Genomic DNA, 71,689 nt, shown 5'->3' with positions numbered 1-71,689 from the left:
TGAATAAAGTTATGAGAAGTTCAGATGAAATAGTTGAAAAGGAAACAGTTTGATTGAACAAGCATTGCTGAAATGTTTCTTCATCATTAGGAAACTCTTATTTTTGAATGGGATTGGTTTGTCAAAAAATTTGTCTTTTCTTCATGTCTGCTTCATCTGGATGGTTATATAGCTTAATGGTTTGAATTGGCTATGTGAGGCAACTATCCATTGGGATGTTCTAGACTTTAGTAGTAATGCCCATTGGATTGGAATCTGACTCAGTCGCTCATGCTGCTAAATATTTACTGACATTTAAGAAAAAACACATTGTTGCTTTGTGCAGGTATGCTACTGCTATACTGATGAATCCATGATGCAACCTTCTTCCCATTGGAGTGACCTGCTATGAGTGACGTGTTGATCGATTGATTTGTGATGAATACATCAGTCCGAAGTCCAAACCTATCTTGGTTGTGAAACATTCTTATACAAGTTCAATTCCATTCATGTTCTTGGGAAGATTGTGACGCTTTAATTGATACAGAAATGGCATATTAAAAGAAACTGTATTATTTCCCCTAGCAAGCAGAGATGTTCATACTTCAAACCAGGCTGACTCTACTGACTAAAGCTCACAGATGCACCCGAAGAACCTTGCAGTAAGCATTTGTCGTAGTTAACTATTGTACCTCATTAGTTTGCTTTGTAGATGTGTCCGCTGCATGGCCAGTTTATCGGTCAGCAGTATTATTACCTGTTGCTAAATTGATGTATTAGTTGCTTAATTTGGTTTGTTTCCCTGCGGGGATCCTGTAACATTCTAGACTTGTACCATATGATTGATGGTTCATTTGGTAGCCTGTAGATTATTCTGGCCCTTAGGAATTGCAAACATTATCCTCTCTGTAAAGTGTAAGCTGTAAAAAGCAGCAGTGGACGGTTGTGAAGAAGATTTTGCCTTTGGGCGAACAGTTATCCCCTCGCACTTTCGGCTGTGCGTGGTTTTGATTCTGCGTATATTTTATCTGGGCGCGACCTGATACAGGCATCCTGATTCCCTGATCCTGACAACTTGTGGATGTAATTGGCAAGCTGGGGTAAACGCTGTGCACTAGTGATCCGTAACATCCTTATGCTGTTTTGTGCTTTCTTGGCGCTGATAAAGGTCAGCGGCAGAATCATGGAAAGCTAATTTGCAAAGATATGATGCTGCTCCTACGTAACCATGGATGGTGAGGCACCTGATGCGACCCCGATGTTATCTGCACGTGATGAGGTGTGGACTTATGGAGGGTTTAAAACTTTCATGCATACATCCTTCTTTATCACTATAGTTTTTCAGCTACTTAACCCATCACAATGTTCTTGCATTTAATTTCATCAACTTTCTCAATATATAGTGCATGTCCAGATGTAAAACTTCTTGTATTATAGGTTGTATTATAGGGTGGAGGGAGTGTTTAAATTTATGAACATGAATAAAAGAGAGCATTTAAACCGTGGCCGCTGAATAACGGAGCTAATGATGACCTAAGGACCTTGGTTAACCACAACCGCAAATGTACGACATGGCCTAATGACATTGCGGACCAAGGTGTCACACATCATTTTCTTACCCATGGTTAACATATTTCACTAGTGCAAAACTTCGACAAACTAGAGGTGGGAGGACGAAGGCGAGAGGAGACGAGTGCATGAAACTTGGGAGTTTGTGTGGATAGGCTATAACCAACCAGTTTTATAGTGCTCTTCGCATCATCACTGCTACTGAAGTTCGTGGTTCTGAAGCCTTTTAGTCTTCTCTTCTGGTTCTTGGTGAATAAGCCGCTAGGGCACCACTGTTCTTGCTTCATCATCAGCTGGTGTTAGCTCTGGCTCTTCATAGTAATGTCTGATGTCCTCATCGTCTTCTTCCTCATGGTTCATCGGGCTCAGCCTGTCATGAACCGACGCATGGCATCTCGGTAGTGATATGACCGCTGGTTTTTCATGTATAAAATAGCAATGATAAATGTATCATTGTTGATCATTTTTTATTCTGATGTGGTTTGTGTATAGTAGTAAGAGTAGGCTTTCTGTGCAATGTATCATAGTACAACAACTTTAGCATATTCAAGTGAAAGGCTGACCGGCCTAACCGAAGGGTGCATTCGTCCCCCTCTTCCCTAACCCTAGATTCCATCGTTTTTCACGCGCACGCTTTCCAAACTGCTAAATGGTGATTTTTTTTACAAAAAATTTCTATAGAAAAGTGGTTTTAAAAAATTATATTATTCTATTTTAAAATTTTTTAATAATAAATAATTAATTAATCATGTATTAATCTATTGCTACGTTTTTCGCGCCGGATAACTAACACTCCTTCTCCCCTCAAAGGAACGTGGCCTAAGAGTTGTTTATATTATACTCCAGTGTAATTAGTCTAATAGGGATGAGCACCCTTAATCAAAGTTTCAGAAATATTGGTTGAAACTTGTTGACCTGTTAACATTATGGCACTAGGTTATGATCAATTATTCACTGCTACAGATCACCTCAATTGTGATAGGCTACCTGTGACGGGTCACAGTGCCTTGATACATATAGCCTCATATTTGATGGGTCATTCAACGGCTCGTCTTAGATGAGGTTGAGTGGCTTGACCTGTCACAGGTAAGAACTTATCTATGAAGGGTTGTCTTTTTTGCTTGACATAAATGAGTGTAGGTCATCTGTAGCATACATATTTTTAAAGCAGAAAATTTTACAAAAATGCTTTTGTCGGTGATATATGAATCATAGTCCCCTTTCGATGGTAGGTAATTCCTAAAACAGGGGGTCACCCTGGAGCCAACCTAAAAAGTAGGGACGTCAGGACAGCTTAACGTCTGATCCTACTGAAATGGAGGAAGAGGCGTCGGGGTGGTTAGTGCCCGACACCCAAAACCAGATGCCTATAGTTACCAAGAGGTTCGACTACTACTCCACTAACCCATTGGATGTCAAGTTGACCTCTGATGGTGTGTGTCAGTCCCTGATGGAGCGTTTAATGAGTGCGTGTGTTCGGTGACCAAGGATGACCAGAAGCACGCACACCCCTAACACCCTCACTCTACCAATCTTGTCGTCGTTATTGGCTGTCGACTTTAGGGGCGCTATCTGTCTTGTCCGTGGATGCAAAAAGGCGGAGATGACTGGCTTGGGAATCACTTTGCCTACTAGAGAATGGACGCAAGAAGAGAATGTTAGGGATATATGGACGTCTTAGTATTGCATGTCGACAAGAGCAGCATGGAGGCATTTAATGGCTCCCCGGCCGATAACAAAGAGGTTTTTATAGCCATTCTATAGTTGTCCCATCGATGGGCACTATTTTTATTCTCATAACCCCTAGGAGTACAAAAGGAGGACCAAGTCCGGTGGGAAAAGGGGAGGTTATTCACACTCACGATCATCCACACCATAAGAGAGTAGGGTATTATGCCCTATGCGGCCCGAACCTATGTACTCGCTCGTTCCCCTTCCTTAAAAAAGCGACTCGTCTTTCGTAGATCTTCGCTCAAGCTCTTTCACGACCAACTCCCCTAGAATGAGCCCTAAAAGTGGGGTATGTTGCCATCCCCATCTCGAGGAGAAATGTTGTGATAGCAGGTGCAGTAGGTAGAGGGAGTGGTCATGAATTGAGCCCAGCCCTCCGATCATGGTGAGAGTATGCCATCAAGATAACCTATCTTCGGAGGATGAGATCAGTCTCAGGCATCACCCTTGGCAGAGATCGTCGTCTTCGCCTCACCACGTTCGATAGTGGCAACATATGGTAGAATCGGTGTCCCCTGGCTCGAATGGGACAAACACTGACCCCAAGGAAGCGGGACATTTAACTATTTGTTACTCTTAAGATTGGATAATAGCAGATTTACCACTCACTGTCTATGACATGTGGGCCCTCATGTGTATATGACATATGGTTCCAGTGGCAAATCTGTTATCACCACTCGTAAGAGTGGCAAAAAGTTAATTATTCCCAAGGAAGTAGCCGCGCAGTGGAAGCCATCTACAAGGAGCAGCGGCGTCATGGAAGGGTTCGACATTACCTCGACTTCTATGAGACTGGAGGACTAGGCAATGTGAACCCACGTGCCGCCGCTTGTATATACAATTAATCAACTCAAAACAATCATCGATTTGTGCCTACTACTTTGTGATCATCTTTAAGATGCTTAGTAAAAATTCAAAATACACTACACTAGCACAAGTCAATTGTGGGATGTCTAGACCCTCGAGATGAAAGTCTCATGCACGGTTTTGCATGAGAGAAAGAAGCGAGGAATCCTCTTTTCGACTCTGACTCCCCCACTCCAGTCGTTGCTTTTCTTTCTGTTACTTCGAAAGTTGCTGCTTCAGCTTCAGCCACGCGAATTCTCGATATTCCTTTTTATTTCTCATCAAGCGAATGGCATCTTCTTCTGGAAACCCTAGCTATTCTTAGCATGATATTGGGGAATCCTCACCTATGATGAGTTGGACCCTTGTTAGTGATAAGTAGTCATGAATGACTCTTAAGTCATCTGTGCCAGTCGAAGACCCACCAAAGGTAACTTTTATCAGTGATGGGTCATAATTGGGCCCATCATACATGTGAAAAATAGGGCAAAAAATAAATGTTGTGCTCGACGTGGGAGGAGAGGGTTGACAACTGTTGTCGCTGCCACCATTGCCATCATAGTCATTGTAGTTATTGCCAGACTCACCGTAACCACGCCATGGCTACCACCGTCATACCACTATAGCCATTGTATTAGTCGCTAGTGCGTCTTCTGACCTTTTGGAGGTTAGTTTTTGCGCACCCGAGAGGTGGCAATGACTGGATCTAAAGGGGAAGGGGGTGAAGAGTCAGTCGCCCACCTACGGTTGAGGATAGATCCGTAGTCTAGTGTTGGCACTAGGGCTTGGCTTGACTTGAAGCTATCATGCCTTGACTTGACTTGGAGTTATACGGACTTGACATAGGTGGTGATCTAACATTGACGCATTGTCCATTTGCGACCACTCCTATGGGAATGAGTGAGCAGCGAGAGCACGCGCTAGCGGAGGACGAGTGTTACCTCCGAGGACATATTAGCGCTGAGGGTTACCTTCAAGGACATGTCAGCCATGAGCAGTGCGTTGGTCGCACCACCTAACCGGCTCATGCTTAGCACCTATGTGCAAAAAATACATGTCAATTTCTTAATCTGAAAAAAAACTTGATTGCGTCACTACATAGTATATACATAGCTAGCATTGACATAGTTGATAATCTCATCCAGCATTGACGCCTTGCCTAAGACTCTTGGAGCGAACAAGGCTGTGGGTGCAGGAGTGGCCCGGCAGTGGTCGGCTCTGTAGGCAGAGGAGCGAGCAGCCGACACTAGGGTAGATGAGGTGGTGAGGCTAACACTGCGGCGAAGGAGCCGACGACTGTCCCTAGAGCCAGAAGACACTAGGGCAAAGAATATGAAGGCGGATGTGGTGGCGAGCGATAGAGCCAATGGTGAGGACATGGACAAGGTGGCAGGCGGAGGTGCATGAGGGAAAAGGTTGGGATGACTGGTGATGGGTGGAGGAACCGAAATGATAACGTTGACCTAGTTAGCAGTGAAGGGTAGCATTTCAAGCCGTTTGAGTTTTTTTACCATCGACGGGTTGTAAATACCCGTCATAGGTGTATGGTCTTACGTGTGACATGTCATACCACTACACCCGTCGTTGATAGCATGTTATGTATGATGGGTCATGGTTGTGACCCATCAGAGGTGACCTACTCTTATCTCTGTGGGATGGGGAGGATGTCCATTATTGTCAAAGCCTTACCTATGATTAGTCAAGTCACTTAGTCTTATCTACAATGGGTCCTTCCGCGGCCCGTCAAAGATAAGACTATCTATAACAAGGCATTGTGGACCATCACAAGTGAGGGGATATCTAATAACGATTTGGCTTTTTGTGTATTTAAAATTTAAAAATCATGAAAATGTTATCAATGGCATGGTTATATCTTTGACCTGTTCAAGATAACTCATCACTGAGTGAGTGATAGGTCGTAATTTATGGTCCATCAGAGATAACTTATCTATGACAAACGATAAGTTATGATCCATCCCTAATGAGTCATCTATTACAGGTAAACATCTATCACATATGATATTTCTTACCAACGACCACTTATCTCTGATGAGGCCTACACCCATCGTATACATGGATTACGCCCCGGTCGTAGATGAGAAGTTAATTACTTGTTTGTGATATTGTTCTTTATGCATGTTTGGCTACCAATGCCGGCCGACATGGACGCTGGTTTTATAACGACGACGTAGTGCATGCCGTCATGCACGTGACTAGCTAGTCAAGTGAAGCCACGGCAAGCAGCACACAGGGTTTATGCGTTGGTCTAGTCGCTACTGTAGTCCACTCTTGGAGATCTTATCCCTTCTTAGCTAGTTTTTGACGTACATGCATATATATGTATATGTGCAGCAAACAGTGGAAGCATGCACAGCGCATCAACTCCAGCAGCACGCACGCATACATGCAGAGCCAGCGGCTTGTAGCGCAGGCAGAGACAATGTGTGATCGATCGATGAACCAGATTGAGATGAGATGACAAAACGATCTATCTCATATGAAGACGTCGACGCTCATCACAATATCCTTAATTAGCTGATCTTGCCTTTGCTTGATTGGAAGTGACGTCTGCCTACCTAGCTTTCTCTATTTTTCTGAACGCGAAACGCATGCCATGATGCCCATCTCGCCATATTTATATGGCTAATTTTTTTCATACAAACTCCGTTTCATATTGTAAAACTTTACGGTCATGTCTAAATTCATTGACGAATATATATATATATATATAGGTAGAAGTATCATTCATTGTACCGGTGATCGACTAATCGACCGGTGGTATCTTCATCTCTGGCTCTACTCTACATGTCACCTCCTCATCTGAATAATGAAATGGCCCCTGGATCTGAACTCCTCTGAACACCACCGAGCGACGACGTGCATGCACATGCAGCATTTTCGATAGATCGGAGTACAGGCGCATCAGCTGGCAGTACGAGCGTGTTTGGATGCTACCCTGAGTGAACCAGCATGGCCTGAGCTCAAGCTTGTAACCTGTCTGGGAGATGTGATGTTTGGTTGTTACCCTAAAAATATTAGCCTGAGAATTTTTGCCTGAACAAACTTGCCTGAGCCAGTCCTAGCTAAAAGGTAGCCTGAGCAAAATCATGGCTTTCCCCTACCTGCCTGAGTAAAATCACCCTTCCCCTCAATCTTTTACCACTTTCCTTCTTCTCACTCCTCACTGTATGCTCAGGCAAAATATAAGCCAAACGCTGCCTGACATTCAAGTCAATTCAGGCATGTTCTCAGGGTTTCAACCAAACGCTACCTCAAATTTAGGCCATGTCTGGTCAGGTAACTCTGACAAGCAACTTCAGGCTAGCCTCAGGCATGAAAAATACTCAAGGACGTTGCTCAGGGTAGCAACCAAACAGCCTCACCTCTCCTTTGATCCTTCGCCGTCGATGCACGGCGCCACACTGCAGATCGCACTACAGTTTGGTAGGGATGATATTAATTAATTTACCAGAAACTAATATATGTGACTATATGTGATTTGCTATAGTGAAAATTGATTTTACACTGGTGGAAAATAATTAAACAAGATTTTCACTGGCGGGTGCGTAAGACATTCGCTAGTGAAAATCATGTTATCTTTACTAGCAGGCAACATAAGCATACCCTAGTGAAAATCGATTTTCACTGGACGTATGCTAGTGAAAACCAATTTTAGAAAAAAATATGTATTTGAATATAATTTTTTCATAAAAAATATATAAAAATACATAAAAATTATACCAAACATGTATATCTCAACAAGTTCTACCACCTTTTAGTTGAACACATTTCCATTTTATATCATTTAGGGTTCCAAGTATTTGTTATAAGACTCAAGATCTAGTTGATAAAATTTTATATCAATGGTTCAAATAACCTCTTATGGATACATGATCTATATCGAAGTTGTAGAGTTCTACAGGATCTAAAACTTTGTATTTCATGATTTATTTGCTTAAAATCATTTAGACATGAAAATAAGTATTTTAATTTTTGAACAATAGAAATCAAAACAATTATATTTTGAATATAGAGAACAAGGGCTTCACAGTGGGATGGTAATGTGATACTTGTGTGAACATATAGGTCTTGGATTTGAATCCTCCAAATCACACACTTGTGAATTTAATCCAAAAAGTTATATAAATTTTTAATTAGGGTACATAGTTGTGTCATGGATGCTCAGTAAAAATCAAAATTTTGTTTTGATCTTATTTCGCACGTAGAAAATCAAAATAAGAAAATGATTTTCACTTGCGGGGCATCTGGCTGCTAGGCAAAATATGTTTTAGCCGTCACTAAAAATGTGTTTTTAGTAGTGTCTTTAATAAGATAAATAGTCAAACATCATGCCTAAAATCAACTGCATGAATCAAATATTTATAATGTGAGGGAGTCTAGCAAATACTCCATCTGTCCACAAATATATGGTGTTTCCATATACCCAATTTACTCCTCCCACCTACAAGCTAACCCCTATACATAAAAAGTGTCCAACGTATAATTGGATGCTATATGAACGTAAACTCGCTATGCAACAGCGGAAGTAGTAAGTTGCTATATGAACATGAGCATGTTTACTACATAGAGCAGATTAATACAAACTCTGAGGCTAGAATGTTACGGTGGCCACTTGCATCAGTAAGAACTAATAAATAAGTGATGAGGAATGTGTGCACAACGATGCGTTATAAAACTTAGTTAATGATGTGAATGAGAATTAAAGCAAGTAATTTGAGTGATAAAACTTAGTCATTACAAATTAAGGGCATGAACAATGGTGTGTGATAGGCGTTTGGAAGAAGATGTCACATAGAAATTTGAGTGATATATGGAGGAAAGAGAAAGATAAGAGAAGATGGTCTAATAGACAGCTTAATGCTATAATATTGATATTTGTATGGTAGACATCTAATTATTTGAAATTAACTAAATAGATAACATGTCGTGTGAGTTGTCTATATGATGTCTAATTATAACACGGAAAGATTATGTAGACAATAGTCATCTAAACCAGTAATTTGTTCTCTAAATGATGGGACTGCCTAGGAAGTTGAATGTTACATGAAACTATGGAAGTTCTCGAAACATTATTTTAATATTGTAGGTACTTGCAGTGGTAGAGGCTGTTGTTTATATTTGGAACCTCCAATTTAATGAATTTTAAGAAATGGTAATAATAAATATACTCTCCTTGCATGTACTCATTAGGTTTCTGAATTGAAAGAGTACAATTATATGATTGAATGTTTGTCCCTAAAAGAATGTAAGTTTCAAATACATCTTTTGCTCCAAGCACTTATCATTCAAATTTCTCCCATCTTATCTTTAACAACCCTCCCACTCTCTTGTAGATAGAGACCTTATGTAACAGGGGAATCTAGGTTATTTGATATTTCTCAAATACTATTGGTTTGAGAAATTCTAGAACTACACTCTTTTAAGGAGGGAGCGAATACGATTCTACTACGTAACCCAATAACATGGATATTCATTACAACAAATCAAGCCCATATGACCGGGGATGGGTTAGGAGTACAGATTGATGCATAAAGTAATATATCTAACCAGGTTTTTTACTGCTTGTTTTTACTTAGTTTTTTTTTTTGCGATGGTTGTGTGCTTTGCACAATGCAATGAGAAGGACGACTCTACGTACTTTTAAGCACTAGAGAGAAAGAAGCTTATCTAAAGAGAATATTTATTATCAATTGCCCTATCCAAAAATATCAATATATTCCAAATTACATGTTTACCATACAAATATCAATATTAGTTTTGCCATTTATCAGTCATTTGATCTTGTTTTTCTCATCCCTTCAATCACCCAAACTTTCACAGACCGTTTACTAAACTTGCACAGTATAAAACACTATGAATTATGTACAAATGTAGCACAACATATTAATTTGTTTTGTTTTATAAGTCCTGGATTAATCTAGATGCATTTTTATGCTTGTATAAATCATAACTTATAGTTTTCATACCTACGAACTTACACCAAAGCATTTCTTTTACTTTTACATTATAACATTATTTGCTTCACTCCAAAAAGTTATAAATATACTAGTTTAAATGTCTCTAGTGGTGGCGGCAATGAATCTGTCACCCCGCTGATTTCTACAGTTATTTTGTAAATTAGACCATAGTATTTCTTGATATTATGGAATAGTCCATATTTGTTTTAAACAAGTGATATTAGTATAGTTGATAAAAAAATCCTATAACATTCTATAAGACATTTCTATAGCAAAGCATGTGTATTTTGCTAGTTTATACATAAGCGTGAACTGCTGATATTGATCTAGTGTTAAAAATTTGTGATTGATAGATAAGGAAAAATCGGTCACTTGACAAATACATGACCCTAGAAACATCATATAGATGGTTCGTTACCATATTCTTTTTATTTTACCCTAACTATCTGCAGCACTTCTGAGACGGCACTACTTTGTCTATAGTGTTGAGAGTATTTATAGGCAGTTCTATTTGATCCAATCTCATAGGAGTCTTTACTATAAATGCAGTTTATTCCCTTGTTACATATTTTTATTACTATATATATTGATAATAACTGTACTTCAATTGATATGACTACATTTCTTTTGCACACCTATACTAAAAAAAGTTCTATCAATAAACATACACTAGCATATTATCCGTGCCTTATACGGAAATTTAGTTAAAGAATGTTACAATTAATTATTCATTATTAACATCACTTTATACATATATTATCTCTTAAATTTGCACATATCTGTTGTTGACATATGGACCTTTTCATACATACACATTTTAGATGAGCAATTTTGTCATTCTTAATAAAGTACTGCAAGGTATCACATCTTCCAGTGTAAAATTTAATACCTTCAAATACTTTATAACCTGAGATACTAAAATTTTGATATCCAGAGTTACACTAAAATTACCTTTTAAGATAATGTTCATGTATACAGATATAGTTACAAAACGGAAATCATGTCCACACACAAAAATATCTTCGGGGTAGTCTGTCATGTGTCTTTCAGTGAGAACATACATTGATGGACGGATGTATAGGTACAGTACAGCTACAGATGCAGAGCACACGATCCAGAGGACAAAACGAAGTGACACTTTGGTATCTTATTATGCTTCAACGACCTTTATATCTCATGGGCATGCAGGAATGGATGCATGGAACGATGCCACTTCTCTTCCTTCAGAGTTCAGATATGGCTGAATTCTAGAAACATCGAAAAGTTACCAAGCTTACACGTAATCAATCGTACTGCAGGCACACACATCAGACCTTAGATAACTAACCCCAGCTATGTGTATTAACCCACACTTATTTGGACAATAATGTAAGTGTGGAAGTTCTATAATTATATATTTAAACATATAAGTAATTATAGATTTAGTTTATTCCATAAATATATCATAATATAGAATACGGGAACTAACATAACCTTCTCATGTCGATATGATCTAGCTATGTATATGACAGCACTGCACATAAATAGATCAAAAATGCGAAACATGCTTCAAGCATACCGATGGTTCTGAAGTAGAGGATTCGCAAATTGATGTCAGTGTCCTATATATATATATATGACATATCTCGTATATCTAGAATAGCATGTCCCCGGGAATACGACATGTATACCTGGATACATATGTATAGGTGTCTCAATATTATATTGTAAAGCATATGGTACATAAAGAAAACCATACTCCGATAAGGAATGATAAGTAGCTTGATCCGGGTACAATTTAATCTATCTAGTTGTATTGGCTAAATACTTCTTTGAGTTCTGCTTGAAGAAGGGGTACCTACCAATATAAAAACATGGGCGTCCTCCAAGAGGTGAGATCATCGAATCTCAAGACAAAAACAAGCCATACTAAGCCAAGATCAAGGAGTCATCTCGCTACTAGCTGCTGACTTCAAAATCTCTGGTTAGGTTATTGTTGTTTAGTTTGATAGGCTAGAAGAGTAAATTGCTCCTACCTTGTATTCAATGTGACTCTCGCCAAACACATATGAAGATGAATAGGGTTACTACCCATTATCAATGCGCATGAACATGTATAAAATCATTGTTTCTTTTTTTTGTTGCAATCTCGTGTATACCTTAGCACTAGTCAAAGCCAACGTCAATAAATACCATAGTCGGATCTTATCGGTCAATAGGTGACTTTCTCCCTCATACCATAGATCAAGTGGGCCTAATGGTTCACACCGGTTTTTGCACTATTTGTACCTTGTCGAGAACAAATTATGAAAAGAAACCAATTTGAAGATTATTTTTAAATTGAATCATTTGCTCTACGCAACCCCCAAAGCGCTAGGGGGATTGGCGTGGAGATCCCTGCCACCTGGATGGGCCAAACACCAGGGCACACTAAGTTAGCAAGGTCGACGTCGAGCCCTGGTGTGGAGATGAAGGACCTCCACACCTTAGGGGTGGCGTGGAGCAAAACAATTCATTTTTAAATAAGTCTTGAAACTTGTTTCATTTTGTAATTAGTTCTCAAAAAGAGTCAAATAGCTAGCATAAATTTTGGAGGTTCACATGCATGCCTCTCACGAGGTGGACTTTCTAGATTCTTTTTAGAAATTTTCTTTCCTAAGGGTTAAGGTCCCTAAGCAAATTCCAATAATATATGTTAGATAGGTACCCTTTAAAATGAATAAGCATGACAGTTGTTTTATGCATAGATTTATTAACCAATCCATTCCGGACACAAGAGGGATGACTATATATATTGGCTTAATATAGCTGGGGTTAGCAAGCACGTTATACATGTCAGTACAATATACCCCCCAAACCCCCAGGCGGTAGATGTCATTTTAGGATGAGCAAAGTCAAATTCTCCGTATTAAAATATTACTATTACAAAACAAGAACTCAAAGTCAACATTATACACTTTAACTTGTAGCGTTAGTGAAAAAAAATGGCATAACTGTAATATTATGAAGCCTTTGGTGTGGTAAACTTGAATGTACCATTTTCATATATAAAAAACCTAGTATATCTTAAAAGAATTTTATGGCCGAATTAAATTAACTAATGGTGACTACCCATATTCCAACTGGGTTTTTTGGACTAGAGGGTGGTAAGTCACTATATCAAAAGTACTAGGGTTTGATATTTAGTAGGTTTGTCATAAAATACTTTCACGTGGTATATTTTCAGTAATTTTCTATAAATGCATGACTAGAAAAGGAGATTATAGAACATGTGTGCTGCAGATTGTATTGATTACATAAAAGAGCGAAGTATGGAGGTGAAAATTAACACACTTTGTTTAGCAAACCAGCGATGGCAATTTGTAAAATTTCCAGGTATTCATAATCACAAGGAATTACAGGTTAATCAGATCGAGAGCACACATCTTATTTTCACATAGTTTTTTTTCCTTGGTCTTACTAGTTTTTTCCCTTGGTTTTTACCTATGTTTCCCGAACAACTAAAGGATGCTTTTTTGCTAAAGTTTTAATATAAAATTTCATCATCTCACCATTGTAAAAGTATATTTCAACTTTATATTAGTTAATTCCACTGTTTATACCATTGAATAGCTATCAAAATATCATATATTTTTTTATGTTTCATCGTATCGAGGGAAAGAACACAACCATGCATGATGGTGCAAAGTGATGACACCTTCTGTTTCTAAACCCTACACACTTGTAGGTTTGTGTAGGTTTGTTGCAACACACCAGAAGTCTCTTCGGTTTAGAGGTTTTTTAAATGAATACTAAAGTAGTTGGACCATTGATGTTAATCCTATAAAATTTAATTATGACATCTCGAAGAAACTCTAGAATGATAATGGTGTCTTCCTAAATAGACTCCACCTAGTATATATCTGTAAGTCTCATTGTCACTACCTCTCACTCCCGACGGATTTAATATGGGGACGGTAGGGGCTCGAGCCCCGCTACACCCGTTAAAGCTATTGGAGCCCCCACGAAGACCCCCCTAAAATTTTATAGCAAAGATCAATAGAATGAGGGGGGGCTAAATCTCTATCTAATTTATTCAGACCCCCCTAATCTCACTAGCTAGATCTGCCACTGCTTCTAGTCGTAAGAACTGCACATCAATTAGAACTCAAGAACACACCTCAATGACACATGATGGTGCGAAGGGGTGACAAAAGCAAGAGTTACAATGCAGATGGAATAGTGCAATCTACTTTTTTGTGAAAAAAAGTTAGATAGGTATAGTATATCTCATGGACCTATCTTGGATCGTACTATCTATGCCCTATTATTAGGCTAACTTTCCATCCATATAGAATCTGATTCCATTTCGTCAATAGCATTTACTATTTTATAGTCATATTTGTTTCTTTTATTTTTACATGTATAACTCAAATTTAAAACTAAATGTTTATGGAGTTATATATCATATATTTTGTCTTACCAACTTTTTTAATTTCATACTACCTCCGTTTCATAATGTAAGATGTTTGACTTTTTTGGTTACAACGTTTGATCATTCGTCTTATTTAAAAATTTAGTATAAATATAAAAATTGACAAGTCATTCTTAAAGTTCTTTTGATGATAAAGTAAGTCACAAGCAAAATAAATGATATTTTCATATTTTTTGAATAAGACGAATGATCAAACGTTGCAAGTAAAAAATCAAACATCTTATATTATAAAACGGAGAGAGTATGCATGAGATTATTAATCGTCAACCTTAGCTTGTCCCTCATCTCCACCCCTCTATAAATACCAAGTCTCCTCTCCTTAAGTCTACCCACCACTTTCTCTTCCTAAACCCTATACACTTGTAGTAACACACTTTGAAGTTAAAAATGGTCTCCTTCTCCTACCTAGACGCCACCTTCCTACCTCTCCTCCTCGCCGCCACCATGGCCAACCCTCTCCATGCCTGCCTCCTGCTCGCGCTCATCTTCCTCGCGCTCGCTTTCTTCCACCCTGGCGGCATCGCGTGGGCGCTGTCGTCGTCCGGCGGCCACGGCGGCGCCGCCATCCCTGGGCCGCCGGGAGTTCTACTCGCGTTCGCCGGAGCGAACCCGCACCGCGCGCTGGCCAGGCTCGCCGCGTCGCGCGGTGACACGCGCCTGATGGCGTTCTCCGTCGGGCTCACCCGGTTCGTGGTGGCGAGCCACCCGGACACGGCGCGGGAGATCCTCGCGGGCGCCGCGTTCGCCGACCGCCCCGTGAAGGAGGCCGCCTCCGAGCTCATGTTCCACCGCGCCATGGGGTTCGCCCCGCACGGCGAGTACTGGCGCCGGCTGCGCCGCTTGGCATCCGCGCACGCGCTAAGCCCGAGGAGGCTCGCCGAGCGCCGCAGGGCGATCGGCGAGGAGACCGTGCGGCGCGTGTCGCTCGCCATGGCGCGCGACGGCGTCGTCGGCGTGAGGCGGCTGCTGCACCTCGCGAGCCTGGACAATGTCATGGCGACCGTGTTCGGCGTCGGCCTCGGCGAGCTCGGCGTGGGCGCGGTGTCGGAGCTGGAGGAGATGGTGAAGGAAGGGTACGAGCTGCTCGGCACCTTCAGCTGGGGTGACCACGTGCCTCTGCTGCGCCTCCTCGACGTTCATGGCGTCAGGAGGAGGAGCAGGGCGCTGGCGTCTAGGGTTAGGGTGTTCGTCACCAAGATCATAGATGACCACAGAAGGAGAGGCGCGAAGAACGGCGGCGGCGACGACGACGACGACGAGGACCGTGACTTCACCGACGTCTTGCTGGGGCTGGAGGGAGAGGAGAGGCTGGAGGAGGAGGACATGGTCGCTGTCCTCTGGGTGAGTACACTTACCATGTGTTTGTATGCATGCATGGCACGTACTTTACCAAGCTGGCAAGCTTAGTACAGTAGCTCCAATAAGATTCACTCAATAGAGTTCACTTAAAATTAACTTTAGATTAATTAATCAGAGAACTTCTAGGATTTATCACACATACCACCTACAAATGAACTCACTAGCATATGCTAGCTCAAAGAGAATGAGACATATTGTAAGCAAAAATAATATGGGAAATAAGAAAGTTAAGATTTAAAGGGAATCAATTTATTTCTAAGTTATCTTCATCATTATGCCATCCTAGTTGGTTACTATAATTTGCATTTAATCCGCATGGGCTGAGGCCTGAGGCCAATGCCCAAAACATCACTTCTTTTTAGTTGACTAGCTAGGAAGCTAGAGGTACAGGACATGCATATAAGCCACAAAGAAGATGCGTGTGTTTAATACATGTAAGAAAACAATATGTCTGGTCAAAGTAGTCAGCTTATAGTCATGCATATATATTATTTCATCCGTTTTATATTATAAGACTTTTTAGGTTTGTCTAAAATCATTCACATATTAATGTATATATTTTATATAAATATCTAGATTTATTAACAGACATATGAACAGAAAGTTTTATAACGTGAAACGTTGGAAATCTTTTCTTCTTTGGTCTACATAAGCTAGACTATATATACTATTTTTTTCTTAACTGGATGTGATGGAGGCAGTACATATTAATCTTTTTGTGTCCCTGAGTCAATCATTGTCCATGAGTAGTGCGTGTGTGCGCATGATCTCGTCTGTATCTTTTTCATGGGATCATTCTAGAGAATCTAGATAGAACATAGAGTCACTGTCCCTTAATGGATGAGCTCAAGATAGCTAGCTACTACTGCACGTTTAATTTGCATCTATAACACAAACTAAACTTGCACATCCCGTGTTGATCGATGCCAACTTGTTTTAACATTCATGTACCGATCATGACATGCATGTACGATTTAAATGTAAATTTTTAACTTACATATAAATGCACACATACTAATCCACCCGGGTTGTCTGATTTCTTATTCTTGTTCACGGATGGAATAGATCACTTCATGGTGTGGACTGATGCATAGGGGCCACCTTTTCGTTTTCTGAATAAAAAAGTCAAACACCATAGTTGCAAATGAATAATAATTTATAAAATAAAATTTTCATATGCATATATGCATGTTCTTAGCGACCTAAAAGTCAAAGCTGTAAAGTAAACCGTGATGAAAAAAACCAAAATCAACTTCAAATTTAAAGTTGAAAATTCAAAGATTGACTTATAAGCTAAAGCAAAAACGAAAAGATGAAGTTATATATGTTGCCCAAGATACCATATATAAGAGTATATGCATATTACCTCTTATACTATAAGATATTCTGATTTTCAATAAATTCATATATATATATATATTAATAAATCTACATACACGTATATAATATGGATATTTCTAGATAATACCAAAAATATCATATAATATAGAATGGAGGGAGCATATGTTAACAATGTAACTAGATTTTATCCGTGTCCTCGAATGTTATATAGCTACTACGTATTTCCCATGTTTAATATCGCGTGGTGCAGGAGATGATCTTCCGTGGCACGGACACGGTGGCCATCTTGCTGGAGTGGGTGCTGGCGCGGATGGCGCTGCACCCGGACGTCCAGACCAAGGCGCAGGCCGAGATCGACGCCGCCGCGGCGGACGGCGGCGCCTCCTCGTCGTCGGGGCTCCGCTACCTGCACTGCGTCGTCAAGGAGTGCCTGCGGATGCACCCACCCGGCCCGCTGCTGTCGTGGGCGCGCCTCGCCACGCGGGACGCCCACCTCGACGGCGGCCGCGCCCTCGTCCCCGCCGGCACGACGGCGGTGGTGAACATGTGGGCCATCGCCCGCGACGGCGGACTGTGGCGCGACCCCGGCGTGTTCCGGCCGGAGAGGTTCCTGGACGAGGCCGCCGACGTGGGCGTGTCCGGCGGCTGCGACCTCCGGCTGGCGCCGTTCGGGGCCGGAAGCAGGGCGTGCCCCGGCAGGGCGATGGCGATGGCCGCCGTTCACCTCTGGCTGGCGCAGCTTCTCCGGAGCTTCCGGTGGGTCCCGTCCGGCGTCGGCGTCGACATGGCCGAGCGCCTCAACATGTCCCTCGAAATGGAGAAGCCATTGCGCTGCGTCGCGCTTCCAAGGACCTCGTCTACCTAGCCAGCTAGAGTGTCCTAAACGCATCAAATCAAAGCTTAATTAGCTACCAACTTGCTTAGAATATGTATGTATTGCAGTCCTTTGTCTTGCAAGCTTCGTAATAATTGGCTATAGCTTTTTTAAAGCAAAAGGCCAGAATAAATCAATTCCATTATGTACAAAAATATGTTCCAACCTTATAGATCTAGATGTGGCTTGTTGGTTAGAACTCCCAAGGTTTTGTAGTGTTAGGAAAATTGAGGCATAATCGAGACACAGATTTAACATGGAAAACCCTTGCAGAAAAAACCACAGGCACCAACCGGCAATAACCACTATGAGATGATGCTTACAACGCAAGGGAATATACCGGGCTGTCACACCCTTCGCGTACAGCTTACAATATATATATATATATATACACACACACACACACACGGAGAAATCAAAGAGTCCTAATAGGGAAATGATGGTAGAATTCTATTAGGAAACTAATCCTACTCCTACTTCTAATAGGACACGACTGGAAAAAACCTACCAGAAAACTAGTAATATAATCCAAATACATTATAGATAATAATTCGAATCATATCTCTAACATGTAGCTTTTTATATGGGGCTTTCCATTCATGCTCGCATGATGGAAGTAAGTATTTTGGGTTGTGGTTTGTTTTTTAGGAGCCCTTTGTTGTGAAAAATGGTTATTCACCGTATGTAATTTATATTAATTTTGGGATTACCTAGTTTTACATGTTGGAGATTTATGTTTTATGTTCCATTCATTTTTACATTGGAATTGCTAGATATCTGTCAACAGAAAATTAGGGAGACAAAATATTGATTTTTCTGCCTTTGGATGTGCTTTGAGATTTGTGATGACAAACAGTACTATAGGAGAGGGGATATGTGTCATTTAGGAACCCTCCCATGGGTGTCGGATTCCCAACTAGAATGCCAAAGGTGGCACCAGTGATCCTCTTGGTTATTGGTATTGGTTCCACGACCGACATTATTAAGGTCCATGTGAGGCAAGAAAAATAGGTCGAATGGATCCGGTCGAATCTTCTGAGCAACCCAAACAAACAACCCTAAGAATGCATTTATCAACATCCATACAACAACCACCTTGAGATCGAAAGATTTCCAAGATCATTGATAAACAAATTACATAAACAACTATATATATATATATATATATATAAGGAAGGAAAGAGGACGACACTACTCTCGCTGCTCCTCGTCATGGTGCAGTCCTCTTGCCAGCACATCGACTGTTGTTGAGCCCCCTTCCCTCATCGGGTTTGGCTGACCCTAAGCTCGTGGTGGACAGATCTAGTTCCCACGAGCTTGTGGTTGCTAGATCTGGCCGTGCCAAGCTCATGGCAGCCCCATGCATGGTGAGGGAGGCAGGGGATAAGACCAACGGCACGACAAGGTGAATGTGTCATCGTTGAGGTAAGGTCCAGGTGGTGATGAGGTGTGGCCACCACTATGGAGGTGAGGTCTAGGCTTTTAACCGAGAGGGGGAGACACCATCATCTGTTGAGGCCATTCTAGGTGGTGGCAGTAGGAAAACTAACAACAGGAGGAGGAGGAGGAGGAGGAGGACCGTAGCATAGAGGAAAAGAGAGGAAGTAAGTGAGGCGGAGAGAGGAAGGTGTCTTGTTGCACATGAGTCGTCGGCTTGGATTTTTATGGGTGCCAGTTAAATAAGAAATTAGCACCTATAACATATTATAGGTTTTGGTTCTTCAAAAAAAAACACCTATAATATATTATATATTATAGGTGTTGGTTTATTTAATTTTATACCCACAAGGGAGGATAGAGAGTGGGAAATATGCATGCTCTCTAAAGGGGTCAGTTTTAAATGAATTGATATTAATGAGTTCTGCCCGAATGAGTTGATATTAATGAATTGATTTTAAACCCGAATGAGTTCTGCTTTGATATTAATGAGTTCATGTAGTGGCTACAACACTCCAAACTAGGTGAAAGACACTACGAGATGTATCGATCATATTCAAATCCATATATACACTTGGTGATGCAAAGATAAATTGAGTTAATCTACTGGTATACCAAGAGAATAAATGTGAAAGCAATATACCTGGTGATGCAGAGATAAATTGAGTTCATTAACTACAGTGTATTGGCAACCCTAAAGCCGTAACTCGTAAGACCATGTACGGTGGCAGATGCCTAACCGGTGCCTGAAGGTCAAGGTGTAATGGCCTAATGAATTCTCATGATCAAATATGTACTTAGCCTACAATGTGATAATCTAATTCTCAAATTTAACGTGGAATTGGTGTACCGACACATGAACTGTTTGAAGCCATTTTATTTTTTTATGTTATTAGTGTCGTGTGGTCATAGTCGTTTGCCTCCATCTTTGTCGGTGTGGCGGATGCAATCCTTCAGGCCTTGTTCGGTTATTCCTCAAGAGGGAGGGATTGGAGAGGATTGAGGAAGAATAATTCCACACCACAATAGGTGTGGAATAAATCCATTTCTAATCTCCTTGAATTCCCTTGGGATTGAGATTAACCGAACAAGGCCTCAAGGAAGTCGTTGCTAGGGATCGACTAGGGGGATGTCAGTCCTGCCCACCTGCATTTGTCACAATCACTAGTACAAATCTCCTGTGGCATAATTAGGATTGGGATTAACTAATTTAGAGTTTATTGGGAGCAAGCTAATTGTGGAGACACCCCCACCTTCTATGGTCCAATATGGAAATACAGTTGCAAAAAAACAGTTCAAAACGTGCGTCCTAGACATATAGAGTGGCATATATCCTATTTTTAGTCTACTGATGATTGAAAGTGCATCTAGGCCCCTAATTTGTTTTGGTAATTAATGACTAATGATGAGGACTAATGACGTGTGTGAGAATGTGAAGGTATAAATAGTCCTCATGAAAAGTTGCTGTTGCGCCGCCCACGTAAAAAGAGAAGTAAAGTCAGTATATTCGTGTTGGCGTGTGTATTTACTTTGAATTTGAGTCAACTAGGAATGCCGTACTATAAAGAGGGGTGTGCAAATGAAATCTAGGAATGAATCCGGTGCACGGAAATTTTTTTAAGTGCATCTTTTGTTATCTTTTTGAAGTTGTGCTGGAATTTACGGAAGTTCCGAAGAAGCCAGAATCGGTTCTGTAAGTTCACGGAAGTTCCGAAGGAGACCTTCGGTTCTGTAAGATTCACGGAAGTTCCGAAGGTGTTGACCGGAACTTCCGTTGACTTGACTTTCCGCAGTTGACTTTGAATTTTCTAAGTGTTGGGGGCTGCTATTTTGAACTGACCGGAAGTTCCGAAGGAGACCTCCGGAAGTTCCGAAGAAGGAATCTTTTGCCCCCAACGGGCAGAAATTGAGAGGGGGTATAAATACCCCCCAACCCCTCAAGCTAGGGTTGCTGCTTCTATTACTCATTCATTTGGCCATTGGCTTATTTTTCTTGCGATTCACTTTGAGCCTTGCTTTCTCACTTCCTTCTCTCCACGGATCTAAGTGATTTAGATTTTGTGTGTGTGAGAGTTGGTTGTTTTGAGTTGGTTTGAGTGCTTGGTGTTGACTTCGTGAGAAATTTTGTGAGCACTAGATTCATCCAAAGATCTCACCTAGACGGCTAGACGTTGTTCCTCGAGCCACCGAAGCTCTTGTGGTGTGCCGGGAAAAAGTTTGTGAAGGTTGGATCTCACCTCTGAAAGGGAAGAGATACCTTGAGTGAGGGGGAGTGCACGAGTGCAACCCCGAGGAAAGAGTTGTGGAACCCGGCTCAAGTTTGAGCTCCTCAACGGAGAGTACAATCCCCTCAAGGATTGCAACTTCGGTAAAAAGTCTCCGTCTACACTTGTGGTGAAATCTCTCTAACTTGTTATTTAAGCATTGCTTTTGGTCTCCGCGCGTACTCTAGTTGCTGTTTGTGGAAAATTTGGAGGTGGTTTGCTTATTTGAGGTTTGGTTGGCTAGATCTATTTCTTTCTCGTTCTAGATCTGGTGCTGTCGAAAGTTCCGAAGATCAACGGAACTTCCGAAGGTCGGAAGTTCCGAAGTCACTGATCGGAACTTCCGAAAGTCTCAGCTTCCGCTTTTTAGGTTTAATTTTTAAATCGCCTATTCACCCCCCTCTATGCCTTAATATACTCTTTCAATGATGATATAGTTCTAATTATATAAAGACTGACGTCATATTTCAAAACCATGAAAGTTATAGTGTCATGTATCCAATTGACCCCCTAAGAAAATGGTTAGTAAAACAGCAAAATCGTTTTCATTTTCATTTCCGTATCTTTTTTGCCACCTCCGCTTAGAAAATCGAAAACAAGTGTCGGCCAGTCAAGAATTTCCGAGACCATTTTCATCCTTTGTCCCAAGTGTCACCTGCAAGCTCTACTTGCTCTAACAAACTCAAGCCGTGTTTTAAACATACTCGGACATTGCCAGAATCTTTAGTAGGGAATCTCCTAATAAGCTGTCCAATCCATTATACATCTAATATAGTGTTTTAGGATAAGATGTCAAGTTGAAGGCTTAATACATAAAATTTTTCACAGGGTAAGAGGGTGCTTTCAGGGAGACGTGGAGCATTACTAATCACAAAATTACAAACACTCAACTCAGGTCGGAGTTGCTAGCATGATGAGAAGCTTCGTTTTGGCTCAACAAAATAATATGATGCCTCAACAACAAGTCAATAAGGCCCCTGTGATTGTGACATATTTGTTTTGAGCAGAGGAATTTCAGTGTGCTGTTTTGGCTTTTCAGAACCCAAAATACCTTTTCTTCTTTCTGGAGTTTACATGGGCTGTTCTTATACATATATATGATAGCCAAATTGCATGAGTCAGTGGCAAATAATAGTGTGCCGGCTTTCACTGTTGAATACTGTTCAGTTTGTCACCACTCACCAGTAACAAGTCATCTTCTCAACATGGACACCAGGTATGAAATTGAGCAAATGTTAAGCATGATCCACATGTAACCATTACCTAGTGGTTAGGGATAATACTATTTTGATATACATAATGGCGTTTGGCTTAATTTCATGTCAATGTCAGTTTGAGGGCAAATCTTGTTTCACTAGTCTGACACTCGACTCACCAGACTATCAGAGGGTGATATGCTAGCCAATGAAATTGAATTCTAGCACAATATTGCTTTGCTGATGCAAGCAATGACAAACCGGTCAGGGATTTCTTCAGCACATGAAACATGCCAAACCCAGCCAGAGGCCATCAAGTCCAAGACTAGGGACCGCTAGTCTGATAGAGCACAAATTTCAGGGTAAAGAGTAAACTTCTTGTCGTATGACAACAAGATCTCAAGAATATACCAAATCCAAACCCCTTCGCATAGCTAAATGATGATCATCGTTCTCAATTCCTTTCGCAATATTTTTACCTTTAGGACAAGCTGATTGGTTCATGACACTTACCAGTAATGTAAATTAGGGGGCTTGCATGAAAAGCAAACAAATAGAGGGACAGAATCCTTTGGAAGAACTAAAGTTCCAACGCGAAAACTATGTAAAAACTACAATATCAGCTGGTTTTTACAAATCTAGAGTTTAGTTGCATTATTCCATAAAATGTAAATGGTTTCCAATGAAAAGTGTAGTTGTGTGTAACTGCTTAGAAGTGTATCCATTAATATACTTTTGCCCTACAAGAATAGTTTGGTGAAAATTATTCTTTTATAGTTTATAGTAATTCATAGTAGATCAGGTGACTAGTTTACATTCGCTTATTGACTCATAAAAAACAAAATAAACATGGCAGACGGCTAACTTACATTTGCTTGGCCAAATGGCTTTCAACAGATCAGGTTTCAAGTTTCAAATTCATTCTACTGCCAGGTTCACAAGCAATGCATGTATCATGTACCCTCTATTTAATATTGTAAGACTTTTTAGACTTGTCTAGATTTATCCATTGATTCATGTATATAGTCTGTATATGTGGCTAGATTCATTGGTATATACATAAATTTATACAAGACAAGAAAGTTTTATATTATGAAATAGAGGGGTATATACATAAATTTATACAAGACAAGAAAGTTTTATATTATGAAATAGAGGGAGTACTTAGTTTGTTGATTGCAGAATGCATAATGAATTTTAGCTTCCAGAAAATTTGCTCTGTTCGCACTTCTGCAGTGGCATGATTTCCCCATATTCAGTCACGATGATATCTAGAAATAAGTATATCCTTCTTACCTTATTGAAAGATCTAGAGCAACCATCTAACCCCAAGTACATGTGAAGCTCCACTGTTAAGAGACATTTCTTTTTTTTTCTGAAAAAGGAAATAAACTGCTTAGCTGCACTCTAAAAAATATTGTTGAGCACTAGATATGCACACTCACCTTTATTGCATGTGGCACCAGCACACCACTGCTAGATGAATTGACAACTAAATCTCTTGAAAATTGATTACTTAATTATACCAATTCGTAATCTGGACATCTGGTAGAATAGTAGAGTTGCAGTGAAATAAGTAATTAGCAATGATCTGTTCTGGGAAAATTTCTGGCACCAATCATGCACATTTACGACAAAATCATAATACAAAATTTGACAATACAAATGTGTTAGTTTATCTTGAGGCTATTAACCTGTGTTCAAAAACCTAGAGCCTGCAGGTTAAAACTAGTTCTAAATACCAACTCCAGTTAAGAGTAGAGGTTCCCATAACTAATGCTTAAAGGAAAATCCAGGTATTTTTTCCCTATCAATATTAACAGGCCTCTGAATTTGCTTGCCTCTGGATTTGCATTGTTCACTCCACATATAAAAGCTCACTCTGTGATGAATCTTCTGATTGTATGGAATCAGGAATTGTACGGTATTCCTTCTCTGTGACAAATCTCACTCCATACTGCTCGCTAGCTGGGTCTGCTTGTTCTCTGGGAAGGAAACCTCGTTCACGTGCAAGCAGCCACTGGTCAATGACACCACAAGTAATAGCATGCTTAATTGCATCATGCAAGTAAACCTTGTCAGTGACCAGGTGAGGGTTAATTGTGAGCATCTTCATGAGAGCTGAAGAAAGTAGGAACACAGTGATATGTCATCAGAACCAGTTCAACATGCACAAACAAAATGTCTCTTAATAAAACATTTGAACTAGATGAAGTGTGAAGAAAATATTATCATGCATGTGATGCCATAAGCTATAAAAGACTGACACCATAATTTCAAAAACAAGAAAGGAGAAAAATCTGGAGATGGTGTTTGAAAGAATTTGTATGTTCCTGCTTTGTGAAAGTGGGGGAATAAGCATATAATGTTGCATTTGCTATCTTTCAGTTTCATTATAGTAAATGGAATGCCCTGCAGAACTAAATAGGAAAAAAAAAAACATCAGATACAGTACCTGCAACAATGGCGTCACCTGATTGTGACATGTCACTGGTAAAAGGAGTAATAGGTGCATCTTCTGTGCCACGAACCCAGCCATTGTGCTCTTTTGTGTAATAATGTATCTTAGAGGTGCCATTTGTCACAAAAAGGACCTGGAGATTTTCATGCCACAATTTCATAACAACTTCTGGGCTATAGTGTGTAAATTTGGATTTATCATTATCTTTTGTATCAAACTTTTCAGATGGTTTAATGCCACACAAGAACTCGAGTTCCTGCTTAGTGATTTCAATAATATCAGCAGCTTCCCATGCTTCCTTGACAAGTGACTTGGTTTCCTTACTAGACGACCATAATGGCAATGGAAGATTAAGATCAAAGAAAGTTACACCACCAAATTTCTTGGAAACCTCAATTGCTTTCAACAGTGATGATTGCGTAGTGGGCTCAAGCAAAGCTGAAGAATTATAGTAAAACATCTTAGCCTGCATTAACAAGTAAAAGCGAATCATTATTTATTTTAAGATAAATCAAATCAGTGGACATCATTTTTCATGGGCAGTAATAATTTCAGGGTACAGATTGCACATAGAGACCTAGGGGTGATAGACAAACGGCATATTTACAAACTAAAATAATTAATGAATAAAACTTTTATATACATGTTCTTAACGATCTAAAAGCCAAGGCTAAAAAATAAACTACGATAAAAAGACCCCAAAATCAACTCCAAATTTAAGGTTAAAAATTTAATTTTGGCTTATAAGCACAAACAAAAGCGAAAAGATGAGGCTGCTAATATTTGAACCAGTTGTTCAATGTTCATATTATTTTGAGCCAAAAAATTCAGAACTCTGCATTAGAAAAGATAATGTCCAACATATTTGTGTACAAAGCAGCTTGTAGTGTCTAATTGCTAAAAGGTTTTTACATAATTTTGATTTTAGTTAAGTTCATTGTAGTAAAGGTTTATGTCTTCTAACTCAAACTAAGCGCAGGCTGCTTAGTGCTACAGTAACATGCATGCAGACATATAGAAAAAGCACAGTTGTCAGCAAAAATTGTTGTATTTGGTTCTTTCTGAACCTATCAAGGCGCGATCACTAAAAACAAGTAGGCCTTCAATTTGGTTATAATACTTAGTAGGAGTATCATTTTGACCCATTCATGATCAACTCATAGATTGCATATTTTGAGTCCAAAGCCATGTCATTTAATTGTTAGCTGTCAGTACATTATCTAACAGTATAGCTCTAGTTGTTATTTACGTCTTCATAAATAGACTAACTACAATGTAGCAAACAATAACATATATCTGAAAGTAAATGTCCTATAGGCAGCAATTGATAAATGCATTACACATAAACAAGATTCCATAAATTTCATGTGAAAGTAACTTGTTCACTTTAGCACAGATTTGGTATCTTCTAGGCATCTAGCTACCAGATGAAGATCTCTTCCTATGATGATCAAGAAAATGGAATCTTCTTATTGTCTAAGTTATATAATTATTCAACAAATTTACTTGTACACAGTAAGAGTTTCATGCATAATCAGGTTATTTATAACTAAAAAAAGTGTGACATGAAAATATTTTAAGCTGGGTAGTACTCTTTCACTCACAAATCCTCTCTGAGAAAAAAAAATGTGGCACAACATAATTACAGGTCAGTTTAGTAAAATAGCTTTACTACGTGAAGAACTATAGAATTTGTTGTTGCCACGATCTGCATGACAAGAGAAACTTTTCTCGAGAAAAATTAATAAAATAAGTATGTGCCCAGTTGCTATTAAATTGTATAACAAATAGTATTTTTACAGGAAATATAACAAATAGTATTGTACAGAACCTTGTATAGGTAAGCCATTTTAGAAAGCACAACGGATAAGGTGTAATCGAAAATTGTGTGTGATGTATTCATATTTACCTCTTTTAGAACAGTTGGATTGATATCAGATTGGACAAATGAATCCTCCGCACAAGGTTTAGCACAGCTCATTTTCAAGCTACCTCTGCCTGTGACCTTCATCAGGGACATGGCTGTCAATGCTGAAGGGTCCATTTTAACTGACCGAGTTTGAACTCCATTGATGTTCAAGTGATATAATATACTTTGGCCATACTCATCATCGCCTAGTTTCCCCATGAATTCAACCCGGCCACCAGTAGCTGCTAAAGCAAGAGCAACATTGGATGATGATCCTCCTGGCGCCCTTACAAACTCATCTGGAGACCAAAACATGTCTTTCATTCCCTCATGAATTTCATGATTAATCAGCCTATTAGCAGGTCTCCCAGAAGGAATAAATGAGTATTTAGCAGGCCCAAAGCAACACACAAGAGGCACTAATCTGTCAATCTCATCAGTATCTTCTACTAGCAATGATGCTATTTTACTTTCTAGATCATTTGCTGAAATTTGCTGTTGACTGTCATTGGAGAGCACTAGAACTTCACTCTGATCTTCTCCTTCATTATCACTCAATTCCTCTACAGTCTTAACTTTTCTTCTGCCCCTCTTCTTTGACTCTTTTGCCTTGTCCTTCTCGTCTGATGAGCTTGCATTAGTTGCAGCTGCGACATAGGAGAGAATTCATGACTTGCTAAGCATTTACAATGTTGTACTAAGATACTGAAAGAAGTACTCTACTAAAAACAGCAATGTGTACCTTTCTTGCGGCCTCTCCTTTTCATTTTCTTAGACCCTTCAGGAGATTCACCTTCAGCGTCCACTTGACCTTCTTGTGTTTCTCCTTCTGATGCTTCTGTGGTGGTTTTCCTTCTTCCACGTTTTGGAGCTCTTTTCTTGGTCGTGGATGTGTCGTCGTCACTCTCTTCGTTACTGGAACCTTCTGCAACATCTTGAGAACTCTTTTTTGCCATGGAACTCAGATTTCGGTTGAGCGACCTCATTTTAGTTTTAGGCTTAGCCATAATATTTCCCAAGATGCTTGGCTTGTAATGTAATTGACTCCTGCACATTACGCATTGGAAGCAAGCCACTTATAACTGTTGACATTTAAAGAATAAGTAGTAATCTCTAAAAAAATAAATATTGGTGACTTAACATAAAAACTGATGTTATCACACAATCGGTATGAAGCTACTACCGCACAGGGAATATTCAGATAAGGCTAGCTACACTGAGTAAGATATACTAATACTATATTTCATTCAACACACATCGCAATTTGATCGGTTGTTCATTTCGTAAGATCAAATAGCTGCTCTCTAAAATTCTAACATGAACAAAACATAAACCAAAAACCCAATCAAAAAATTTGGAGGTAAATCAAGATATGCATCAATGTAAAAGAAATGCTATCGAATCGATGCACGGTGAGCAAAGGAAAGATTCCACAGGAGAGCCACGGTCTCCCATTCTCCATGCGCCCCTCATCCCCTTCCCTAAGCTCACCATTCATGTCAGCTCAACAGGAGGGAATCTGCATTACACCCAAAACACACACGCACACAATGAAGCATCTCGCTTCCTCCCTCCAAGCATCACTCAGATGGTGGCAAACAGCGCCAAAAAGAAAAAAAAAATGAATCAAACAAAACACGAGGCTTCACAATGAAGTGAATTCAGCCTCAGTGCCAAGTCCCAGCGATCTACACCACTACCGAGTAGAGAAAGTGAGAGAGAAAGACATGCGTATATATGTACCTGATGGTCGAGCAGCGAGTGCAAGGCAGGGAGCAAGGGAAGCGAGGAGGGAGAAGGAGAGAAGCCATCAGGGGGGGTACATCAATGGAGGGAGCCTACAAGATGACGAGAAATCCCCTTGACAAGAGGAGGAAGAAGAGCAAAACCCCAGAAGCTAAAATTACGTAAATGCCCTTCCATCCATCCGAGGATAAGGGGCATAACCGTAATAACAGGGAACCCCCGAAGACGCAACTCCGGAAATACGCTTCTTCCATGGGATTACGGACGGAGATAAGAGGGGGAAAAGAAAGGAAAGCAAAGAACTCCGCCGCCGTTTCACCGCCGCTCGCCGCCGGCGGTGGGCCTCCTCTCCGGTTCGCGAGCTGTTGGGATCGATTGTTCTTCTCTTCGACCGCCGCCATGGCGCCGCTGCTCGGGGAGGTTGCTGTTGGTATAAATGTTTGATCGTGGTTTATCAATCTAGCGTCCCTTGTTTGGTTTGTGGTGAGATTGTGTTTAGACATGCGTGCTCCGGTAGATCTGTTGGTAGGTCACGATGGATTGTTTATTTCGTTCATCCATTTTCTCCTTTTCAATTGCTCGTCGAGAATTGGGTAGTTTCCACACATTGTCTGCCTGTTCAGGTAACCATCATGGGGGGTTTGTTCTTTCTTGGTGGGTTGGGAATGGAATAACCCGCCGATTTCGTGTTGCATTGCCTGCTTTTTTTTTTCACTTCTATTTGTGTTACCCATATTTATCTCTTCTGCATGCCACATTTTAGTTTCTAAGCACTGTTGCTTGAGATACTTATGCTTATTACTCCGTCTGAAGAATTTTCTTGTACCTATACAAGTACTTAGATTGGCCCTGAAAGAAGCTGTTTCTTGCTTCTGACTAACTTTGAGCTGTCATGTGATCTTTTTCATTTTGAAGGTTGGGTTGTACACTTGGACTTGCAGGTCATGCAGAGCTATTCACACGACATTTATTTATTTTTTCTGTTCTGGAGAAAACCATAAGGACATTCCAACTTTTTAGCTAACCATGTAATGCATTACTATGTTACTATTATATACTAAGCCCCATGTTATGAATGAAAGAGTTTAACTGATAATTCCTGCTGCCAAATCCTGCTTGAAAGGATTGATCATTTAAAAATGTTCTGCATTACTGCAGCAGCGTCCACTCATGTTTCTCGCATATTGGCAATCCTATGCGGCTATGCCCATGGCAACCTGTTGTGTCAGAAAGGTGCACAAACAAATTTCTCAAGGTACTGTTTATTTTCGGGATAATCATCCAAGACAAGATCCCAAGAGCAAGCAATTGTCTTAGCTTTAGGGAGCAATATGGGTCGCAGAATCAGTAACTTTATACACCCCTACAGCTCATGAAAGATTCATGCATTATCATTACACCACATGCCTGCTGTTATAAAAACCGCACCTGCATGTGTCATTGATCAACTTCTGTTTCAAAACTCCATTGTTAAGAGGGACAATAAAGCTTGGACCACATGAATTACTCACGAAGCTGCTAAGATATGGGCTACATTGAGCAAAGCTTGAGACAGCAAAGAAATTAAGGACTTGGGCCATACTGATGGAACAAGATATGGCTTAGTCTAGACTAATTAATCTGGATATTATTTTTCTGTGGTTATCAACTCATAAAAAATGGTGAAAGAATAGTTCGATTAGTGCTCACCATACATCTATGTATGGTAAGCACTGGACAAACTCTGAAGCTTTGACAATACTGCATACTAATTTACTGTTTGTTATGGCTCCATTGATGGGTATCTAGGTTTGTCTACTGAAATTGATAGTCTCATCAAACTCCTGAAGATTTTTAGGCAAGAGCCCTATATTGGCAAACAGACGTGCAACATAATTGGAGTGCACAGTGCTGGTACTGCAAATATATGTGACATGTTTCTGAAATACGGAAAAACTTAAAAACTTTTTAAGGCATTTTGCATATTTTATCAAATCCAGAATTTAATTCAAATATGTTCAAGTGTAGGAGCCCATTGTCCTGCAGAGACTGAATAACAATAAGATGATTTTGACCCATTCTCCCTAGATGGGATTTCCCCTGCCATTTCAATTGACATTTTGCTAAATTGAATTCAATGATGTTTCTTCCTGCTCAACACATTCAACATCAAAATTAAATATGTGCTTGTATTTCTTTTAGTTGTTTTACATAATCGTTGTTATACTCTCTTCCGCTTCCGTTTGTTATATTTTTTCTCTTTCTTGAATCATTTTCTTTTTTGGGTGTACTTCTGCCCTTACATCTCAACATTTACCCGAAAATAGGAATCCCTCTTTCATGCTTGGATGAGAACTATTCCATATGAACTCTGTAGTCTTTTACTTCTTACCGTGTGTATGCCTTACTGGCTTACTCCTTGCACAATGTCAGCCCAGTGATTCTCAAATCCAAATAGTCTGGGGAATGTGCAATGCATCTGTAAACTCTTGTACTTGTTTCATCACATGGGATGCCATCATGGCAGTGTGTACATCTCCTGAGAACTGAGATAGTCATATAGGAGAGAGTGAGAAAGAGGCTTGTACTTGGCATTGCTTTCTTCTGTTCAACCATGTACCAGTTCTTGAGTTCAGTGGCACGCTTGTTCATGCAACGTGTGTCTGTCTCTGCCTGTAGCTACTTCTGGTCATAGATGTTGCGTTGCACAGATGTGTACTGCCAGAAACTCTATTCTGTCAGTAGACTACAGATTGGAGTTTGCACGTCAGTTCAATAAGAGCGTATCTGTGTATGCAAGATGCATGTGGCTTTGTTGCTGCATGTGCGTCAATCTGTGCATACATGACTGTTCTAATCAGTATTTTTGTCTCTTTAGTTGTTTTCTTGTCATTTGAAAGCATCTAATCCAAGGCATTGGCTATTTCCAGTTCGTTGATTTTGCAGCTGAGTTCTATTTTAGTTGGAGTTACACCTGTTAGTTTCAGAACCCTGCATTGATTCTGACACTGCACTTCAGGTGGAATAGTACCTTTTAGGCCAGAGGTATTTGATCACTTGCCACTCTTACATTTCACAATTAACCTTTGTGGCAATGGGATATATGGGCTTATACCCCATGTGTCACATGACACATAGGATGACTAATTGTTAAACGAGTTACTGTAGAAGTGATAAATAATTAAATGCCCCATTAGGCCATGTTTGGGGAACTTCCATTCTCTCCCAGAAGCTCCGGCTATCCTAAATTTTCAGGGTTATCTTTTGGGTTTTTAAAAGAAAAGGTCAAATGGCATATTGCAAACATAAAATAATTTAAGAATAAAATTTTTATATGCATGTTCATAGTGATCTAAAAATCAAAACTTGAAAATAAACTACAATAAAAAATCTCAAAATCAATTTCATATTTAAGGTTAGGAATTTAAATTTTGGCCTATAACCATGAGCAAGAGTTAAAAGATGGGAAGCTAGATTCTCATCGAGGTTCTAAAGAGCTTTAGTATGTACATATAGAATTGAAAAGAATCTCCAGGCACCCAGGTTCTAAAAGAGTTGTAGTAAGTATAGAATTGAGAATGAACTGTAGTTTGTAGCTATAGAATTGAAAAGAATCTACAGTTATCCCATACACTAAGTATGGGATAACTAAATTGCCCTTTCGTATAATCTTTGGTATGATGAATTTTAATTTACTCTAATTTTTAAATAGTTTCATCTCCTATGAATAGCAGCAGCAGTGCCACTCCTGGATATCACTGTTTACAACTCCTGTACTACCGAAGTGGCAATTAATATTGCCTTTGAGTATATTGATGTGAGGAAAGTGCTTTTCCCGACATCAATATACTGTCCAACCAATTGAAGCATTCCCTGTTCATTAACATGAGGTCATTGTATCTTTCCGGGAAAACCAAACAACCACAGTTCCCTAGCTTTAACATGTTCATTGAGGTAGACCTTTACTGTCCTTCCCTTAGTATTTGCTCCTTTACGTACTTAATATTTCTCAGTTTGTTGGCAGTTAAAAATGAAATGAGAGGAGAAATTTAAAGTCTTGAATCCTGTTTCTGAGAGAAATCTTTTATCTCGTCAAATTCTTCACCCATGTGTTATGTTCTTATGGACAGCTGGTGTCTGTAACTCTGTATCAAGTCCAGAAGCATAGAAGCCAAATGACACTTCTGTTTTAGTTAAACAATTGATCAACCAAAAGAATACATGAGCATCTTAAGGCAATCTACATTAGTTTCCTACTGGACCTATAATGCCTATATTATCTCTATAATAATATTCCTATTTTCATGGACATATGTTACAAGAGCCAAACGGCTGTTCTAATCCTGTCATCAGGGCAGCAGCATCAGAATTGCACTCTTATTTTCTATCTGACTATGAATTCCTATCTAAACTCCGCAAAATGTTCCAGGATCAGTAATCTTCCACTCGGATATGTAGCCCGTTGGGAGCTTCCACTCGGGGGAACTTCAGTATTGTGTTGGTACCTTCTTCCTGCCATCTGCAAAGAGAAAGATCAACACCGTGTCTTCTTTGTCAGTAAAAAGAGCCAGATATGCTCTGAGCAATGGAGGATTTTTTTTTTCAACAAGACGAACAAACCTGTATTGAGTCACAAAATAGTGAAGAAAAGTTGCAATTTCCACTGTGCCGACTTCCTTCCCCGGGCACATCCGACTACCTCCTCCGAAAAGCATGAAGTGTGGATGTGATTCCATGTTCTTCTCCTGCTTTCAGTAAGTACCAAATGGTTAGAATTCGATCAAATAGATTATTGGTGTACTACTTGAATGCTCTTTTACTTACCAGCCACCTCCATGGATTGAATGTCATTGGATCAGGGTACAGGAAAGGATCATAATTTATCTCCCTCGTGTAAACATATATTCTCCAACCTTTCGGGATAACATAGCCTGGAAGAAATACAAAGCATTGGATTAGGACTGTCCAAAGATTTATTTATCAAAAAGAAGCTAACTGCTGCAGCATATATCGTGCATGTCTCACCATTCATTTCAACATCTTGGGTAGTTTTCCTCAGAAGCCCATTCACAACTGTAGCTAATCTTAATGTCTCAAAGATAACCTGCACAGCAGAAATTCCCCATGAATTCACCATGATCATACTACATTTTTACTGTGGTTGCTTTCTGACTTCATTATCATCAAACTTACAGCTCGAGTGAAGGTCATGGACTTGAAATCATTCCAGTCGATGGCATCCTCAGGCGCTTTCCCTTTCCTGATATCAAAATGCTCTTTCTGCAGAAGTGAACAGATCATCAGTAAACGAGGTGTGGATCGATTTTCATTATGGGATTCAACTGGGTTTTCGGTGTATATATACCCTGAGTTGCTCAAGAGCTTTGGGATGGTCCGACAGGTACTTGACCGCCATCATCGAAGTCGTTGACATGGTTTCATACCCAGAGTATATGAGGGTGATGATCAAGTCAATGATCTGTTCATCACTAAGCTTTTCCCTGGTGCCCTCGACGCCGGTCAAGAGAGCATCCAGCATGTCGTCATGGACCTGACCGGAGGATCGCCGTTCGGCGATCATCTGCTCCAGCATGGCCACAAACTTCTTCCTTGCCTGAAAAAGGGAGCGCTTTGTTAGAACAGTTGCTTCAGGTAGTAGTATGAGTTTAACTGAATACAATCACATATCGGTACAAATCTGCACTCAGATCATCAGCTACCTTGAACCCTTGGTAGTAGTTGGTTCCTGGAAGGTTGATGGGCAGGGAGATGGTGCCAAGTACAAGGGTGTACAGCTCTGCCTTGAGTGCGTCAGAAAGTGGGCCAGCAGAGACACCAGCAATCTGCCTGAGTGCAGATAGCAAGGCCATCTGAAAGTGAAACCACAAGAGCTTAAACAAACACTCTACCATGAGCTGCCATGCAAGTATATGAAATTCAGCACCACAGCCACTCCCCAACCAAAAGCAAACCATGTACTCATGCAGTACCACTGCTGCCACTACAAAAACAACTTCTCTTTAGACATGTGATGGCCATCATTATGGATATATAGATTTCATTCACTTTGGAATAACAATGTACTATAAGAGAGAATGAGAGATGGCCTGTCTACTTTGTATCCTTTTTTCCCTGGCTGAGGAAAGAGCTCATCATGGAACAATCTCTTCTGTTATCCAGCAGTACAAGTTCTAGAAAGCTACTAGAGATTCCCCTTTTTGTTGGTCCAGAGAGGAAAGGGGGATCTTCCTCCCAACCTCCCTTCTCCTTCCTTTCCTCATTTCCCCCCATTTCCCTTACCAGCTGCTTGCAAGAGGCACCATCATTCTGTCTGCTGCCATTGGAGCATCAACAGCAGCAGTGGAGAGTGGTAAAATGGTAAAAGGAAAAGAAATTTACTGTGTGGTGTGCTAGTGGTGCCACCCATTCTTTGTTGCCAACTAGCAGCAGCATCAGCAGCAGTGCTAAGCTAATGTCAACACTTGAGATTTTCTTTAATGCAGAGTAGTAGAGTACGGTAAAAGAGACCAAGATTTTCAACAGTGGGTCCCACATGAATTACCGTCCCCGATTAATTATACCCATTACTGGTAATGACCAGAAATATCAAAAAAATGGAGGAAAAAAAACTGTAATAATAATAATAGTATATCCATGCATGCAGGAGAGCAGAGCAGGTACCTCCTTGGTCTTGGCCTGGATGTCGACGACGCCGGCGGACCAGCCGGCGAGGTGGGAGCGCATGAAGGCGTCGATCTTGGGGAGGAGGGAGGAGCGGATCATGGCGGGGCGGACGAGGGAGAGCATGGCGCCGCGCATGGCGCGGTGGAGCGGGCCCTGCACGGCGGCGATGTTGTTCCGGCCGAGGATGTCGAGCATCGACTGCGGGTAGCCCGGGACGAAGCCGCGGCCTTCGCTGGCCAGCGCCCGACGGTTCAGCTCCGGCTCCATGCACACCACCGTCGGGCACCCCAGGATGTGCGTCCTGAACAAGCTCCCGTACCTGCACCAAATCCGACCACCTCGATTACTCACTTGACTTGTTGCTACTACTAGCATCACTAATCACTCATTAGTACTCACTTTCCTTGCTGCTACTAGCATCACTAAAAAAAAAAAAGAAGCATAAGTGGATGAAGGAATGAATGATTGATGGATGCATGCTGCTGCTAGTACAGATTCTGTAACAACAGCAGCAGCAGCATCAATAATAACAAATGTTTGTGGTGCGGATGTTTTTAATTGATCATTGAGGAGGAAAGCTTGGGAGGGGCAGAGTGGGGATGGATGTTATTAAAAAATCTCTCCTTTTTCTTCTGAGGTGAAAAAAAATTAGATCTTTTGTGTGTGTGCTATGAGGGGGAAGGGGAGGGGAGCACTTTTTGGTGGACTGGAGGAGAGGTAGGATCTCCCAGCTGGAACAGTGATGAGTGTGAGCTTTTGGGGGACACAGCTCCGAGGTCCCTCCCTCCCCCCTCCTCCTCCAGATCACCCTCTTCTCTCTTCTTCATCATCATCACCACCATCAAAGCAACAGCAGCAGCTTCTTCTTCCTCTTCTTCCTCTGTCTCTCCCCCATGGCATGGCCAAGCTTCTACCTGTCCTATCTATATAGCTCTTGCAGAACAGAGCACCAGAGGGATGTGTGCATACGCATGGTCATGGAGATTGCAGGAATGCGTGTCAGGTGGTGTTCACACAGACACACACGGACGGATACCTGAGCCTCCTGGCCTTCATGAAGCTGGGGCCCTGCTTGAGGAACTCTGTGGTCTCGCCGAAGAGTGGCCACCCCATTGTGCCCGGCGGCAGGCCGCGCCTCCGACTGTACCGCACCTCGTTCCACCGCAGCAGCAGGCTGCTCGCCACCACCACCACCGCCGCCGCCACCGCCAGCCCAATCGCCACCGCCGCCGCCACCATCTTGTTGTCTTGGCTACACCTGCGTTTATCTTCCGTTCTTCCTCCGGCCTGTGGGGTGACAGGCAGCGAGTGATCGCTCGCTCTTTCTCTCCTCGTCCTCCTCTGCTGCTCCCTGCTCTGCTTCCGGGAGGAGGAGGAGGACGCAGCAGTGTGGTGGTTGGTTGATGAAGCTAGCGCGCCTTGCTTGCTTGTACTGGAAGAGGAGGAGCTCCTCCCTCCGCCTTTATATAGGCGAGCGCGAGCCAGCCAGCCACCATCCCCCACCCCCAACACAAGAATTATTGCCTGCCTTTGCCTTCTCTTTCTTTTCCCTCTCCGCTCTGATGCTCTGCTTGTAACAACAAATTTACTGCTCCCTACCTCTGGAAAGTACTACGATATTATGATATGATATTATGATATGATACGAAACAGAGATAATACGTTATATTTATCGTTCGTTTTTATTTCAAATATTTACACGAATATATATAACTTATAATTGAAATATATTAGTAATAAATGTAATCATAACTAAGTAAATAATATGTATTAAACATATGAGTTATAATTAAATATATTTAGTAAGAATTATAATTATAATATAATAAATGATAATCATAGATGCTTTTTAAATAAAACAAATAGCTAATATGCGTTTAAAAAATCAAAAATGTTATCAATTAAATTACGGATACGGAGGAGTACTAGTGTGATGTATTCCATCCTGTCTAGAGTAGGATATACCACTGTACTGCTATATAAATAAAAGTAGTTTAAAATATCAGCATTTCAGATTAAGGAGAAAAGGTTGGATGCATCTCAATAAATATAAGGGTTAATTAGATCATGTCACTATAAAGTTACCAGTTTTAAAATATGTCATTATAATTCGACTAATTGTAAAGATGTCACTGTAATTTTTGAACCATTTCAGATATGCTATTTTTGGACCAAAATGCCCTTGCACACGCGAAGGGCGTAGTAAATAGCAAATGGACAATATGGTCTAAGTTTTTTTAAAAAATACACCGAAAGGGTATGGAGTGGCATATTTCTAGTACTTCTGAAATTATGATGGCATCTTTATAATTAGTCGAATTGTAATGGTATATTTCAATACTAGCAAATTTATAATAGCATGGATCTAATTAACCCTAATTATAAAGTGAACAAAAGTAGGGGCGGTGTGGTAAGATGGAAAATTTTGAATAGAAATGTCTAGTCTCTCGGTCTTATAAAGTAGTTCTACTAAGTACAAATAAGAACTTTTAGGGTTGAACGCTGTAAAGAAAAGTTAGCAATTAAATGGAAAATATCAATCATGAATGAGATTAGAAGAGAAAGCACGTGATAAATTTTAGTGATAGAAACTTATGGTTGGTTGAAAAAAGTAGTAAGTATAAAAATATTATATTTTGGAGTGAATATTCTTTTGGAAGGATATAGCAGTTTTGGATATATAAAAAATTACTTCTCCTAAAAATTTATTTATACCATTCTTTAAATATTTTTTCCATATATATTATATTTTAAAGCATTTGCAACATTTATCTAACCATTCTTACATATATTTTATTAATATTGATGCCAATCTCATCCCTAAGTCCTAACTTCCCACGGTGAAGTTAAAACATGGATAAAAAGTAAAAAAAAATACCACATATTAATATGACTGTATTATTAATGGGTGGATAATTAAGTATATTAAGGCAATAATTTTTTTTTTGATTTGTCTATACATATAAGTAGTGTCGATGTAGGTTGGTCTATTTTGGGATAAATTTTAAATTTATGCTACTAACTCTGTCCTAAAATTTTATCTTCACTCATCTTACATATACCAATATAAAAGCAAAATGTCTAAATATCCTCGCTCTATCAGATTCTAATGTAATCGCTTTATGTATCAAAAAAGTTATTTTAGGATAAATAAGAGGGCATAAAGATAAAGTTGGAAGGGAAATACTCCCTCCGGATTCATTTCAAATTCTACTTTATCGTGCATTTTTTCAAATCTCAATGCGTTTGACATCTGCCTTACCAAACTCCAATACAATAATTACTTTAAAATAAAGTCTTTTGGGGGAAAACAAGAGGAGCAATGGTCATCCTCAGGATTTTTCACAGTGCATTCTTAAATAGTGTCATGTCACCAAAACATATATTTGAGTACACGAATGAAATAAGTTCTCTAAAAAAATCGCTTTATGGTTTAATAGTTTATATACCATGTAGAAGTGATTAAATATTTAGAGATAAAACAAATGAATAGATGTTTCAGTTCATTTTTATAATCTAGGCCAAAACCTAGCTCTCATGACTCGTCTTTAATTCATAACACTTGCATTGGGAACGGTACGAGGATGACCTTTGGTATAGAGTTACTCTCTCTGTCCTAAAATAATTTTATTTTTCATACTCCTCATAAATAACAATAAAAACCAAAAACAGACTAAAATATACTCTATTTATTATATCACAGTGCAGTTATGATTTACTTTATCCACTTCCAATCTATGTATTTACATTTAAAAGAAACTTATTTTGGATCATGGATGATATAGAAAGATAAGATTGTTTTTTCGTTTAGTAATACTTAGTACTCTCCGTCCCAAAATAAGTTATTTTATTTTTTAATATGATATTTAACTATTTATCTTATTTAATTTTTTATTATTAATATTTATATAGTTATTATATGGTAAAAATAAATAGCATTTTAAGCATAACTAATTTTTTTAATTTTTTTATAAAATTTTAAATGAAACGAATGGTTAAACCTGTACACACAAAAATAATAAAGTTTGTAAGAGGCAATAGTATTTATTTCCTTTGTTGTGACGAAGGGGTCCACATTCAAGGCGAGGAGGCCTTGAATGTGTGGGCGTGTGCGGAGACATTGGTGAGATGCCTTGGCAGCGCCTCCGAGGAAAATTAGAAAGTAGTATAGCCAACTATTAGCACCAATTAATAAAAACTGAAACGGGGTCGCTAGCCATAGACGGTGACAGAGACAGGCAGAAGGCCAGTCAGCAAGTTTAGTAGTATAGCCAACTATTAGCACCAATTTATCTATAGTTAATTTAATAGTTAATTTATATAATATTTATCTACAAAACCTTAATACGTGGTCTCACGTATCATACACATACTGTATCTTGGAGCCCATGTTATATTTGGCTATAAATTAGTAGTTTACTACTCTTCTCTCTTTATCTCTTTAAAATATGTTTATAGTCGCTTAGGCCAGTCTCAATGCATAACTAGGTAACCGAGCCATATGAGTTTCATGGGAATGAAACTGCTCTCTCATCTAATGAAACTTTCTCATTTAATAACCTTAGCAAGTCAGCAACTTTAGTGATATGGCACCCTATTTAATGTGCATAACACTCATATGAAATATGTACTGATACTGACCTTATAGACTACTATTGTACTTGCAATGCATGTTTCATGGAAGTGTTATGCATATTAAATTGGGTGTCATATCAGCAAAGTTATTGACTCGACATGGTCATTAAACGAGTGAGTTTCATAAGATGAGAGAGGAGTTTTATCTCTCATAAACTCATCCGGCTCGGTTATCTAGTTTATAGTTTTGGTAAGAGCAAATATAATAGTAGGCTGTAGCCGGCTAAATCCTGACATGGATGAGAGAGTGGAGGATAGAGAGGAGAAGCGAACCATAAGCTTATAGCCAGCTCAGGCACAAGAATCAAAAAACTCTGTGAGAGAGACAAATGGATCATATATTAATGATGAAGAACTTAACTATTATATGGGTGGGTTAAGAGAAGACTACAGTAATCCTTATAATCAACTTGCTAGCTATATTATTAGCCTTGCTCTAACTATACTATAAAGGGGCAATTGTATAAGTGACCCTCTTTTAGAATCTAATTATAGATTTAGCCATGTTTTTTTCACTTTGCAGATTTAGCCCCGGTTTTTAAAATTGAAGCTTCCGTTTGGCCCTACTGTTAATTTACCGTGAGTGGTGTAAATAAAAAAAGAAAAAACACGTGAAATGACAACAATACCCCTGTCTACTCTCCAACCCTATCTCTAATTTCCCTCCTGGCTAGAGCGAAGGGGAATGCAAGCAGGCAGCGGCGACGGCCAGGCGTGTGGGGCCGCAAGCAGGCAGCGGCGGCGGGGCGGCAACGCGCCCGGCGGCCAGGCAGCAGCGCCCGCGGCGGGGCAGCAAGGGCGCGCGGCGGCAGCGCGTGCGGCAGCAAGCAGGCAGCGGCGGCGGCGGCGGCGGCGGGGCAGCAAGGGCGCGCAGTGGCAGCGCACGGGGCAGCAAGCAGCGACGCCCAAAATTCTTGTATATTTGTTTCATTTGTTTGCAATTTCAAAATTTTTAGGCAATATGCTATCAAAATTTGGTAAAAAAATCAGACAAAACTATGTCAATTTTGTTTAGCACAGTTTTTCTAAAATTTGTTCAAATTTTAATCGAATATATTTTAAATCTTTGTCAAATTTATCAAACTTCAGTCAAATATCAATTAAAATCGACTCAAATTTGTTAAATACAAGTTAAATGTTACAAATATTTCTTAAAGTACACACATGTAAAAATATGACCAAATATATAAATAATACCAATAAAACAGGATTAAATGTGTAAGGGTAAAGATATTCACTTTTTCCTGACTTAACATCGTTAACCTAACTCAGTAGAGTAGGGTCAACCTGAAACTTTAATCTTAAAACCAAGGCAAAATCTACAAAGTACAAAAATATAATTAAATCTGTAATTAAACTCTAAAATAAAACTAATTATATAATTGTCCCTGCTATAAACTATATAAAACTATGCATCGACACCGAAGGAGTACCACTCGTCCTCACACGCTTACGTACGGAGTAGGCAGCACCGAGGGGCAGGGCCTAGTAGTAGTAGTACTACTATACTGGGCGCGGCGCGGCGCGGCGCATGCTTGGCCTCGGAAGCCGCGCCCCGCGAGCTGCGACTGCGACTGCGTGCGTGGCCGGTCAAAAGGAATAATAACGCCGAGGGGAGATGCCATACCACGCCACGCACCACCACCAGCACCGGTCCGTGCGTGCGTGCGCGCGTCGCCTTCCTCCGCTGCTGCTGCTGCTGCTGCATGGGCATGTGTGCCGCCCTGCGCCGCGCGCACGCTCGCTTGGACGGCCTGCTTCAAACGTGTCTATCCACACATGGGGAGGCGCAGCAGCCGAGGGCCCCTTGGTATTATATGAATTTTAAAAGAAAATTAGAGGTATTGTGTTCTGAGAAGGCACTTACTCGTGGTTACCCGTAAGAGTATTCCAATAAATAGAATGATGTTCGTAGTATTTAATAAGTTGTCATCTAGGATAAAAGATGATATAGTAAGTAAATAAATAAGCAAAGTGAATGAAACCCTGTCTTACATGAGACATGGTTTCTACACCATCTCTAAGATACCATGTGAGATAAGTATCATTAAATTAAAGTATCAAATAGTAGTGTTTGTATTGGAAGAGTAGTCTTTAGTACTAGTTTATTGATGATGGGGAGTTTATGTATGGGTTAGGAATGCCCTAAATAGGATCTTGACTAATGCTTCTGTTACCTGCTCACGGGCATACTGGCCTAATAACATGCTCCCCGTCTCAAAATAAATCAATTTTTCACTTTTTACCTTTAATTTTTGACTCTTCGTCTTATTTGATTTTTATGCGATTGATATTTTTGTTTTTATTAGATGATAAATCATAAATAGTATTTTACGTGTGACTAATTTTTTCTAATTTCCTGAAATTTTTTAAATAAGACGGATGGTCAAACGTTGGACACGGAAACCGGAGAATTCGTTTTTTTGGGACAGAGGGAATACTCCCTCTATATTTAAATTATACTAACCAACATCATATACAAAAATAGGAGGGAGTACTACCTTCGGCACAAATTAAATTTATTTTTCAGTTTTTAGATACAATGTTTTGACTCTTTGTTTAATTTTTAAAATAATTTGATTAATAATTTTATGGTTACTAAATGGTAAATGGTAAAGTATGAATAGTACTTTATACTATGTGACTAATTTTTTAAATTTTTATATAAATTTTTCAAATAAGTCGAATGGTAAAACTTTTGGTCATAGAAATCGAAAAATAAAATTATTACGAGACGAATGTAGCAATAGATGTACGTAACAGCGACCATTACTGTAAAAAAAAATAGCAACTGTTCTATCCCTGGTTGATTGATTGTAGCGGTAAACATCTTAAAGTAATTTAAACATTATCAAATTCGTCATCTATATAATAATTATAATAATAATAATTTAATTTTTGTCCCCACCCGGTACGCTCTGCTGAATTTTCATCTGTGTCGCACTGTGCTGGGCAGAGCTGTACTGCTGCTCCGCCTGCGCACGCACGGCACTTCGGACTTGGGAGGAGGAGTGGTAGGAAGGAGCAAATCATGGACGCTCGCTGGGCGATGGCCATGCACTGCACTGCCCCCTCCATGCGTGCAGACTTGCACGTGCGCCTCTGCAAATTGAGGGCTTCCAGCGTAGTACAGTACTGCTGCACTGCACACAATAATGCATTCTTCGTTCACGTACGCTTTATAAAAAAAAATATGCATAAAGGATTGTTAATGGCAAATACAAAACTACAAATACTTTAAAAAGCATCGTATTATCAAAGTTTATATCGGTGCTATAGAAATAAGAGGTTCACGTACCAGTAGTTTGCAGCGACTTAGGACCTAGGCTCGTCCACGAGGGGTCGAATCGCCCTAACCATTTTCTAGAGGAGACTTGTCTCTTCAATACCTGAGTGTGCCCCCATCGATGGTTAGGGCTCAAGCCCGGCTCTAGCCATGGACGTGAAAGTGATAGTCCAGAGCCCACGTCAAATAAGGACCCACTGTCCCGTTATGTTTGACCGTATTTGTATCAGTATTGTATTTGGCTTTTGCGAACGCGAATACATCCCTTTGGCTTCGCCCTACTGCCCCATGTCGTTGCTTGCCACCAATGCTAGTTACACTCCCCACTCGTCCGCCTCGTGACACTAGCATCGCGTAGTCTCCAATAGTTCTAGTACTAGTTCATTGTCGCCTGTCGGCAAGTCCTCCTGAACTATGCCTATGACCCTATCTCCCTAACTCTCTACTTGCCAGATGACCTGGACCGCCTGCGACCTGAGACCCTGAGTGCCTGTGACAGCCGGTCAACTGGACGACTATACCCTAGTACATATTGATTTTTTTCTTGGCCACAAGAATTGGTTGTTGCCTATTGAATCCTTTTAACCACTACCGTCACTGTAGCATCAGCAGAAAGAAGTTTTTCAAAATTAAAATTACCGAAGAACTATTTGAGGTTAACTATGTCACGGGAAAGGTTGAATGGTTTGTCTATATGCAACATCGAGAAAAATATCTTGGACAACATTGATTTCCAAAATATTATTGATGAATGCACTTCAATAAATGCTCATACAAGTTAATTTTAGAAAAAGACAATGGTATTTCTCATCAATAATTTAAGGTATTCTTACTATTTTAATACTTTAATTTCATGGTTCTATACTATATTAGTAATGTTTATTTGTAGGTTGTATTGTATGGCTTATATAGTATATATTATAAGTAAAAAATCACCTTAAGGGCCTATAGTGCTGAGTTCTCTTAGGGGCCTCAAAACATAGAGTCGACCATGTTCGGGCTGCTCTAACCTCCTCTCTAGAAGAGCAAGTCGGCATTAAGGTAGCTTGACACCCGACGTCCGCCAACACAGCACAGCCCTGAGCCCCAGTATTGGAGCAAACATAGAGGGCCTTGCAAGACCATTGACGTACCTCGCCTACCATGTTTAATGTTGTGTATGCATTGTGTCAGACATGTGTGGTGTCTAACACTATCTACCCCTACGCAACAACATTAATAGCGAAGGGTGGATCCCAGAAGTGTAAACCAAGAGGGGCCCATGTCCTATTCTATCAATCCCGCTAATATCATCACCTCCACTTATGTTGGATGGCAAACGAAGACATGCCTCATAGGCCAACAACAAACTTTCGGCGCTGCCAATCACGTCGCTCTTTTCCGAAGGATTCGAGACATATTTATTAGTCTTTTATAGTCATACTCTCTCTGTGGCACTGTTGTATCCCCTCGAGACTATTAACGAAGGACTATACCAACGAAGGGGGAGGAGACTAGATTGGACTAAACTCAACCGGACTTAGTGCAATCCAACCCTTAGCTATTTTACTCCACTAAAACCATAAGAACACAACAAGAGCGAGGTATTACGCCTCCGTCGTGGCCTGAACCTATAAAATTTCCTTGCTCGTGGGATATATTTCACACATTGTTCTTCTCCTACAGCATACTACAAGATTTGCAGTTGGGGGCTTCCCCCACACCACCTAGGCCAAAGACAAAAAAAAGAGAGTCCATCTGCCTCTCGCTAAAGGAGCTCACCGTCCGACGTAGTCCTACCATTATTAAATTATTTATGCTCAAAAATAGAAAAGTGAAAAGGAAAAATTACCATCGCATTCTTGGGAGACTGCGAACATGTGCTCGTATTGTACAATTTAATACTCCGTCTATCCCAAATTGATCATCATGTAAGATCAGGTACAAAGACTAAGAATCTATTTAATCAGCATTGAAAAAAATAGACTCACAAATCTCAAGGTCCATGTATACATGCAAAACCGAAATTTGCAAATCACATCCAAGCCAATTGGATGGATGCTCGTAAGCACTTAATGTGTGTTTAAACAGAAGGGTTGTTCGTATTCCAACTAATGTATAATAGACTCTTCCATTATACGATGATCAATCTGGAATTTCTCTTTTTATCTTATATAATGATCAATTTGGGATAGAGTGAGTATATCTATTGGATTTTGTAAAGTGTTTGGTTGACTAGTACTCTCCGCTTTCCCTAAAAAGATTTTTAGCTTTAGGTAGTCAAAAGATTTGCTAAGTGAGCTGTATGTTTCTACCCAGATTTATCCTCGAATTTTGCACGTGCTTCCTAAACTAATAAACAGTGCATAACAATAATCTGTTTTTCCCTTGGCTAAGCGGTTCTTCATCTTGTTCTTGTTCTTTCCTCGAATAATTGATGCATACTGCGTTTGTAGACGTCGGCATACCAAATTTGCACAAAGATTGACAAAGGCAAATCTAGCAACAAGTACAAATCAAGCCGCTTGGTCGAAAAAAACAGAGAGAAAGGCTTGTGTTCTGAGCACTAATAGTTAATTTGCGTACTCCACCATTGGCAGTGGCACATCACAAAATTTATTATTGGAAGAGATCGATCACATTTGGTAGCTCCTGGCTTTTCCTTTTTTTTTTCTCAACGAAAGCTGTTCTTGTGTGTACCTTGATCTTGAACGGATCGATTTGTTCCTGAGTGGGTCGTTCCAATCAATCATGAGGGATGTAAAATAAACAAACATGGGAAAAAAAAAGAAAAAAGAAAGAGGAATTGCATGAATGCATGGCGTGTCGATGACCGGCGCCATGTGCGCGATACATGGTAGTGTCTAGCTACTGATTGATCATGCACAGTGCTCAATGAGATTTTATAGCTGGATGGGTTGATTTATCAATGGAGTAAATTAATTAACCTATGCATATGCCTACATGGTGGTGCCATTGGTTATTGCTTTGTCCATTTAATTTATTATATGTAATGCACAGGGCATTCTTAAGGATGTAAAAATTTTATCTGTAGGGCTGTATTATTATTGAAAATGTACCACATGCATTCTTTAAAGATTTGGAAATTATATTAATCTATGATGTTCTGAGAGCAAACAAAACTATGCCAAATCAAACAGCACACTACTAGAAAAAAATTGAGTGGATGAGGTAAATTTTATGAGAGGATAAAGAAGTAAACAAAACATGGAAAGAGAAGGTTTGAATTGCCATTGAGGTGGCACATGGGGTGGTTCCCATTGGAGGACCAGCGTGGGGCGTGCTTGCATCTGCACATACAGGTGTGTACATCATCCAGGGGTGTTCATCTGTGGTTGAACAAACCGGAAAATGATCGAAACTTGATCGTCTTTAGCCGTTGCTGAGAAATGTTACTGATTGGGCATATTTTATACCACAACCACAAAATGAATACATTTTGTTTTTTACACGGTTCTAAATAGATCATCAGTAGAGAATTACGAAGTTCTCTCTCAAGGTTGGATGCAGTGTCTAGGTTTATGCCAACGAAACTACTATTAAAAATTACGTACAAAGTATTAGTTAAAGTTTATTGTCGATCAATATAAGCTCCTTTGTGGACTGTTGTTAACGTTACTCTTTTTTTTTTTAAATCTGCCATTAGAAGACCGTGGATGAACAACCCTAAACCATGCCACTCCAGCAACAATGCGTGATCGCAAGATCGAGAGTGGAGTGGGGCTATCTTCTCAAGAGTTTAGAATCGTACCTCCAAGCAAGTTGATGGGTTCTGCAATTAGAGATGGCCCTGCAACCCCCTCACATGCAAATATGTACGTAGCTGCAGGGTTAGTTGGATCTGTGATTTAACTAACGAAAAGTACTATGCACTATGCCGGCACTTGATTAGGTTAAGATGAGATGTTTTCATTGGATGGATTGGGCGATGAGAGATGTTATCTGTGCAGAGAAAGAAGGGTGAGCAAGTATAATTGCACGTTGTAAGCCAGATAAATACTAAGGTAAAGGAGACATGAGAGGAGGAGAGAATAAGCGGATTGTAAGCTTATATCCGGTTCGGGCATAAGAACTAAAAAACTCTGTAAGAGATAAATGAGTCATATATTAATGATAAAAAGATACTACTATAATATAAAAAAAAGTTTTATAACCGATTTGCTGATTATATTATTAGCCTTGCTCTGATGAGGTGCATGTGAGCGTGGGTGGCAGGACATAAATAAAAACCTGGCCCTACGCTGCTGATTTTCACTGGATCCTCTCTCCTCTGCTGACCACTCGTGCGCCCTCCTCTGCCTGCACTTTTTTTTTACTCCTCTGCATCTTCCCTGATTCTCTCTCTCTCTCTCTCTCTCTCTAATTATTGAGCAGCTGGGGATCGATCCCAATCCGATGTTTCATACTGGAGTAGCCCAATCGTAATGATCTGCAAAAAAGTAAATCTTGATGCCTTGCGATTGGTCGACAGATTCCTTCCCAACCTTATTCATGACACCGTTCCTATCCGATCCTCTGTTTTTCACCTCCCTACTCTCGAATTATATTATATTGTGGAATAATCTGGATCACTGGATGCAGATGGATGGGCCGAGGAACAGAAACACAGGACATGTAAACACTTGTGGATGATGATTAGCTTTTTTAAGCGAAAAAGGAAAAAAAAACATATTTCTAAATAAAAAATAATTTGTGAATAAAAACTTCATGTACGTATTACTATCGATCTAAAACATAAGGTTGAAAATAAACTTCAGTAAAAAAACCCAAGATCAACTGTAAATTTATGATTTTTTTAAGTTACCTTCGATGCCATGAGCTGTTCGTTACATTAGATTCAACGGATATGATTTTCTTATACTACGCTGGTAGGATGTGTAGTACATATTTTATAGGAGTATAATTAGAACTAAAATATATAACATTACAATAAATTTGTGTATAATATATTATATTAAAATAGATGAATTGGTAAATATATCTTACCGAAGTTTCAAATAGAATATTTAATATACCTATAAAAATATATCGTTTGATTTAAATTTTACTACACTATTATGAACGTTAGTAAAAGGTACCGTAACAATGCCCTAAATTTAAATTTTGGTTTATAAACATAAATATAAGGGAAACGATAAGGGTGCGGGTTTAGAAAAAAATATGGTACAAAATGATAGTCGGAACGATGGCAAAAATCAAATAATATTTTTATGTCAATAATATATAAACTTCGGTGCTTATTTAAAATGACTCGATTGAATGAATGACTTTTCGTAATACTTGCAAAATGAAAGAGCTAAATTTAAAGAAAACGAATCGGTTATCCTCTCCCGCCCACCATCCCTAGAGCCTCGGCCACATCGTAACGGAATCCAACAGCGATGGTGATGGTGTTTTTTTCGCTATCCCCTGATCGGTGTGACGATGGCGGCACGCACACGTACCCTATCCTCCCTGCCCTGGCACTTGCCCATCCTCCTCAACGCTACCAAAAATATATATATCAGGATTATGACTACTGAGCACATACTTAAATTTGTTGAAAAGGCTTATTTGGATGTGATCAGGTATTGCTCAGTCTAGATAAGCATCAGATATGCCATGCAATTCATAAGCTCTACTCTAAATATTGAGTGCAAAGAGTTGTCACAGTATGAGATAATTAATCACCTTTATAAATCCTCGAAGCCCATGTCCCCTCGAGGCAAACCCTACCCACACCTGCCGGTGCGCTAGCCCATGCAATCATGCATTGCATACAGCTCCGGCTCCCGTAGTTTCGCACATACAGTTAACCTTTAAATTATAAACTTATTTTTAAACTTGATTTTATGCTTGTTTTCATCACGGTTTATTTTATAGCTTTTGCTTTTAAATTGCTGTTATATAAATTTTACTCGTAAATTTTTTTTTATACAAACATGTTTTCGTTTTTTTTAGAAACAATGGGAGCATTGGAGTTCCACAGACTGGAATTGTTTCTGTCTCTACGTATTCCCCTTTTCTCCATCCCGTCCAACCATGACTCTAGCCTAAATCCTAATTAGTTGGGGCCATCGTCGCTGCTGCCGGAGTTTGTCGAGGTTACCGAAGATGAAGGAGAAGCACACCCAATCACAAATTACAACAGAAATCAAACTATATAAAAATTGTAGGATAAGCCTCTAATTTTCATGGGGAAGTAGTTAGCAAATGCGTTAGACCCTGTTTGGTTCCTTTAGTCCATACTTTAGTCTATGTTGTTTGGTTCAAGGGACTAAACGGTGACTAATGAGCAGTTAAAGCAGACCCGCCATTGCCGGACGAGTCCTGCGAATAGCCGAATAAATCCAGCATGTCGTCCTCTCTTCCAGCCATGGCGACGCCAGCGGCTTCTTGCGGCGGTCGAGGCGGCGATTGGAGGCGGGGTAGCGGCCGGAGACAGTGTGGAGGCAGCCGGCCGCGTGGAGGCGCCGGCGGCTTCTTGCGGCAGTTGGGGCGGCATTGAAGGCGAGGTGGTGGCTGGAGACAGTGTGGAGACAGTCGACCGCGTGGAGGCACCGCCGACTTCTTGATGCGGTCGGGGCAACGGATGGAGGCGGGGTGGCGGGCAGAGACGGTGTGGAAGCGTCGGTGGTCGAGGCAGCGCGGTCAGCTAGTGGCGGCGGTGGTCGTCAGCGACCGATCAACCTTGGGCGGCGGCGATGTGCGACGGCGGCCGGAAGCATGGCTCGTGGCGGCGGCGGCAGTGCCTTGCGTCGGCCCGACGGACGGAGGGGGGTGGCGGCTAGGCGGGTGGATGGAGCTGGCGGCGGTGGATGGGGTGCTCGGCTAGGCTACATAGGCGGATGCGAATGAGGCGGATGGTCTGTTCGTCTGGTGGTCCCCACGGTGCCTATTAGTTCCTTTAGTCATAAATAAGCATCTCAATTAGGAACTTATTTTAGCACTTCAAATAGAGACTTTTTAATCCCTCGTATTTAGGATTTTAGAGACTAATAGGGACTAATAAGTAGAAACTAAACATAAACCAAACATTGTCTTAAAATAAAATGAAAGAGGCGTGCATGGAAAAATCACCACAAACCGAAGCATTTGCTCGCTTTGCTTCCATAGATATCTAGGAGAGCCAGATGAGAAAACAATTTCTTTTGCAGAGAAAAACCTCTATAGATTTTATTTCCGGTACTGTGTGCAAGAGATTGATAGATTCGTACGACATGGCGGTGCCCAATCCTGGCACAGTGCTGTGCTCGATCTATTTTGACCGAAATATTTGCCTACTTTATATATATGTTGGGGGGGATAAATGAAAATCTACAAGCGAAAAATAATTTATAAATAAAACTTTCACATACATATTCTCAGCGATATAAAAGTCAAAGAGTAGAAAATAAACTTTAGTGATACTTAAAATTTAAAGTTAAAATTTTAAATTTTAGTTCGTAAGCATGAGCAGAATAAAAAAGATTAGGATGTTACTTGTTGCTATATGGTAGATAATGCATGGTGATCGTGTCATCCATCCGTCCATCCATCCATCGGAAAGGAAAAACAAAGCAATCGTTTTGGCCTGGGAGACCATGGATAGCGACACAAATTCCTGTCGCAATGAGCATGGAGCTATGCAGCATTATGATATGCGATGATGGTACACTGGTGTGTACGGGTACTATGCCATACCATGGTGGATTGGTGGTGCGGCTATACGGTCCTGGATGGCGACCTGTGCAGATAGAGGGAAATTTTTAATTTTTGTTACTTTAGTGGTAACGAATTTGACAGTCTCCTCTACGAGATAGAGATTAAACGGCTATAGTAAAAATGGTGAAAAGATAAAAGCCCCGTAGACAGATAGATAAATAGAGACATGATTATGCATTTTTTATCTAGGTAAGAAAATGGATAAAGATTCAGCCTATACATCTAAATCAGATGTGCATAGCCAGCAGGACACAATTATGCTTGTTTTTTTGGGTAAGGAAATGGATATAAATTCAGGCTATACATCTAATTCGGATGTATGCAACTAAGAAGACATGAATACACGATTGTGCTTGAGCTATGCCACCATGTACCGTATCTCGGTTCTTCGTAGGAGAGCGCCTAATTCACAAAAGAAAAAAAAAAGACTAAAGAGAACTATATATATAACATTTTAGTGATCAAGAGTATGCCATTTTGGACAAGTTAGGGTTGCTTTTCGTTTAGGTCGAATACCTGAAAATTTTTCATTAATTTAGCGGTGCTACTAAAAATGTTGTTTCTAGTACACCAAAAAGCAGGGGCCGAGCTATATATAGCGCGGGGAAAATTTTTTAACTAAAATTTATCTATTTTCACCATATATGCACCCTTTCAATCTAAATTTAGGCACCCGTGATAGCATAAATATAGTTCAAAGCAGTAAAAACATGTGAAATTTTTGTTCGGAAAACTGTAAAACTGTTCAAAATTTCTGCTTTGCAAGCCAAGCAGGTTTTAAGTTCTGCTCCTAGCTAAGTTCGTTTAAATAACTTGTTGAGATACCGAGTAACATAATTGGTGGTTTTATTTTGGACGGCTCAAGTACACCGATCATAGTACTTGAAAAACTTTTAACACACCGAGACCTCAATGCTAGTTGTAGACTTTTAAATGCACAGAACAAAAGCGCAGAAAACAGGAACGCAAGGCACCCACGCGGTGATCTAGTTCGTTAATGTCAGGATATTACGGCTCAGGTTAAAGATGATTTTAGCCTACTTTCAGTATAAAACCAATCTCAATGGGAGTTTTATGGACAATAAAAGAGTGTTATGTAGACATTTTTAATGATGTGGTAAAGTATTAATGAAGAGAGAAATAAAATGAGTTTCATGGAGATGAAACCTTCTATGCACTGTTACCTAGATAACTTGTGTCTTGCATGTAACCTAGGAAACAACAATAGATGAAACTATGCATTGAAAGAAGGATGTTTTATCCTAGTTTTAAACTTTTAGATGACATGTCACTATAGGTAATCGTGTCCATAAAATTTGCATTTAGGATGGCCTAAGTTTTATTGTTATTGGAATTCAAATCACCCTTTAAATTTCCTACATTACAAGTATTTTAAAGAAAAGTTATCATGAGTTCCAACATCTTGGAAACCCTTGTCTGAGTCACACGCTCTCATCTAATTCATGTGATCTAATCAAACGTTTATTCCTCTATTTTCCGTACATTTTACAATCATCTATTTTTACCACAACATTCCCATCAAAATCATCTCTTATGTTTCAACTGTTTTTGAAATTTTGAGTTTCGTCAGGTCCGTAGGGGCTTTTTTATTATCCTTAAAAAGTATTTGAAAGTATCAAGAATTTTAGTATAAATTGTTTATATCCCAAGATACAATTTGTCTCAAGACACCATATTTTTTACACTAAAAAGGTAACAGTTTAAGTTACTTTTTTTTAATTATGGTAAAAAACCAGGATCCTTATCTCTAAAACAGGGTGCTGAGGCAGAGCAAGGAGAGGCCAGCCCCACAGCCCCGCACGTACGCAATCAGTAGCTCTGCTCCGCTCCGTATGCCGGGGCAGGCTGCAGCGCGCGCGTGCGGCGACGGTGGAATGTGGTGAGTGCGTGTGCCACCCCGTGCGCTCGCCGCGTTTGGTTGGTTGGGTGGCAATAATGAATTTGACGGACGCGCGGCCGCGTAGGAGCAGAGTAATACGCGCACGCACGAGGGAGACCGGGCCCATAGGAGAGACCCAGCGGTAAGAGCAAGTTTGACGGTATAGCCACCTATCGGCTCCGATTCATCGATCTAATAGCTAATTTATATAATAGCTATTTATAAAAATATATACTACTATGTTCTATATGTCATACACACTGTTTTGAAATCCATGCTGTAGCTGACTATAAATTTATAGCTTATTCTTCTTCTCTCCTCTATTACCTCCTTAAAATATGTTTATTACTAGCTTATCTAATGGGTGGTCTTGTTTGGATAGATTTTATCTAAATTAGAAAGGAGTGGTTTGAGTAGCGGTGATTTTCGCTTTAACAACGACAAAACAAGATCCGTGGCATATCTCAATTTAATCAGTGACGGTTTTTTTTTTTGATAAAATCATGCGATAACATGACAGAAACTACGTAACGTCCACAATTTTAAATGTAAAACATTTAATCCATGAATTGGTGACGACGGCTTTCGGCTCCACGGATGCCTCTGCGAACGCTACACCAATCGACATGGCAAGGCAGATGCAGCTCGCGGAGTTGGGGGCTACGGTCTACCCGCACGCACGGATCAACGGGACTGGAGCGACCGAGGGAGGGGACCGAATCAATCAACAACCACCGTGTACACGCGATGCGATGCGTACGTGGCATACCAACATGCATGGATACATATCGATGGATGTACCTCGCTCGTGTACGTTCTCCGCGTCCATTCATTGCGCCTAGCTACTCCTCCTCCACACCACTTCTGCTAGTAGTACTACTAGAGCTGAGGACTGAAGATGATGCTGATGGCGATGGCGATGAACCTTCCTTCTGTTCGATCGATCGATCGAACGAACGTACGCAAGGATCGGATCCGAGGGTCGACCTTCCAACCACCGCTAGCGGGCGATCGTCCAAACAGCATTTTTTTCATAAAATAAACTTTTCTATTTGTATTTCTAGCGATATAAAATATAAGACTATTGATAATATTTGGTGAAAAGTTAAGTTGGCTTAGAGTAAACCCAGCAGCTCAAGTATATGTGGTCGTCCAAAAAGATTCTCCATCTATACAATCTTGCACTCTAAAAGATCATACATAATACATCATCCATATTTATTTTATTAATATTTTACGATCACTTGCTCTGGTGTTGGTATTACTCTCTTCTCTTGTGATTGAATGTTTAAATATGTATGAAGGAGATAATATCTAAATTTAGATGGCCATTTATTTTTACATGATAGGATGTGATCTGTTGGAGTCTATTATTTTTTTTCACATCATTTATTTTCAATAGATGAGCTGCTGTGTTTGCTTTTATACGTAGAAGTGGAAATATGGTTTGCCAGTCGATTCGTGATTGAGGGCCAAGGCCAGATCGATATGGACGGGGGTGTACTGTACATTGTTGTACGTGCACGCGTGCCGACTCGATCACAGCTATCGTTCTGCTGCAGATCGGTCGGTGAGGCCGCCCTCCGCCTATATATATACAGGCTACAGTTAGCTCGCTAGGTTGTATGCATGTCTTTGGCTCCGTTCATTTCCTCTCCTAATAACTTCAGATTCGCTCATTTCTACGCGCACGTACGTTGAAGCATGTCTTTTGTAAAAAAATTATATAGAAAAGTTGCTTTAAAAATTCATATTAATCTATTTTCTAATTTTTTATAGTTAATAATTAATTAATCATATAGCTATCTATTACTGTGTTTTCTATACCGGATAATTAATTAAAATTCAGGTTAATCCATTTGTTGGTTTAGTCCTACAGTGATAATTGACAATAGGGGAACTCATAGAGATAGCCCTCATCTATAATTACACTAGTATTCTTTTAATAAAACTGGATGTTAAACTACCAATATCGTTTTTTTAATAGACTCCAATACATTATAATACCGGTATTGTTTTTACTAGAACTCCAATACATATATGATGTAGAACTGGGAAAAATAATACCTTATACTACCAATATCTTTTTTAATAGAACTCCGATACATATAAAATATTTGTTTTAATAAAACTGACAGACACAGATAAGACGTAACCTATGTGGTGTTCAATGGCATAGGGTCCTCCAAAACAACTAGTAGTACGGCAATATATAAGTGCACGTAAGGGCTCTTGTTGGTGTCTCTATCGCTGCATGTTCGTTGACGTAGAAGAGAAAGGATAGGAGAGAAAAAAATGGTTGTTTTGCATAGAGTCAGTAAAACATCGACTCTTGGCGCATAAAACGAGAAGACAACCAGAAAATATGTTTTATACGTATACTGACTCTAATAGTGACGCTGATCGGATGTAATATGAACGGAAAATTAATTAGCCTGTAATTAGGCCATCCTCTATGTAAGTTTCATGGACATGATTATCTAGAGTGACATATCATCCAAAAAGTTTAGACTAGGATAAAACACCTCTCTCTCAATGCATAGTTTTATCTATTATTGTTTCCTAGGTTACATATAAGACACAAGCTATCTAGGTAACAGTGCATAGAAGGTTTCATCTTCATTAAACTTATTTCATCTCTCTCTTCATTAATACTTTGCCACATTATTAAAAATGTCTACATAACAATTATTTATTGTCCATAAAATTTCTATTGAAATCGGTATTATGAAGAGTCAGCTTGAAAGACTCTCCTTAGTATAAGGAGTTTTTTATACTGATTTGGCTTGAGATAGAGCACATAACAGCTGCATCAATTAGTTGTTCTAGTATTATTGACGAAGGAAAGGAACCTTCTTAGAAGTAGCACTGCAGCAGACGGTGGTGATGGGGAGGCCGGTTTGGAGGAGATCTCTACCCATACGCACGCATGCAAAAGGTCCGCGCGTACTTCCAATGGGCAGGCACGCATGCACGCGCGGTGGCAGAGATAATTAATGTAAGCACAAAAGCAGAGCATCTAGCAAGCACCGTTTGTATGTATATCCATCCCTGCACGCACACATGCATCTCCTCTCATCAGCTACTCCACATTAGTTACATTACAACCTGGCCCATAGTTTGGTTACAACTCCGTCTCTTCTTAAAATACATGTATTTCTATAATTTAAATCTCATATACATCAAGATATAAATATTTGATATCGCTACGTACCACATTACTTGTACCGGGATATAAATATCACTTTTGATTTAAAGTTTTTGTCATTTACTCCGCTTACTCTCTCACCCCTTCATTCCTCATTTATTATATTTGGCATCATAATATTTTATTCTCAATCTTACTCCATACTATGAAATAACCTAAAAATACATAGGGGTTGTTTAGTTCCCAAAATTTTTCACCCAAAAACACCACATCGAAACTTTAGACACCTAAATAGAGTATTAAATATAGATAAAACGAAAAACTAATCGCACAGTTATGTGAGAAATCGTAAGACGAATCTTTTGAGACTAATTAATACGTGATTAGTCATAAGTGCTACAGTAACCCACATGCGCTAATGACGGACTAATTAGGCTCAAAAGATTCGTTTCGCGGTTTCCACGCCAGCCGTGAAATTCGTTTTCTCATTCGTGTCCAAAAACCCCTTCTGACGTCCAGTCAAACGTTTGATGTGACATGCAAAAATTTTTCTTTTACCAACTAAACACCCCCTTATATTTTTAGACATAGGTAATACTACTATGGCTGCGTTCGGCAGTTGGTGAGGGGAGGGTTAGTTATCCGGCACGGAAAACGTAGCAATAGATTAGTACATGATTAATTAATTATTAATTATTAAACAAATATAAAATAGATTAATATGATTTTTTAAAACAACTTTCCTATAGAATTTTTTTTACAAAAAATATACCGTTTAGCAGTTCAGAAAGCGTGCACGTAGAATACTAGGGGAGTTAGATAACTAAGCTGGCCGGCCGAACGCGGCCTATAAGCATATAACCCCACATAGCATGTAAAAATAGACGAAAGAAATACAACAATAGTCTAATAAATAAATAAATAAAGTGAAGTTAAATATGGGATAGAGGATGTATAACTGATTACGTTACCTCCTAAACATAATGAGTATAGACGATACAATTAAGGGGATGTTTATCTCTAGGGGCTAAAGTTTAGCCCCCAATTACATCAGATATTTAGATATTTATTATAAAATAGTAAACATAGATTATTAATAAAACTCATCCATGATCTTGGACTAATTCACGAGACGAATCTAATGAGCCTAATTAATCCATGATTAGTCTATGTGATGTTACAGTAAACATTTGTTAATTATGGATTAATTAGGTTCAAAAAATTCGTCTAGCAGATTAGCTCTCGTTTATGAAATTAGTTTTTTTATTAGCTTATGTTTAATATTTTAATTTAGTGTCCAAACATTTTATGTGACATAAGATTAAAAAGTTTATCTCGATATAACCACCCCTAAATTTAAAGGTGACTGGTACTCTATTTGTTTTCCCTAGCTATAAAACCGGCTCTCTCACTCAATTCTGCTCGTGTCTGTCACTCACTGGCTGATGATGCGGAAAAGGGTAGAGTAATTTAAGGCGGAAAGCAGCAAGCAGCCACACGAGCGGGGAATGTCCCTCTCTTGCTTCTACTCCTCGCCATGTGCCCTCTCATTACCGCCACATGCGACCTCACATGCCCACGTCCATCCATCCATCATCATCTACTATACCTCTACTGTACGGCTCGATCGATCCTTCGCACTCTAGTCGATCAGAGAGACGGTGATGTATAACATTTAACTTTTTACCATTTTTATAAATATTCTTAACAGATTGATCACTGTACCCATATGTCATAGACAACGAGTGATAAATCTATTTTGATCACTCGTAAGAGTGGCAAAAAGTTAATTTCTCCAGTGTCTACGTATGAGGGCATTTCATTTACTGGCCATGTTCGGCAACCAAGATTACTTACACATATTCCCTATTTTTTATTTACAAGCTGAAGGGAATATTTTTTTGATTTGTAGTTTTGAATTCTTATGCTCACTAGGGTTACACATAGTAAGGTTTTATAGCTTTGGTTAGATTCATATGGTAGTACTAAATTTAGACACAAAAAATGGATGAATTGAGACAACACCAAAAATCTTGCTGCCTCTATCTCCAAAAGAATTTATTTTTAGCTCATCTTCTTTATTCCATGAAGATTGCAATTTTTTAGAAATTTATTGCATTGGAGTTTGGTAAAATATAAGACAAATGCATTGCGATTTGAAAAAAAATAGAGAATAATGTATTGCTATTTTTAGAACAAATAAAAGACATAATTTTAGACAGGTATACGTGAAAAAGACTAAAAATATGAAGTTTTTTAACTGAGGAACTATAGTATAAGGCCCTGTTTTAGTTTTCAAAAACTTTTTTCTAAAAACATCAAATTGCATTTTGGACACCTAAATAGAACATTAAATATACATGAACATTAAAACTAATTACATAATTATAGGAAAAATCGTGAGACGAATCTTTTGAGCCTAATTAGTACGTGATTAGCCATAAGTGCTACGGTACTTACATATGTATGACTGATTAATTTGACTCAAAAGATTGGTTTCGTAGTTTCTTGACATAATCTATAATTTATTTTATAATTAAACTACGTTTAATACTTAAAATGTGTGTTCTTATATCCGATATGATGTTTTTAAAAAAGATTTTGCAACCTGAACGAACAACAGAGAGCGCATCATGGAAGGAGGAGAACATAGGTGGTGTTTGGGACAAGTTCTGTCCTTTGGATGCTTATTATAAATATTAAACGTAGAATATTAATAAAACTCATCCATAATCTTGGACTAATTCGCGAGATGAATCTATTGAGCATAATTAATCTATGATTAGCCTATATGATGCTGCAGTAAACATTTTTTAATTATGGATTAATTAGGTTAAAAAATTCGTCTCGTGGATTACCACTTATTTATGAAATTAGTTTTTTTATTAATTAATATTTAATACTTTAAATTAGTGTCATGTCCCTGCGCATTTCATGTGTCTTTTCCTCCGGCCGGTCCTGTGTGCTACTCCTCATCCTACTCCTACCTGTCAGTGCCAGTTGCTACTCCTACTAATATACTCTCTCTGTTCCAAAATAAACCAATTTTTTATTTTTTACCTATAATTTTTAACTCTTCTTTTTGTTCAAATTTTTTTACGATTAATATTTTAATTTTTATTAGGTAATAAATCATAAATAGTATTTTACGTGTGACTAATTTTTTTTAAATAAGACGGATGGTCAAACGTTGGACAAGGAAACCAAAGAATTTTTATACTTTTCTTTTGCCTTTCATTTGCTACTATTCGGTCGTGCGTGTTGGTTTTTTGTGTTTTGGCTTTGGGATGTGCATCAAGGTAGTACATGTGGCTTATCAATCAAATCAGAGTTGCACGAGGGCCTCTGCCTTGTCCTCTTCTGCCATCCCCTCCTGGGCCCTCACCGCTTTGATACCTCTCCTTTTCCCATGCTTAATGCTCATTGATGTGTGTGTGTAGATGTAGGAGAGTGTGAGAGGGACTGCACAATTTTGTGTACGAATCACTGGTCAGATTGACACCATCTTGGTTTATCAAATCTAATTGAGAGCCTTTTCTTTTGGACCATTTTTTAGTAACAGGTAAACACACAAAGAGAAGGAAACTCAATATTTTTGGGATTTTGGAAAGTCCAATCATTTTCTCCAGAGGACCAAATAAAGAGAATTTTATAGGATTTGAGTGGTATACAGATCCTTCTCTCTCTCTCTTTTTTTTCAAAGGAGGCCTGAATGGTTTACTGGAAATGCAAAAGTTCTACAGACACTCCCCTGTACCAAAATAAAATGTGTTTCTGGATTCTTTACCAAATATTACCTCTTTTTAGTTATTCAATTGTCTCTTTTTGCCCCCAAAATAACTTTTTATTTATTGTTCAAATTTAAATTTGAAATATAGAGTTATTTTAAGATGTAGCGAATATTTGATCGGCTTTTGAATCATCTGAATGATGAGAATCGTGAAAATCAGCTAAAAATGATTATAGTATGTTAAAAAGTTGGAATACTAAAAATATTTCTATTTTGGAATGGATCAAATCACAAGCTCTAGTTGTGCTTCTCTTGTTTGTCCAATTGGATATTGGTGCGTGACTTGAATAGCTTTAAAAATGCTTCAGAAATTTCTCTTTGCACCAAAAGGAAGTAGTGCATATGCCGCTCGAGGTCTTACGAACTTTTTCCATTGTCAAAAGGTAGGAGTGAGCTTTCTTGAAATGGGGGAAAAAAAGAAAGAAATCCATCCTTGATGTTTGCAACAAAACTTGAGCACAGGAATAAAGCACTACTAGAGCTAGCTAGAAGAAGAGGAAAATTAATAAACAAACAAACGAATAAATAATACTCTAGCAATAGGCAGCATAGTGAAAATTAAATGAAAAATGGACATCCCACTCACCAAATAGTGCAGCCTACTGCAAAAACAAAAACAAAGTTGTTCCATGATCAGATGACAAGGGAAAGAGAACAAAGCTCCCCAATGTTGAGAAAAAGGGACAGATGGATGCAAATTTGTCACAACACTAGCATCATCTAATCATTGAGGGTCGGAGAGAGCGGTGTGTGTTGTCGTCTTACCTTGCCACGACTTATAACATCTAGACCAAGCTTCCTACTCCTTTTGTTTTAATATAATTATTTTTATAATTCAAATTTTATACCATAAACAATTATTTGCGCATGCATTGATCCTTATAATTTTGATCATTTTGATTATTACAAAACTAACTAGATGCTTCCTAAAATGTACATAACCAATTTAAAATTCAAAATTTAACCACTAAAATAACGAGTCATTCGGTTTAACCTTAGCATTTATACCCAGAAATACTTATATTTTATAGCGGAGATAGCGCATATCAAGGTCAGGGTAGGGGTGCCGTTCCTATCGGAGAATCCAGGCCCTATATCCTTAAAACACCAGCTTAACGACGCAACAGCAGCAAAAAAAAAATAAAAAAGCACCAAATGAATATAAAAACCGTGTTTTAGTTAACTTAAACGAACGATGAATTGGCCTATCAGACCAATCGATCGCTGAAATTAATGGGGATCGAGATGGCAATTAAAATTAAGCTGGATCTTCCAATCATCAAGTTGCTGTTGGCGTACTACTCTCCATGTGTAGGACCAAACGTCACATGAATGGGGTCTCTCCCCCCGTGTGAGGGTGACAGCGACGTTCGTCGATTCACTATCACAAATCCGTCCAATTCCCCTATGTAGTCTAACAGAGCTCCTAACATGGACATGCATGATCCAACATGCATGATGATCAAACAATCCTATTTACATCTTCTTGCATTAGAAATAAAGAAAAAATGTTAAGAAGTTCATCACTTGTATTTGATGTATATATATACAAAATACCTAATCTTGGACTGGTTAAGAAAGAATCATATTCTGATTTAATTAGTTTGGTTCTGAATTGGATTATTCTGAACAGAAAGAGGGGGAGGTGCAGTGTTCTTGGATTAGTAGTGCCATGCATGCATTTAACTTGTCTTTTCATCCTGATCAGCTGAAATTAAAGCTAAGATTCCTAAATTGACAAGAGCCTAAAATTAGAGAATTTAGCAGGACTTCTGCTGCCAAAGAGGAAGAAGATTTTCATACGGGTTAACTACTATACTCGTGTTAATTCCTCCATCACACGAACGTGCAGAATGGATGAAGCTGGTTGGACTTCAGGGCACCTCAGTCAGTGATGCAGACTGATGATGATGATGATTCGTCCAAGATTTATTTTACTGGGTTTTTGGAGATAAAATTACATGTCTATGTGGAAAAAAAAAAGAGAATGGTGAAGGAAATCTGTTGTGCTATGTTGTATTATCTGGATTTTAATGTATTTATATATGTTATTATGGAGTGAGGAACAGAGACCTAAGACGGGCCTAAAAAGGCCCGGCCTTCAAAGGGACCGGAGCTTAGAGAAATAAAATAAATTTCCTTTTAATTTCTTTTGACCATGTTCAGAGTAACATTTTATTTTATTATATTTTTCCAATTACATGAAAGATGACAGATATTCAGGCACAATACTTTTAGATGTATTCATGTTAGTTCCTTTGGTTTGAAAATCTAGCCCAAGCTCTCATATGAATTAGAAAGATATGCCTATTGATTAGATGGGTCACAGTATCATGACCTTAGATCTGGATTTAACATGGTGGGGCAAGTTGCAAATCCATCTGTTTTGCATGTTGTAGAAGTTGAGACTTTAATCTGAATACAATTTAATTCTTTTACTGCTTCCTATTCAGACTTTCAAAACATGCAAAAGCATCAACTAATCAAGACTCCAAACAAAGTACGACTGGGTATTGATTATTACGTAATTCATATTTATTAAATCACGAAAGCCTCTTTCAATATTTTTAAATATGAATTACAATAGCCCTACAACACTTGTTAACAATTAATTACTAGTATTTTCTAATTTGTCTCCACAAGTTGACATGCGTATATATATCATAACTACCACAAAGAGGGTTACCATATATATACAGGTACTTCCATGGGCGAAAAAAAAATGCTTAAGCCTTAGGGCTAAGCTATCATGTGCTTAATTATTTCTAGAATTTATATAATAGATTCACCTAATTTTAGTGAGATTTTGAACCTAGGCTTGGGTCTGAAGCCCTAACTACCCCGGACCTAGTTAAGCACTATGTACTTCAGCTTTAACACGATACAAAGCAGTTACTAATAAAGTAACTAACGGTGCTAAAAAAACAGTCTAAATAGATTTTATACCTATGAGTAAGATGAATCATATTGAAATATGGGTAAGGAGATACTACTGCTGTCTAAAAAATATATTTGTTATAGTTTATATTCAACGTTTAACCATCCATCTTATTTAAAAATTATAATTAATATTTTTATTGTTATTAATAATAAAATATTAAATAAGACTTTTGTGTGTCTATTTTTACTTTCCATAATTTTTTTAAATAAACATATGGTCAAACGATTACACCCGAAACAGTTAATTTGAAGGGATGTACTAGTGTTCTGGGAAAAAAAAATCATGGTGTACAAAATGCAAGAGGTTCGTTCGGTAGAAGCAGAAATCACGCGAACGAGTGGTGGAGTGCCCCCTCTTCGGGCGCGCAGAGAGAAGAGCGAGATGGATGGATGTGACGGGCGCGTGGAATGGATTGGTTCAAGGGATTGATGATGAACCGGATCGGGCCGAGTCGTGTCGTGTCGTGTCGGTCTCCCCGTCACACGTGCGCCTCGCCTCGCCTTTTCATATTTTCCAGACCTCCTACTGTAGCTATATATATATATATATATACTCCTTTCATCCTAAAATAAATCAAACTTCCAATTTTTGACGTTTCATTTTATTAAAAGAATATGACTAATATTTTTATTTTTGTTAGATAATAAATTATAAACAATACTTTACGTATGACTAATTTTTTAAATTTTTTGAATTTTTTTAAATAAAACGGATGGTCAAACGTTGGACATGCATGGTCCAAAAATTATCTTATTTTATGATCTTATTTTAGGACATATGAAAGTATATATATATAATCTAAAAAGAAATTTACAACAAAAAATATAAAAAAGAAATAAAGAGGTACTCATTCCGTCCTAAAATAAACAAATTATTTCTATCATACCCTCGTTATCAAAACTAATAAGGTTGTTTAATTTCTTTATCTATCCTCTCATCTTCATTACTCATAACTACTTTTTTACTTTAACTTATTATATATATATATATATATATATATATATATATATATATATATATATATATATATATATATAAAATCTTCTCAATCCATCGTATTTTTTCTCGTATCATTCCTAACTACTCTGTTTTCTTGCTACTCCCTGTTACCAGCTCTACAAAATAAATATAGATTCATGTGTACATATATGTCAGGGCCACCTGTTGTGATGGGACCCTCCGTTCGGAGGTGCCTACGTGGGCTACCTGCACTCCATGAACACTCTCTCAAATAGAGCATCATGTGTGTGTATTCCTACGTGTCCTCCCTCAAACAACTCATTTATCTCGGAAAGTACGTGTACGGCTACGTGTACCATAGATGTAGAGGTTTAGAGTCCCTTTGAATCACATAATGAAAAAAAATGAAGGAATAGAAAAAATATAGGATTATGATATAAATGTAAATGTAAATAATGGATTGCAAAAAAAAAAAACGTAGGAATGACTGTTTGATTAGACCATATGAAAAATATTGGAGTTTGAGAAGAGATAAATACTCAAAGGATTTTTTCCATGAGGTTCTAACTCTTGTTAAATTTCCTCCAAAACTTATATAGGAAGATGCATTCCATAGAAATTTCATAGGGTTCATTCATTTGATTCAAAGGGCTTCGTATGAAACATTCCTGTAGGAATGAAATCCTAAAAAAATCATAAGAATTTACTTTGAATTACAGGGGGCATTAGGTTGTACTACTAACCATCTTTCTTTATGAAGTTTTACAAATATATTATGACCGTGTGTTTGATTATTGCCTCTTTTACCCTACCAAAAATACGTATACTATATGTATGCTATGTTTGTGTCTTTTATTAGATGAAAATAAAAGATTGTTTTATTATGGTGATAACCATTTCGTGATATGAATGATGGAATTAACTACACTACAGTATAGAGTTAAAAAATCAACTTTAAAAATTTACGATCAACTTATATATATAGAAATATTTTTTTCATAAACTGTGCGCATAAAAACCGAAAAACATTCTGATGGATAAGAGCATGTAGGCTTATTTATTGTACAACTAGCCAATTTACTTAAAATAATTATAGTCGAAAGGGACATCATCTCTATGCATACCAAGTACGTACCTAGCAACATTTCGAGGAACTTGGCGAGGCGTCTACGTGGCACATTCATGACGTTTGAACTTGGCGTGTACGGGTGCTTGAATGAAAAGCAAGTGCTAATAGGGACATTATGGATGGAACAATCCAAGATTAATGTGGCCATCCCAAGGTTTGGTCAGCATTGCCTTTCCAAGCATGCAAATTTAGGTCAAGATGTTTTAATGCGTGAGCAACATATATACTATTAATTCGGCTCTCACTCGTGTGAGAGTGATGCGCGACGCGGGTTACTTTAAAAGAAGTAAAAGGGACAGATTGCATTATGAATTGTTCACCCCATCTTTTCGATTATGTTTATACCTATAAACTAAAATTTAAATTTTTAACGTTAAATTTAGAGTTGGTTTTTATATCGCTAAAATACACATATGAAATATTTATTCATAATTTTTTAAAATATGTCGTTTGATTTTTTTATATAAAACACCCAAAGAATCACCCCTGGTATATGAACGTAACTGTCCATGAAACCATAGGGGATAGAAGCATAAACGTAACTCTAACCGGTGGAGCTCAATTTCTTCATCGTGTATATCTCATGATCACAAACATATGTAAGTATATGCGTATAAATGCGGTGCATGTATATCTACATCTATTTGTCCAAAATTTGACTTTTGTCGAGTGTGTTGTCTGAATTTATTTTTTGTCCAGTAGGAGGTGTATAAATATATTATTGATCTCAGAGTGGACTACAGGTGTGCATGAACCCGACATTTGAAAGGCCCCCTGATTTAAGGTCAAAAGGCGCAATTAACTACATGACTGATCTGTCTTTTGTGTTAGCTAGCTGCACTAGCTAGCAGTCTGCTACTCCATGAAATTAATTAAACAACCTTTTTTTTTCTTCCTGCCCATGATGAATTTCAAAAGCTTATAGTATCTTTGAAAGACAGAGAGCTTGGATTTTAGGGCAGAAGTCTCGGAGTCATTGCCAGTAATTTCCATGTTTCCCACTAATACTAGTAGCTAATTAAGCTATAGTTAGCTCCATTAATTAGCCACTAATCTATCATATATCTCTTCAAAACCGACAGCAATCCGTGGTCACCTCGATCGATACATATGCGTGACTGTATGTATATAGTAGCACTAATCAAATCATAAAGTGACAATATATTAAATTGCCGCCTGACACGATCTATCAATGGAGCGCGCTTTCTCTCTCTAGATCAGCTTTTGAATGACATGATATATACGATCCGGATATATATAGATGAGAAATGGACAAGTGAATTTTAGGGCACTTTTTGCTTCTGCTTATTTTATAAGACAATATTTAAAATTTTAGCCTTAAATTTTAAATTGATTTTAAGATTTTTTTCCACTGAAACTTATTTTTAGTCTTTACTGCTAAGATAAAAGTTATATTTATATATATTTTTTTGCAAATACGCCTTTAAAATCGAATATTTTTCCTTGTTTTTCTTGTTCCTGTACGTTGGAACTGCGGAGAAAATGGGAGAGAGAGAGGTCGATCGATGCGATTCTGACCATTATTTGTCCTTTTATTGCCTTTCCAATCCACTGGATTAACACATTGCGCAATTCTTTAATCCTGCCGACAGTCGTGTGGGTTGCCAGTGGGTAAGGCACGTGGGCGTCATTCGTTTTTACCGAGGTAAAGAAATGGTAAATCGTATAACCACGTGTCGACTCACCGTTAGAGCAAGTTTGAACAGTATAACCAACTATGACTCTAATTCATCTATAGTCAATCTAATTATCAATTCATACAATAGTTATCTATAAAGCATTAATATATGGCCCCACATATCATACACCATAACGTCTTAGAGCCCGTGCTGCAAATAACTACAAATTAGTAGCCCACTGCCCTTCTCTCTTCTCTTATCTCTTTAAAATATGTTTACAGCTGGCTTATAGCCTGCTATTGTACCTGCTCTTATACCACTGGTATTTACTAGTATTTGCTGTACTTATATATAGGTTTCACACATAAAAAGTTTCGATTCAATCCTAGCTATCTATCCTTTATACTGCTTTAATCCTAACCATCCATCCATTTCTATTTCTCAATCATACATTTCATAACCCATTTGCAAAAAGTACTATAAGTTTCGGATATGAACCGAATGCTTGAAAATTTCTCAAATCATAGTTATTTTAGGCCATGGGATTTGAACACAGCCTCTATCCAAGTGGAGAGGAGAAAGGGAGTGGAAGTCATAACCCACTGCATGCACGAACTCTCACAAATTAACACACCGCTGAAATTAGGTTATTAGGATTGAGTGGAGGTCAAAGTGGTAGAGGACAACTTTGATAAAGGATGTAAGGACGGTGACCACTGTGTGAGAGGATAGTAAGTCAATAGCTTTAATAGCGAAGAACCATTTAGAGAACGATGGTAGTGGTGGCAAATATTTAAACAATGAGAGTAGCCGAAGAGAGAGGATTAGAGATATGGTGGAGGAAAACTTATCGTATGAATGACAAAAAAGAGTGGTAGCATGGATGAAATGAAAAGGGGTGAAGGATGTGCCTAACCGGTGTTCGAGTGGAGGTGGTGGTGTGTACCGAGATGGATCGAAGGAAATAAGATTTAGATAATTATAAGGTGAATGACAATGAGTTAGACCTACATTATGCTTAAACAATATCTCTTATCATGATTTCTAAGAACAAAAGCATTAAACTAGCCACAATATTCTAAAAAATCTTGTTTTTTAAAAGAAAAGACAGAACCAAGCATGCACACACATGGTTTTGATATCAAAGGAGCTAGATTGACCTAACAAGTCAGACACAGCCTCCCAAGTGGTAAATACGGCTGGCAGCACGTAATGATACCATCTCACCCACAACGTTGCTTAATTAACCTACTCCCATAATCTCTAGGATGCTTTTTTTTACTACAATGGGAAACAATGTATGATACCATCGTTTGTTTTAATTAAGCACCCAAACTAGGAACCTATAGTGGAGGAGGATTAATTGGGCACTTACCCTTTGTATTCCCCACATAATAACCAATGTTGTTAAAACCACGATTTTGAATAATTGGAATTAAGTTCTAAGCTAGGAGGATTGCAGTCATTAACAGTCGTCTTAAAATGTAGAACAAATTAAATTGAAATTCTCGACATGCATGCAGTGCGCTCTCGACATTGTTCAGATGCCGTCCGTGCATGCATGCCAAAATCTCCGACAGTGTTAATTACACGATCTCCCGGTCAGCAATAGGGGAGCCAGCTCAGCTCAGCCCGGCTCGGTCTAGCTCGTTAAGACAACGAGCTGGCTTAGCTCGGCTCGTTATCGTAACGAGCTAAAAACCTAGTTTAGCTCGGCTTGTTACAAAGCTCGAGCTGGCTCGTTAGGCTCGTGAGCCATGCATTGAGAGTTAATTTAAACAATTTTTCAATAGATTATACAAGCAAGTTTTCAATTCAAACATGAAAATCATATGAAATTGTATCTAAATATTAAAGTTTGAACCAACATATCACATGATGAACCTATGAACTACTGAACACATGCATTCCAGGGTGGAATCAATGAACGCCAGTTAATCGCGTGTCTTTGGTCTAGCTCGTTAAGCTCGCGAGCAGCTCACGAGCTAGCTCGAGCTGGCTCGTTATCTTTAACGAGCTAAAATGCTAGCTCGGCTCATTAGAAAAATGAAATGAGCTGAGTCGAGCCGAGCTGAGTTTGTCACGAGTCGAGCGAGCTAACAAGCCACGAGCTTTCTGTCCACCCCTAGTCAGCAATGGTCAGCCCTACTTACTTATGTACTCAATATACATGTGCATGACTCGCTGGCATACTACCTCCGTCCTGAAATAAGATCATTTTTCAGTTTTTTGATATAGTGTTTTGACTCTTTGTCTTATTTGAAATTTTTTTACGATTAATATTTTTATTCTTACCGGGTGATAAAACATAAATAGTACTTTATGCGTGACTAATTTTTTTAAGTTTTTGTACAAATATTTTAAATAAGACGAATAGTCAAACGTTGGATATGGAAAAAAAGAAAAATAAACTTATTATGGGACGGAGGTAGTATATCGTTGCAACAGTACTACGTGCAAGTACAAAGCAATATATATATATATATATATATATATATATATATATATATATAGTAAGCCTCAATCCTAGTATCAGGTGTAGCTACTCCCTTCACGTCTAAGGCGCAAAAATATTTTTATACATATTTCTGTTCTACTCTAACAAAAAATACAAACTCTATATATATAGTTGTATCATTCGTATGAGATTTAACAGTGTCTATAGTGTCTATACTTTCTATTAGGTGGGAGCAGAAACAGTCATGAAAGTGTTTCTGCACCTTAGACATGAAGGAAGTAGCTACACCTGACAGTAGGATCTAATTTTCATATATATATATATATATATATATATATATATATATATATTTTGCATGCATGATTAAGAGATGCAGAGAACAAATTATGTCTGGACTCCAGATGGTGAATGGCTGAGAGGAACTGACACGTGATGTACATAGAGTAACATTCAAGTTAGGTTCGTACGTACACGTCAGGAGTACAGTGCACGTACAGTACTGTGGGATCGTACAGTAATGTACAGCTAGCTAGCTATACTCTTTGTCTCAAAATAAGTCGCATATTCTAATGCTACAAATTTGTATAGATATATATTTAGATTTATAGTAATAGAATCAATGGCAGATTCACCTTCCGGATAGCCAGAGTGACTGCCTGGACTATCCGGCGCTAAACCATCGGTGGATTAGCAAATGACATGATGCAAAACATGGTTGATCAAGCAATTAAGAGTATAGATTATTTATGAGATGCAAAACACTGCTAATTAAACCAGACTTTAAAAAATTTCTAGCTTCGCCACTGAACAGAATATGTTCTATGTCATCTTACTTAGCTGTATTTTAGAACAGAGAAGTAAATGCAAAGCAATGGAGAAAAAGATCGAAGCAAATATCGACAGATAGTAAGAGAACATGCCCAATGCATTGATCAGGGCTTCAGCCCGGCCGTGGTCTCCCAAGAATAGGTTGGACAAGATCACATCACATAGAAGCCACCATATATTCATCTAACCCCAGTGGTCGGCCCTACAAAAGTTTTCCCAGCCAAAAGTGTCACCGAAACCATGCGACGACTATGATATTTAACTTTTTGTCACTCTTGTAAATATTCATAATAGATTTGCTACTGGACCCACATGTCATAGACTCAGAAGGGTTCACGTGTCATAGACAGCGAGTGACAAATCTATTTTGAACGCTCATAAGAGTGGCATAAAAGTTAAATTTCTGTGTGGCGACCCGTAAAATCCACGCGGGGCTCTTGCTCGAACTACTTACAACACATAACGATTGGACATGCTGCCTCTAGTAAGTTATAGCGGTGAGAAGGCGGCAGACGTACGTACACAAGTACGGCCACACGTACGTACACGCAGGAGGAGGCGCGGGACCCATTTGCATATGTGTGTACAGATCGATCGATGTACAGCGAGAGAGACAACGCACACCGCACACGAGGGGGGGGGGGGGGGGGGGGGGTACACGTACGAGTACTGGTGACGCACTGTACTCCATGGTCCATGCACATGTACGTTTAGCGGCTTAATTGGGATGAAATAACGAAAGAAAATTAAAAGCTTATTGCGCGTGTTTGGTTCCTTGTTGATGCCCTACTTAGGGCATTACTAACTGACTATGGTTGTACATATGCATATATACTAGGGTTAGCTAAAAATTTAGGGCCTCGGCGCTAAATACAAATTATGCCTTATATTTCAAAAAAAATATCAGTTACTGTTGAAATTATTAATTGGGCTAAGACCAATGTGTAGAATAATTCCTAGGAAAATCACAAAAGCCCACCTCATGGAAGCATGCATGAGAACATTTAGTACCACCTTGTTGCTAGTTCTATGAGAGTGAGACCTCCTTAAATAGGAGAGTGCTCTCAAGGCTCTTGAGCAAGAAGGAAATAAAGCATCACACGCGCGTGCTCGCTTGCCTCGCCTGGCCTGGCCTGGCCTGGCTCAGGCCCCGGCACGGGCCGGGTGGCTCGCGCGCACGAGATGTGCGTGAATGGTCCGCCAAAATTGGCTCCTCGTGCTTGCGCAGATGCGGCTTCCTTTTTGCAGTTTTGTTTTGTTGCGTGAAACGGAAATTCCGGTGATCAGTTTTTGGAAACTTATCGTATCAGATTCTTTCTTGCGTGAGATAGCATAGAGTCCGGATAGGTTACGCGCGGCCTATCCGGTTCGGTTACGGCGTGGTAGGCGTGCTGATCATACGTCCTATAAATACCGGACCGCTACCTCTTTGCAACGTACGTGAAAAACAATCTAGGGTTTGCCTCTCCTCTGTGCTGCGCCGCC

General features: G+C 39.0%; 4 protein-coding genes and 1 long non-coding RNA gene across 8 annotated transcripts in view; 3 read left to right on the top strand and 2 right to left on the bottom strand.

The window, feature by feature from the left end:
• Nucleotides 1-957, top strand: part of LOC102709164 (transcription initiation factor TFIID subunit 8-like) — an 8,756-nt gene extending 7,799 nt beyond the window's left edge. The window contains exon 2 of the mRNA XM_006651523.3: nucleotides 326-957. The gene's annotated coding sequence lies outside the window, so the exon portion shown is untranslated. The remainder of the gene's footprint in view (nucleotides 1-325) is intronic.
• Nucleotides 958-14,943: 13,986 nt separating this feature from the next.
• LOC102708884 (cytochrome P450 78A5) lies at nucleotides 14,944-18,304 on the top strand. Its single transcript, XM_040522681.1, has 2 exons — nucleotides 14,944-15,897; nucleotides 17,507-18,304. The coding sequence occupies exons 1-2, from the start codon at nucleotides 14,944-14,946 to the stop codon at nucleotides 18,119-18,121; spliced, it is 1,569 nt and encodes a 522-aa protein (XP_040378615.1). The 3' UTR covers nucleotides 18,122-18,304.
• Nucleotides 18,305-24,600: 6,296 nt separating this feature from the next.
• On the bottom strand, nucleotides 24,601-29,222 carry LOC102700038 (fructokinase-like 2, chloroplastic). The gene is made up of 5 exons (XM_006650220.3): nucleotides 29,141-29,222; nucleotides 28,140-28,444; nucleotides 27,398-28,044; nucleotides 25,483-25,954; nucleotides 24,601-25,148 (listed from the first exon to the last, which is right to left on the bottom strand). Exons 1-5 carry the CDS (start codon nucleotides 29,206-29,208, stop codon nucleotides 24,886-24,888), a joined length of 1,755 nt encoding a protein of 584 aa, XP_006650283.1. The 5' UTR covers nucleotides 29,209-29,222; the 3' UTR covers nucleotides 24,601-24,885.
• A 170-nt stretch (nucleotides 29,223-29,392) lies between these two features.
• LOC107303931 lies at nucleotides 29,393-36,366 on the top strand. Of its 4 annotated transcripts, none has more exons than XR_005811313.1 (6): nucleotides 29,393-29,573; nucleotides 30,059-32,167; nucleotides 33,552-33,876; nucleotides 34,318-34,434; nucleotides 34,524-35,712; nucleotides 35,787-36,366. It is a non-coding gene; the product is annotated as an uncharacterized LOC107303931 (long non-coding RNA). The 4 variants fall into 4 exon arrangements; XR_001549906.2 differs by lacking the exon at nucleotides 29,393-29,573 and adding an exon at nucleotides 32,857-33,076 and having other exon boundaries at nucleotides 29,584-32,167; XR_005811314.1 differs by lacking the exon at nucleotides 29,393-29,573 and having other exon boundaries at nucleotides 29,584-32,167; nucleotides 34,409-34,434.
• Nucleotides 33,218-37,220, bottom strand: LOC102700319 (cytochrome P450 85A1). The gene is made up of 9 exons (XM_006650221.2): nucleotides 36,843-37,220; nucleotides 35,804-36,125; nucleotides 34,843-34,992; nucleotides 34,488-34,736; nucleotides 34,316-34,402; nucleotides 34,148-34,226; nucleotides 33,947-34,053; nucleotides 33,743-33,867; nucleotides 33,218-33,641 (listed from the first exon to the last, which is right to left on the bottom strand). The coding sequence occupies exons 1-9, from the start codon at nucleotides 37,043-37,045 to the stop codon at nucleotides 33,554-33,556; spliced, it is 1,410 nt and encodes a 469-aa protein (XP_006650284.1). The 5' UTR covers nucleotides 37,046-37,220; the 3' UTR covers nucleotides 33,218-33,553.
• Between the last annotated feature and the right edge of the window lie 34,469 nt (nucleotides 37,221-71,689).

This window comes from Oryza brachyantha, chromosome 3 (genome assembly GCF_000231095.2).
Source record: "Oryza brachyantha chromosome 3, ObraRS2, whole genome shotgun sequence".
NCBI classification, from domain to species: domain Eukaryota; kingdom Viridiplantae; phylum Streptophyta; class Magnoliopsida; order Poales; family Poaceae; genus Oryza; species Oryza brachyantha.
This window is presented reverse-complemented; position numbering and strand designations above follow the sequence as displayed.

Bases quoted from the DNA above. Each gene is read 5' to 3' on its own strand.
- LOC102708884 (XM_040522681.1), top strand. From the start codon at position 14,944: ATGGTCTCCTTCTCCTACCTAGACGCCACCTTCCTACCTCTCCTCCTC. The intron at 15,898-17,506 runs GTGAGTACACTT...CGCGTGGTGCAG, and splicing joins ACATGGTCGCTGTCCTCTGG to GAGATGATCTTCCGTGGCAC.
- LOC102700038 (XM_006650220.3), bottom strand. From the start codon at position 29,208: ATGGCTTCTCTCCTTCTCCCTCCTCGCTTCCCTTGCTCCCTGCCTTGC. The intron at 28,445-29,140 runs GTACATATATAC...CGTAATGTGCAG, and splicing joins ACTCGCTGCTCGACCATCAG to GAGTCAATTACATTACAAGC. The intron at 25,149-25,482 runs GTACTGTATCTG...TACTTTCTTCAG, and splicing joins AGGTGACGCCATTGTTGCAG to CTCTCATGAAGATGCTCACA.
- LOC102700319 (XM_006650221.2), bottom strand. From the start codon at position 37,045: ATGGTGGCGGCGGCGGTGGCGATTGGGCTGGCGGTGGCGGCGGCGGTG. The intron at 36,126-36,842 runs GTATCCGTCCGT...GATTTGGTGCAG, and splicing joins ATGAAGGCCAGGAGGCTCAG to GTACGGGAGCTTGTTCAGGA. The intron at 34,993-35,803 runs GTACCTGCTCTG...TTTCACTTTCAG, and splicing joins TCCAGGCCAAGACCAAGGAG to ATGGCCTTGCTATCTGCACT.